We start from the raw sequence: 72,089 nt of genomic DNA, 5'->3' as shown, positions 1-72,089 counted from the left end.
TATTCTAGTTTCTGGGCAGGACTAATAATCAGATTAAATCAGGTAAATTTTTTATCCAGCCGTGAAAATACTGCCCCCTAGCCATAACAGGTTAACTGAAGGGTTGTCCCAACTTGTTTAAATGTTTAAATCATTATAATACTACTAATAATAATAGTTATAGCATCGTTCCTTATCAGTCCAGTATGTATGAAGGTATTTGTATTTACAACCGGCAATACCAAGAAAGGCCAGTAGGTGGAAATGGTACTGTACACTGTGTACGTGTACAGTTTTCGTAAATACAATGAGCATGCTGCGATCTCATCTAAAATAATCTCAATAGAGAACCATCACAAAATCGGTCTCAGTATTGATTTGAACTTTTTCATTTAATTTTTTCTGATACATTTATGTAGTCATTAAATATGTGCCACTGGCCTGAGTCTACTACAGTAGCATAACAAGAACAAAAAGCTCAAAATAAGTACAGTTCTAAAAGCGAAATAACTACTTCAATGAATAACCCAAATAAATCAACCAAAAATATCCTTCAAAAATACTTATTTATTGTTCAGTCAGTGTTTCAACTCCTCAAACAACAGCTTTGGACAAGTATGTCAACAAAGTATGCAATTGTAATTAAAATAACATCAAATAAATAATTATTAAGTGTATTGTCATGTACTAAAAACTGAAAACTACTAAACAAAAGAACAAATATCATACTATACAGCAGGAGTTCTTAAGCATGTGTCCGTGGACCCCTAGGGGACCCTGGTGTAATTGCATGGGGCCCGTGAAATAAAAAAGTGTAATGAACGTTTTCAGTACCACAAGGTTTCCAGTAACTTTACATATAATATAGAGGGGGTGTGGGTCACAGAGGACCGCTCAAAACCTTGCCTGGCTTTGTTAAACATATGCAGGGATTCCAGTACCCAAAAAAGATTGGGAACCACTGCTATACACACTACTGAACAAATTAACAAAAGAACCAAAAACGTACATTTGCGAGTTTCAATGGATCCAACAAATTGATGCCAGATATTTTCCCTCTTGAGACTTTCCGGCCTGTCTTTATATACATTACAGACAACTACGCCGTTCAGTCTCTCTTGGCCCATGCTAGACCGTAGCCAAGTCTTCAACCTGCGGAGTGCACTGAAACTCCTCTCAGCCTCACATGAAGACACTGGCACCACAAGCAACATTCTGATCAGCACCTCAACTTGGTCAAATAACCCTGGCACCTCCACTGGATGCCTCCTGAGGACCTCTGCTGCCTTCTCCACTGCTGCTACAGGGGTATTTGCTGTGAAATAGAGGCAAATGCACTGAAAGAGAATCTATGTTCAGCTCAGGGTACTGATCTAGAGACTCATCCAACTCCCGCGTGAGAAGAGCTCTTTTCAACTTTTGCAGGACGTTTCAGACTGTCCTGGTCAAAACGGTCGCCACACTGAACCTCCAAACCATTCAACACTTTCAAATAATACTGCCCTATAGTGATACACTGCTTGACCAGCAAATCGTCTTGAGTGTGTCTCAATGGATTCAATCAATGTTGTTGCTTTCTCATACTGTGCAAGGTAGCTTTGTCAATTATCTTGCCCCTAAGAGATGACCGCACACACTCAACTGCAGCCTGCATACTAGAGACAGTCTGAGTTTTCTTCTACAGGGAAATGTTTAGGCATTCAAACTCTCCAAGAACAGCAGAGGCAAGTGTGAGGCCCAACACAGTCTTGCCTTTGCTGAAGTGCTCAAATAAGCCACTGGCAGTTGAAGCTGTCTTGGGTGCAGTTTTTTCCATCTCCTCTAGGCTGCTTAGTACCCGCTCATACTGCCCTAGCACAGCTCTAATAGCAGTATTCTGCACAGTCAACCTTGTTGGACATTGGGGTTTCAGGGTGGTCAGATGTGTATCTTCGGATGTGGCAATTGATTCAAACATGCTCTTACAATTTCCTGACTGGCCATAGAGGACACATAACTGATGGACCCAAGAAAGGGAATCCAGGATCAGTGGGGAGGCTGAGCAGCCAGCCTGTGTACTCAGATTTACACAGTGTGCTCCACAATGCACATAGAGGGATAATGGCTGCTGCCTCATCACAATTGCCTCTGCACTGGTGTATTTTCCTGCCATGTTTGAGGCACCATCGTAACTGCCCACGTAAGCCAGACATGGGCAAATTGAGCCTCAACAACACATCAGTTGCCACTTTCGCAATGCCCTCGCCTGTTGTCTCCAACACCCTGTATAGCCCAATAAACTCCTCGTGAAGGACAAGGTCATGGTCAACATAACGCAGGCAGACACTCTCCTGTTCAGCACCAGAGACATCTTGAGTACCATCAACAATTACTGAAATTGTACAATCTGAAGAGACCTAACCTCAGCTGCAATGCCTCGAATGACTGTACTGTCCATGATGTTCAGAATTTCATTCTGTGCTTTGGGGCCTTGTACATTGTGCTACACTCTGTTAACCACTTCAGTAAAACGGGATCATCCTCTTCTGCTCTATGTTTCAAAAGCTGGTATAAATTCCCACTGTCATCTGTGTGGCCTCTAAAGCCTTGTCCCTGTCTTGCAACATGTCGCACCGAACTAACAATTTTCATCAAGCAATGCCTTGCGTTCTCCTGCTGTTTACCCCACGCGCTGGATAACTGGGCACTGATTGGATTTAGCTGGTGTGCTGTTACAGTTACAAAGTGGCGGTGGGTTTGGCAGTTTTGATGTGCTGTGAATTTTACAATGGCTTTTCACCAGTTCCTAAATCCTGCACTAAAGTCAGCATCAGCTCTTTGGCCAAAAGATGGCTGTCTTGAAAACCCTTGGCTACAGTGAAACACAACACTCACAACAACAATACCATTGCCTTAAACAAATCTTGGTTCAGTCACCAGTTTAAGTTGAGAGTGGGGGTATCCATGGCATTGTCCAATTATGTCACTATTTTACAAGTCTAAAAAAGAGATAACCTTTCATAATGTTGTCAAAGAAAGACTCAACAAACTTACCTGAGACTCCCTGGCTCTGCCAGTCTGTCCCTGCCTATCTGTCCCCAGTTCTGCTGTCTGTGTGTCATCTGTTGCCTGCTCTGCCTGATGACATCATTATTAAACATTTTTCATTAGCATTTCACTTCTTTCTTATAAACATTTGATCAACTAGTCTTTGAGATATTAGGCTACAAGGGTTCTTACTTTGCGTTTTGGTGTACTGAAAATGCTCTGATGGCCATCACACACACACACACACACACACACACACACACACACACACACACACACACACACACACACGTGCAGGTTATTTACAGTAGGAGATGGGCTTCTATCATCTATTATCTTCTATCATTCTATAATGGCCTTCGATCTACCAGGTAGCTAGCTAGTCAGCGGGCAAATGTGAAACAGATTGCAGTGACAAGGGTTGACAGCTGTATGAGTTCACCATTTACACAACGTAAGCTGCAACCTTTTGTCATTTTAATATAGTTCATGTTTTTTGTTTTATATTGGCTGGCTTCCCACAATAGCTAAATTTGCCAATTCCGTTTCTGTGATGTTTACTATAATCTTTGCTATTATCATTTTACTCCATGATCGGCACACAGGTGCTTCAAAATCCCCTAGCAACAATTTAGCTTTTGCAACGAGACCATTAAAGATATTTAAGACAATGGTATGAGAGAGTGTAGTTCTGTTCAGTTTATCTCTAACCTTATCACACGGACTTCGAAGCACTACAGCTGCATGCTGATCTTGGAATAAACTGATGATAACAAAGATTCCATCTTTGAAGACGCCACATAAATGGAATAGGTGCTAGCTAGATTGCTAGCTAATGTTTGCTCCATCGGTTCGCTCGCTCGTTGGCTCTGCAAATTCAGCTATTGTGTGTGTGAACCCTGCCAAAATAAAACAAAATCGCTATGGTGCGATAGACTGGATTAATCTCACATTAGCTACATGCATTGAGTGCCTTTCAGACAGTAGACACGAACACTCTCTCACCTTGCCAGCTAAGGAACACTACATTGCATTGCTAGATTCTCTTATTGACTCAAATTCAAACAGCTGCAAACACTGGTTGATGTTACTGTAGCTAGCTAGCAAACGCTAGCTAACATAAAGAGTGACATGTAATTCAAACCATTGTGAGGCAAAGGAATGGGGGTGTATAATCAGCACAAGTGCTTTCATTGCGTATTATTAATATTTTTGAAATTACATAGTTATGTTTACAGTGATATATTGGGGGACAAATCATATTTTTCCCAAGATTGGGGGGGTCCCCCTGGGATTTCCGCCAATACCTAAGAGACTCGTATAACATCAAAATCAGTTGGTTAATCATTTTATAATAATTGAATTGAAAGGTCAACAGGACTAACTAATTCATTATTAACTTTCTAAAAGTTTATGCAATTTCATTATTATTATTTTATTATATCCACTACTTATCTCCTTTTTAAAAACGCTATTCCTACATAATCTATCAGACAAGTATATTTTTTTGTAATTTGCCAAGTTTGATATTGAAAATTATGAATGACAGAATTCAGCTTAAGTCAAACTAAATATCTTGTCGATGCCATACTTCATAGCAGTGACATCTAACAGGACACTCACTACCTTCATCTACATTGTTGCCAAAACCTCCCCTCAGGGGTGTATCTTATGAACAGCATGTAAAACTACATGTTGGTTGTTAGCCTATCCAGCATAGCGTCAAACCTAGGTGGCGAGACCCTCCCTCCTCCAATTGGCTATCGAGCAGATTTGTTTTCTGTAAATTGGAGGAGGCTGCGCCACTATGTGGATCTTATAGACCACGATCAATGTTAAATGTAGATCTCATAATCTATTTTAAACTGATATTATATTTTTCACTGTTAGTAAATGCTGACCAAACAAGTCTAATCCAACAGAGGAATAGACCCGAAACTATTTCATATAATTGACGCATCTAAGAAAGATAATGTACCCAATTGTTTGAAAGTAGTTCTAGTTTGTGATGGACAAATTGCATTTTCAGTTTTAAAACGGAAACAGACTGTTTGATAGATCTGAATATGAACATGAGGTAGAATTACTTTTTCATAATTAATAATACCTCCATCTATTTTTGGTTGTATTGATGATGACAGTAGTATCACTACAATTATTATTGTAGATATTGACATTTCTTATTTCCAATAAAGGCTCAAGCTGAGTAAACAAATTCGTCTGCCTGGTTATATTAGAAAAAAGGCATAGTTTAAATAAGTGACACATTTGACCTGACCTGGTCAAGAATAACTCAGGGCCCTATCTATCCATAACACTTTCCACAGAGCCCAGCATATTCTCTTCAATCATACTGAAGTGTTGTCATAACCAATGGATCACATTTGCATGTCAGGTGTGGTCCATCAAGTGATGTGATGGGCAGCGTCAGTTTACAGACGGTAGTGACTGGGGGGTGAGGGTGAGTGGCTCTGTGTTGTATGACTCAACAATGAAATTGTATTGAATGAATGAATCAGATCCAATGATTTAATGCTCATATGTCAGGGTGACACTAGTAATACTATATGAGGAAGCTACAGCTAACAACGAATGAGCAAATGTCAGAGGACACTTCATTAACCCTTGCATACATGTTTTGGCCTCTTTAGAACTGTTTCTACAGTAAACCTTGTAAACAACTTGATAAATAACTTCTAGCATATTCTAGCATATAAAGAAAATATATTATTTTTGGATATCATATAGTAGCTTAATCCAGCTCTGTGTTTAACAAGTTGGCCTACAGTAGCAACACCAACACATCCTCATTAATCACATAGATAGGTGTAGTTCCTGGCACACTTAGTAGGATATTTGCAGGGCATGTTGTCCTTTGGAGTAGCTTCAGAGGTTGGCAATGAGATATGCCACACATGTGTGATGGTAGGTATTTGATTAAGCCTATAGTTTTACCAAGCTCAGTTCTAAGGAAGACACAATCACAAAGAGACTGGGAAGAGAAGAGACACCAGTCACAGAGTTCAGGTTGGATTACCCTTTTTAGTCTCTGAAATGTTTATATTTGGGTAATTTTCATCGGAAAGTGCAGACACTGACTAATATTCTGAATGACATTTTTCTTATGTGCCTTTGATATGAAGAGTTAACATTGTGGTGTTGTTGTCACCTCTCTGTCTCTCTCTGCATGCTGGGAGTGTTTGGTGCATGCTGGGAATTGTTTGAGCAAGGGAGTGCGTGTGTTGTGTAGAGTTAGATATTCAGAACTTTCTTTAGGATTTCTCTTTCTTGGTGGCATTCTTTGTTTTCTTCTGTGCATGATTAAGGTTATTATTTTTATTTGTTTGTTGTGGTAGAATTAAGTATTTTGTTTTCGTATCGAAATTACCCTGTTTTTGGCGGGGATGGCAGCCCGAATGGGGATGCCGTCCCTGTCACTTCGGCACGGCTTTAGGTGTGTTACTGAAGCTACTGTCACGGTGGAGGAGTTTCTGGTCGCCGTGGGAGAGAAGGTAGGATATGAGAATGTTGCTTATGCGTCACGGATGAATAAAGCGGTGGTGGTTTTTCTTAAAGAAGAGTGTCTTGTTAATCGTATGGTTGAGCAAGGCGTACTTCTTAAAGGAATGTTTATTCAAGTTACGCCGCTTTTTTCTCCGTCAACAAGGGTAACGATTTCAAATGTACCGCCGTTTATTCCAAATGAGCTATTGGAGCGCGAGTTATTGCGCTTTGGGAAGTTTGCCAGTTCAATTAAGGTTGTCCCGTTGGGTTGCAAACACCCGGCGTTGAAACAGGTTATGTCTTTTCGGCGACAGGTGTTTATGTTTTTGGACTCACCGGAGCAGACTTTGGAGTTAGCGTTTAAAGTCAAGTATGACAATAGATTGTATATGGCTTATGCTAGTACGGGTAGTCAACGGTGTTTTGAGTGTGGGGATGTTGGTCATAAGCGACATGCTTGCCCGAAAAGGGAGAAGGCAGAGGGAGGGGCGCAGGTGGTCCTCGTAACGCCTAGGCCCACTGATGTAGGGAGAGGTGGGCCGACAGTGGTTGAGCAGCCACAAGCACCTACTGCTGAGGAACAAGTTATCCATGTTGAGGACACGGAGTTGCAACTGGTGTTAGAGGGAAATGTTATGCAGCATAAACTTTTTCTTGTAGAAAACAAGGATAGATATGAAGAGCCAGTTCCTCAGACTGGTGAGGAGGTGCCCAGTACGAGTGCTGGGGTACAGGAGGGGGTTCATATGGAGCTAGTCTCCCAGGTAGTGGAGGAGATGCCCACTATGAGTAACGGGGTACAGGAGGGGTGTTACTGCTGTCACAGCAGCAAAAGGTGGTGGGAAACGTGGTCAGGGTAAGAGAAAATTTAAACAATGATGTTGATCATGCTTCATAGGGTGTCTTCTATTTTCTCTTTGGTTTCTCTGTGGTTTCTTCTGCTTTTCCTTTCTCTTTTCTATATGGAGGTACTAAGGGTAGGTTCTCTCAATATTAATGGTGGAAGGGACAGGAATAAGAGGGCTTGGGTATTAGAAGTAATAAAACAGAAAAGGCTTAATGTAGTTTTTCTACAGGAGACACATAGTGATGAGGAAAATAAGGTTGACTGGGGTATGTGGTGGGAGGGGCAGCATATACTCAGTCATGGTACTAATTTCAGTGCTGGGGTGGCAATCTTGTTTTCTTCAGGCTTAGGGGTGACTGTGGTATCTACAACAGAGATTGTCAAGGGTCGGGTTTTATTGGTCAAGGCGGAGGTTATGGGGTTTTTGTTAGTTTTTTTGAATGTTTTTGCTCCTAATGAGGGTACAGAGCGTATTGCTGTATTTGATCAAATAAAGGAAACTTTAAGACAGTGTGACCAAGAGGGTTGTATGGTTTTAGGGGGGGACTGGAACTGTACAGTGGATTTTACTGTTGATCGCACCGCTGAAGAACCTCACCTGCGGTCAGCCACTTGCCTGTCTGGTCTACTAACTGAGTTTGAGCTTTCTGATGTGTGGAGAGTCAGGAATGCAAAAGTTAGGCAGTACACATGGCTAAAAGTTAATGAAGGTCGTGTCAGTGCAGCAAGGTTAGACAGGTTGTATGTATCTGATCAATACTGTAGTAGGGTTGGAAGGTGTGACATTACTCCTGTGGGTTTCTCTGATCACCATTTTGTTACTGTTGATATTCATTTGTCCTGTCCACGAAGGTCATCATCGTACTGGTATTTTAATGTTAGATTGTTACATGATGTCATGTTTTGTGAAAGATTTTAGTTGTTTTGGGAAAAATGGAGGGTTACAAAAGGAAATGTTGAGTCCTTGAGACAATGGTGGGAGGTTGGGAAGGCCCAAATACGGTTATTTTGTCAACAGTATACTGCTCTGTCTCGAATTGAAGTCAAAGAGACTATCAAGGCCCTTGAACAGGACATCAAATCTATTGAATTGAAGCTGCTCACTCAGAACGACCCTGGATTAGTCATGAATTTACAGGACAAGAGACATGAACTGAGATTGTTTCTGCATGAAAGAGTGAAGGGTGCCTTGATTAGGTCTCGTTTCGCTTCCCTCAAGGATATGGATGCTCCTAGCGCTTTCTTTTTTAACCTAGGACAATCGACACTGCAACGTAAACAGATGGTCTGCCTTCGTCTCCCTGATGGGAAGGTGACCACAGTTGACAGTGAACTGCGTCAACATGCCGTAGATTTCTACTCTGCCCTCTATAAGGCGGAGGATTGTGACACTCTGTGTACTGAACAGTTGCTACACGGTGTTCCTCAATTGGGACCTGAGCAGAGAGTCGCATTGGACTCTGACATTACACTGCAAGAGCTGTCCACAGCAGTTATGCAGCTCTCAACAGGCCGAGCCCCTGGCATTGATGGTTTACCATCTGAGTTTTATAAACACTTTTGGGGGTCTATTGGAGAGGATTTTTATGAGGTGATGTGTGAATCTTTTCATGAGGGTTCTCTTCCTGTATCCTGTCAACGTGCGATGCTTTCATTATTGCCAAAAAAGGGGGATTTGGCTCTCATAAAAAATTGGAGATCTGTTGCGTTGCTATGCGCAGAATATAAAATTTTTCTAAATGTCTCTCAAACAGGTTGAAAGAGTATCTGGGATTGTTGGTCCACAAGGACCAGTCTTACTGTGTACCTGATCGCTCTATTGTTGACAATTTGTTTCTGATAAGAGATGTTTTAGACATTTGTAAACTGTCTGATGTAAATGTGGGTTTACTTTCGTTGGATCAGGAGAAGGCTTTTGACCGTGTGGACCACCAGTACTTGTTTAAAACAATGAAAGCCTTTGGGTTTGGGGATGTTTTTTTGTCGTGGATGAATTTACTGTATGCTGGGGCCTCGTGTATGGTGAAGGTGGGGGGTGGTTTGAGCTGCCCCATCCCTGTCCAAAGGGCCATCAGGCAGGGATGCCCAATTTCAGGGCAGTTATACAGTCTGGCGATTGAACCAATGCTTTGTTTTTTAAGAGCGAGGCTTACTGGTTTCTCTGTGCCAGGTGTAATGAAGGGTCCCACGATAGCACTGTCTGCATATGCAGATGACGTGACCGTTTTTATTACAGGGGCTGAGGATGTTAAGGTTCTCTCAAACGCTCTAAAGGTGTATGAGGGGGCCTCCTCAGCTAGAGTCAATTGGGGAAAGAGTGAAGCGCTGTGGGCAGGTCAGCTTCAGATGGGGTCTGCTCCACGGTTACCAAGGGGGCTTCAGTGGGGCAGAAATGGGATGAAGACTTTGGGGGGTTTTTCTAGGCTCCGATGTCTTTCAGAAAAAGAACTGGGAGGGTGTAGTGGAGAAAGTGTGTGCCAGACTGTCAAGATGGAAATGGGTGCTGCCCCAGCTGTCTTATAGGGGAAGGGTATTGGTAGCTAATAATCTTGCTGCCTCTACCCTGTGGCACAGACTAATGATTTTACAGCCACCAAAGGGTCTGATTCAAGAGCTTCAGAGGACCCTTGTCAATTTCTTCTGGTCTGGACAACACTGGATAAAAGCTGCAGCCCTGTACCTGCCACTACACGAGGGTGGGCAAGGCTTGGTGGATATTTCCTCTAGGATCATGGCTTTCCGGCTTCATGCAGCCCAGAGGCTGTTGTACAGAGACGGTTCTAGCTGGGTCGACAAAGCCTATATATTGATGAGGAGAGCGGGCTGTTTGGGCTAGATGAGCACCTTTTCCTCTTAAAGCTGGAGGGGGGTGATCTGTTATGCAGGCTTGGAGAGTTTTTGTGAAGTCTCGTAAGGCCGGCACGCCACCAGGGATGTGACTTTTTGAAGAGCCTCTTTTTCACAACACTGCCATCCAGTCCCGTGTTCTGGGTTCAGCTAGCCTACGTTCATGCCTGTTAGGCGTGGGGTGTACTAAACTGGGTCATCTGATGCGGAACAGGAATAGATCGTTGGAGGAGCTGGGAGAAAGAGCGGGGATCCGATCATCTCGCCTACTGAGGAAGGTCGTCGCTGAGGTCTGTGACTCCCTGCCAGTGCTTCATCTGCAGTATGTGACTGACATTTCCAATTGTGATCGGTGGAAGGAGGGTCTGGATTATGTGTTCCCTGCACTGATTGTTAGTGCTGCAGCGGGGGCATTCGTGGAGGACGTGGGGATGCTGCTTTCTTTCGATACCCCGGAGCTGGGGGAGTTCAAGGAGGTGGGAAAGAAGGCCATATACAGAGTATGTGTAAAGGTGTCCCATGCATCTTCCCTGGAAGGGGTAAAATCGATGAGGTGGGCGGGTGTGCTTGGTCCAGGTGCCTCCCCAAAAGGCTGTTGGCGATCACTGTACAAACTGCCTATTGATAAGAGGACAGCTGACCTCCAATGGAGGATAGTACACGGAGCTATAGCCACTAACATGCATCTGGTACACCTGGACCCTACTGTTGGGGAGGGGTGTCCATTTTGTGCTGAGTCTGAAACTCTGGCACATCTGTTTTTACAGTGTCCCAGGTTGGTCGGGATGATTGACCTGATCAAAAATTGGTTCTCAACGTTGGGAGAGGTTTTTTCTTCCCAACTGTATATATTTGGGCCAAAGTACAGGTTCAGTCAAAAGGGTGTAGTTGTGTTGCTTAATTTTGTGTTAGGGGCAGCAAAATGAGCGATATGGAAGACCCGAAAGAACAGTATTCGGGGACAGGGGTCTGTTGATGTGGTGGGAATGCTGGAGGGAATGTTGGCAGCGAGACTGAGGGTTGAGTTTGCCTATTATAAACTGGTCAACAATATTGATCTGTTTATGAGTATATGGGGTATTCAGAGGCTGTTGTGTATAGTTACTGTGGAGGAGGAATTGGAGTTGTGTTTTTAATTGATGTGTAACTGTGTTTTTGTATGAGTATTTATTGTATGGTGGGCTCCCAGATCCAATAAAGATTATTTAAAACTCAAATCTCTCTCCTCTCTCTCTCTCTGTCTCTGTCTCTGTCTCTGTCTCTCTCTGTCTGTGTGTGTGATCATTGGAATGTTAAAGCCCGCAATTCATAAATGAGCTTGCACAAAAATGAACTCTTCCAACCATTCCACTGTCCTCTCTGGCTATCTGGAGCCAGTTTACACTTTAAAAACTGCCTGCTATGCAGTCAACATCATCCTGAGTCTACCCACCAATGGCTACGTCCTGTGGTTGATACTGACCTGGGACGATGGGCCTCAGAGTTCTTCACTCTCAACTTGACCATGTCTGAAATGATTGTCTGCCTATTGGACATATTTTCTTTGAGTTATTTCTTCCCATGTGTTTATATTTGGTCTGCTGTGCAATTTTTCTCTGGTTTCTTGATTGCTGCCCAGCCCCTGTTCTAGTGATGTGTTTGTGTGGAGCGCTACTTGGCAGTGGTCCACCCTGTGGTCTACCTAAAGTACAGACCCTTCAGATACAGGGTCGGAATCACTGGTTTAGTCTGGTTGGTTGTGATCAGGTTCTGTTTGGTCACATTTTTCATAGGTTTGTGTGCTCCCTACTTTAGACTGACCATGAGTGCTGACATCGTGATTTTATTATTGATGTCATTCTGCTGCCTCTCAGTTCTCTGGGCTCTGAAACGTCCTGTGTCGGGGGAAGGTGAGAGGGAGGGGACAAATAACATGAAGATGAGGGCATTTAAGATCATTTTGATAGTTCACCACAATAGCTATTAGAATTACCTCCCAATGCTAATGGTATCAGCTTTTCACAGGAAGTTGGGATCCAGATTACATCAGGCTATGATTGTGCCTCTTATCATTGTTGTGGTGACTGGGTTAGTGCAGCCCCTCCTCTACCTCCACAGGGCTGGGGAAACTGTATCAGAGGTCTCTGATTAAGAGGTGGCTTGCTATTACGGGATGTTGATACTGCTCACTACTTTCAGTAACTAACCTTTCATTAATCCGTCATTTTCAAATGGAGAACACATTCAGTAATTTAACCGTTGGCGACTAGAGAGACTTGACCAAAGATCAGGAAGTTTCCAACTTTATGCAAATGATCAGTGATGCGACCGCTCGATAGCCAATTGAAGGAGGCAAGGTCTTGCTAGATAGATTTGACACTGTGCTGGATAGGCTAACAACCAACATGTCTATATACATGCTGTTCAGAATATTCACCGCTGAGGGAAGGTTTTGGTAACAAGTTGGCTGAAGGTAGTGAGTACTGTGAGTGTCCTGTTATATGTCACTGCTCTGAAGTATGGCATAAACAAGATATTATTTAATCTGATTTCTGTCATACATACTTTTCAATATTAAACTATACTTATGTGATAGATAAAGTACAAATAATGTTTAAAACAGTTTATATGTAGCGGATATAATGCAGTGAAATTAGAATTGGCTCCAAATTGTATTTCTGTAAGCAGGAGGAGGCTGAGAAAGTTTCTGGATCTTCTAGACCACTACCACTGTTAAAACCTCTCTAGGGTATGTGGGACGAAATCGTCCCACCTACTCAACAGCCAGTGGAATCCCGTGGCGCGTTATTCAAATACCTTAGAAATGCTATTACTTCAATTTCTCAAACATATGACTATTTTACACCATTTTAACGACAAGACTCTCTTTAAAAAAAAGTATGTATGTCTATATAGGTATGTGTATGTATATATGTGTATATGTATGCATGCGTGTATGGATATATATATTTACCCCAAAAATATATGGGGGACTGGAAATGATGCAGACAATTACATTGATGGAAGCAATATTCTTTCCGCAATATTAAGCTGATCCACCTCTAAAAAGAAATTATTTAAAAAAATAAAATAAAAAATAGGTGTGTACTATAAATGGGATTCAAGAAATCTAAAATACCCTTAACACTGACGGGAGTGTTTAGGAATAATAATTATTGATAGGGCGACAACCTGACCCGTTTCTCCCTGTAATATAGAGATTTAATTTAATAAAGCCATGGAGGCGCTAAAGGAAGTGCACGAGCATTCTACCAATTTGGCTGGAATATGGGACATTTTTTGCAAATTAGATCAAATTGGACATTTTCGTGCTGACGGTGAATTCAAATCAAATAAAGAATTCAAGGAGGCAATTATGACTTGGCACAAGGACATAAAACCAGAATCAAAAGCTCAATATACCAGCGTTTTGATGTCAGCATTCTATCAACAGAAAATGCATAACGATTAACCCAGAAAGTGTAACACCAGTACTTTACTACAGAAGGCCTTGGAACGGGAGTGTATTGATAAAATTTGCGCTTCTGCTTTGATGACGGGGTTGAACCCTGTGATCAAAACGGTAATTGCGGGAGTAGTAGATTTAATTCGAGACGATGTTTTGAGAGTGGAATATGACTCCGCTCACCTCGCAGACGTGCGAGGGATTAATAGGGCCATAGAGAAAATCACTAAGTATGGTTTCAATGGCCAGGATAAAACTAAGAACCGTAGCGAAAAAAAAAACATAAAAGCGTAAGGCGATGGCTCCCTGTTTTAGATGTGGGACTATCGGGCATTGGAGGAATGAGTGTAAAGTGATACTGGAACCTAGTGCATTAGCAGGAAATGCAGCTATACAAGAGTTTGCATCTTTTTCAAAAGAGCAACAACTATTCATTTTGAGGTTAGCAAGAATGGATATTTCACATAGCGGTGTATAATTCCGTTCGATCAATATTGGTTCAAAGAGATGACGGTTTTTATGTGAAAGGAGACGTAGGAGGTCAGGTCTCACACAACTTTCTAATAGATACAGGCGCTCAAATATCACTAATTCCATACGATGAAAAACTGGCTAAATTTTCAACAGGGAAAAGTATCACCTTCAGCAGGGTAACAGAGGCACAATCTAAGGCGATACAACTAATACCCATGTCATTAAACATAGGACCAGTAACAATACCAGGATCATTTTAAATGGCTACGGGTATAGAACCGATTTTGGGGTTGGATAAGGTTTGCGAGATGCCGGGGGAATAGATTCTGGTAACAAATTAAAATTGGCAGTAAGAATGGCGAAAGTCGAGCAGTTGTTGTTTCAGGACCATTATGGGCAAAAGACGCATTCGATTGTGGTCTAATCAAAGATTGCAAGCCTGTTGTGGTTGAGGGAGAACCGCCGCCACCAATGAAGCAATACCCTATTAAACCAGAGGCTGAGAAATCGGTGGCGGAGGACCTTCCAATATTACTTGAACGTGGCATAGTGATTCGCGGACCAGCTAGAAGCAACAGCCCTTTAAACCCTGTAAAAAAATGACTAAAATGGCCTATTACTCTGGATTTTCGTGGCATAAACAAACATGCAGTGAAAATCACACCAGTGGTAGCAGATTTGGAGACCTATTGGCATCTATTCCATCAGACTCAGAATGGTACAGTGTGTTAGACATGAAATACAGATTTTGGTCTGTGCCGGTGGCTGAGGAGTCACGACACTGGTTCGGGTTCTGTTGCCAGGGGGAGCAATTTACGTGGTCTAGAGTACCGATGGGATTTACAACTAGTCCCACTTGGTATCATTCTGCATTGAAACAATCGTTAAAAGGGTGTACATTTGAAGTCTAGGCGAAATGCCAAGGGAATGGATTCTAAAGGTAACACATTTAAATGATATGACCGAACACTCACTGCAAATGTAGAAGGCCTTGTCTAAATTATTAGACACATTATGTGGTTTTATTTTTAAATACATTTACATTTGATGTCATCTTATTCTGTAATGGGATTCTAGAATGGACGAAAGGGTGGAGGGGTCACGAGGAATTAGCGAGGAAGTAGCATTGGGGTACCAAACCTAAAATGAACTTAATTTTTTTTATATGGTATGATGGTTATGGAGAATCATGGGGAAAAAGAGACCAGTGAATCGTTAGACTCGGTGGAGAGATACTATCGCCGTGTTGGGGGATTTATTGGAAGAAGACGTTTCAATTCAGTTAAATGGGTATGCAGGAGGATGAAATGTTTTGAAGAGGTATTTAAATGGTTTCCGAGGGACAGGGAAAGAAAGGGAGAGGAAACATTTTAATAGTGACGAAAGCCCTGAATATTAAAAATTCCTAATGAAGAATGATCAACTTCATAAGGAATTAAATAGAAGGGGGGTTTCAGCATAAAATTCATGAGAAACACCATTCTCTATCCAAATGGTACCATTACTTTAGAAGATTATTATTATTTCTGTAGGGAGTTATAAAGAGTTGTAATTTAACATGTTTTTTTAATCACGTGTTTGAAAGGGGTAAATGACCAGTTCCCTGAGGTCCTGGTTTTTGGGGTACCTATAGAGTGGTACTGTGTTCAGGCTGCATATAGAAAGGAAAATATATGTTAATACGGGAGTATTGACTGAATTAGAAAATGTTTTTAGCAGTAACATTAAGTTATGCTATTTGACATTTGTCTTAGAGATGTTATTTAGAAAAGGTTAATGTCATAATTCGTCATATAGCCAATGTTTGTCTAGTTTCCTGAAACACAAATGTAATGAACTCAACTGTTGTTATGATCTGTGTTTTTTTTTTAGGTTATCATGGAAGGTAACAGAGCCAAGCCCCTCCATGAAAAGACTAAATTCTCATATTACAGAGTCCTGCCTATCTGAGTCCGAGCCATAAACCAGGGCCAGGGTGCTGAGAGTGCATGTGGAGTGAGTGTAGAGAGAGAGAACAAGCTCAGGTGAGAGACTCGTGTACGTGGGGGAAACGGAAGTATCTACTTGGATATTAAAATCGGGACATTATCAAGGGCCATGAAATGTGACAGGCAAAAGTTACATTTGCCGTTGGGAAAATGAACGATATCTGAAGAAGACACACTAGAATGATAAGTGCTGGGTGAAGAACGGGGGGGTAATACGCATAAAATCACAAGTGTAATACATCAAAATAAATCTTCACTTCTTGCTAATCCAGCCGCTGTGTCAGATTTTAAAAATGGAGAATCGTTATTGTCTTTACCGGAGAAAAATACCAAAGAATGCGCTCTCTTCCACGCGCTTGGAAACACTACAGCCAAAATGGGAGCCACCTAGAAAAACTACAGTTTCTGGGTCATTTTTCCAAAAACCAGCCTGAAACTCTTTCTAAAGACTGTTGACAGTCCATAGAAAGAGTACGGTAATGGAATATTTAGCATTTTTTTGTCACGAAATGCGCCATGCTCGTCACCCTTATTTACCCTTTCGGGTAGTGTCTTGAACGCACGAACAAAACGCCGCTATTTGGATATAACAATGAATTATTTGGGACCAAACCAACATTTGTTATTGAAGTAGAAGTCCTGGGAGTGCATTCTGACGAAGAACACCAAAGGTAATAACATTTTTCTTATAGTAAATCTGACTTTGGTGAGTGCTAAACTTGCTGGGTGTCTAAATAGCTAGCCCTGTGATGCCGGGCTATCTACTTAGAATATTGCAAAATGTGCTTTCACCGAAAAGCTTTTTTAAAATCGGACATATTGAGTGCATAGAGGAGTTCTGTATCTATAATTCTTAAAATAATTGTTATGCTTTTTGTGAACGTTTATCGTGAGTAATTTAGTAAATTCACCGGAAGTTTGCGGGGGGTATGCTAGTTCTGAACGTCACATGCTAATGTAAAAAGCTGGTTTTTGATATAAATATGAACTTGATTGAACAAAACATGCATGTATTGTATAACATAATGTCCTAGGTGTGTCATCTGATGAAGATCATCAAAGGTTAGTGCTGCATTTAGCTGTCTTCTGGGTTTTTGTGACATTATATGCTAGCTTGAAAAATGGGTGTCTGATTATTTCTGGCTGGGTACTCTGCTGACATAATCTAATGTTTTGCTTTCGTTGTAAAGCCTTTTTGAAATCGGACAGTGTGGTTAGATTAACGAGAGTCTTGTCTTTAAAATGGTGTAAAATAGTCATATGTTTGAGAAATTGAAGTAATAGCATTTCTAAGGTATTTGAATAACGCGCCACAGGATTCCACTGGCTGTTACGTAGGTGGGACGATTTCGTCCCGCCGGCCCTAGAGAAGTTAAGGCAGTAATAAAGGTTTGTCATCCTGTTACCCTCTTTATTAGTTTCCTGTGGAGCCATTAACTGTAAGGAGGAGGAGTGTCTTAAGTAGGATGTATATATAACTATGAAGAAAGAAATGTTTTGCTGTCTGATTACAGCTGTACAGAACCGTTGGGAATGATTAAACTTGGTTAAAGCTTCTCTAGTGTCCGTGAGTTATTTACTCTGAAAAATAAGTACCTAACAATACCATTTAATCTATTTTTAATGAGAATGATTGTGCTTTAATTATTATTCTATTGATTTTCCCTCCATTTTCTTATTTTCAATAAAAGCTCAAGCCGAGTGTGTTTCTGCCTCGTTAGATAATAATACACTCATTTTTAAATAAGTGACCCATTTGACCTGCCCAGGTAAGGAATAACTCAGGGCCCTATCCATACATACCACTTTCCACACAGCACGGCATATTCTTTTCAATCATAGTAAAGTGTTGTCATAACCAATGGATGACATTTGCATGTCAGGTGTGGTCCATCAAGTGAGGTGATGGGCAGCATCAGTTTACAGACGGGAGTGACTGGGATGTGCTGATGAGGATGAGAGACTGAGGGAAGGTGCATGGTCTGTATTCCTCAAAGATTAAATTGTTTTAAATCAAATTAATCAGATCCAATGATTTACCACTAATAGAGTGGAGTGCCACTAGTACTACTATAATACGTGAGGCGGCTACAGCTAACAAAGACTGAGCAAATGTCAGAGGACACTTCATTAACCTTTCCATACACATTTTGGTAAATTATTTATATTTCTTTGAGCATTTCAAGAACATACTATGTTATTTTTGGCTAGGATGTAGTACCACCAACCAGCACTGTGTTTAACAAGTAGGCCTACAGTAGCAACACCAACACATCCTCATCAATCACATTGATAGGTGTAGTTCCTGTCACACTGAGAAGGATATTTGCATGGCATGTGGTCCTTTGATGTAGCATCAGAGGTTGTCAATGTGATATGCCACACAGGTGTTTTGAAAGGTTTTTGATTTCGCCTCTTTGCTTGACATCATGGGAAAATCAAAGGAAAAATCTGTCAAGACCTCAGAAAAAGAATTGTAGACCTCCACAAGTCTGTTTCATCCTTGGGAGCAATTTCCAAATGCCTGAAGGTACCACGTTCATCTATACAAACAATAGTACGCAAGTATAAACACCATGCGACCATGCAGCCGTCATACCGCTCAGGAAGGAGACAAGTTCTGTCTCCTAGAGATGAATGTACTTTGGTGTGAAAAGTGCAAATCAATCCCAGAACAACAGCACAGTAAAACAACCTTCTGAAGATGCTGGAGGAAGCAGGTACAAAAGTATCTATATCCACAGTAAAACGAGTCCTATATCGACATAACCTGAATGGCCCCTCAGCAAGGAAGAAGCCACTGCTCCAAAACCAAAGATCGTACTTTTTGGAGAAATGTCCTCTAGTCTGATGAAACAAAAATAGAACTGTTTGGCCATAATGACCATCGTTATGTTTGTAGCAAAAAAGGGGAGGCTTGCAAGCAGAACACCATCCCAACCGTGAAGCACGGGGGTGGCAGCATCATGTTGTGGGGGCGCTTTGCTGCAGGAGGGACTTGTGCACTTCACAAAATAGATGGCATCATGAGAACAAAAATCATGTGGACATATTGAAGCAACATCTCAAGACATCAGTCAGGAAGTTAAAGCTTGGTTGCAAATGGGTGTTCCAAATGAACAATGACCCCAAGCATACTTCCAAAGTTGTGGCAAAATGGCTTAAGGACAACAAAGTCAAGGTATTGGAGTGGCCATCACAAAGCTCTGACCTCAATCCCATAGAAAATGTGTGGGCAGAACTGAAAAAGCGTGTGCGAGCAAGGAGGCCTACAAACCTGACTCAGTTACACCAGCTCTGTCACGAGGAATGGGCCAAAATTCACCCAACTTGGGAAGCTTGTGGAAGGCTACCTGAAACATTTGACCCAAGTGAAACAATTTATAGGAAATGCTACCAAATACTAATTGAGTGTATGTAAACTTCTGACCCACTGGGAATATGATGAAAGAAATAAAAGCTGAAATAAATCATTCTCTACTATTATTCCGACATTTCACATTCTTAAAATAAAGTGGTGGTCCTAACTGATCTAAGACAGGGCATTTTTACTAGGATTAAATGTCAGTAATTGTGAAAAACTGAGTTTAAATGTATTTGGATAAGGTGTATGTAAACTTCCGACTTCAACTGTAGGGTGCCATTTCGGACCACAGACCAGAGCACCGACAAGAGAAGTGTGTGCCCCCCTGCCTGCACTAGTGTGAAGTACATAATATTTCCCTTGACCTGACATGCAAATAATTGGTTTACTCTTACTGGACACAAGCCCATTTAAGAGATTCAAATGTGAATACATCTAATAGTTGTATTTATTTTTTCTGAGGGCTTGATTGATGGATTGTTTCTGCTCTATCAACAGTAACAGACATGAGTGGTTCAACAGAAGCATTTTTTGAATATGAAGGATTCAAAAATGAAAAGAACATGCAAAAAAAACAATCTTTATACACATTTGTTTAACCCTTGAAAACATTTGGGTCTTATCGTCCAATCTCAATATTAAAAACTGACACAAAGATGCCATGTTAAGCATTAGCAAGAATCTTCCCAGATAAGAGAGAATGAATCAAACCTAGGGTTGCACAATTCTGCATTTCCTGTTTATTGCCTCCTGATTACGGGAATCTTCCTACCAGGATTTATGTAGAAACGTTTTGGTAACGTTACCGGAATATTGCAACCCTAATCAAAACACATCCATATTTTTGCCAGCGCATCTACAACTACCAACCTCTTCACAAGATATCACATAACATTTGTAAACAAACAGGTTACAATTGGCCCTCTGTATCAGGTAAAACTGGGGGTATCAACTCTCCTTCAGAGACATCTGATACAGGATAGTTTCCCAGCCCTGTGGAGGTAGAGGAGGTGCTGCATAAACCCACTGACCACACTGATGAAGAGACAAATATGTGTGGCATAAAAAAACTACCCAGAATCTAATATTCCAATAAAAGGGAAAACCACTACCCATGGGAGGTAGTTTGCCATCATAGACACCAGAATTATCAAAATGATCTTAAACGCCCTCATCTTCATGTTATTTGTCCTCTCCATCTCTCTCTCCCCTTCCCCAGGCCCAGGCTGTTTCAGAGTCCTGGGAACTGAGAGGCAGCAGAATAACATCAATGAAATTAAGACCATAACTTCACCCAAAGACACATAATAATATGACATTTTGGTGGTGTACAATCATAATAGTAAAAGCGAACCCAATCACAACAAACCAAACCAATCCAGAACACCACACCTTGTGTCTCAGGGATCTGTACTTCAAGAAGAACACAGGGTGGACCACTGCCAGATAGCGCTCAAAACATATACAGCACTGGAACAGGGGGCGGCCTGGGAGAATAAAACCATAAAAGAATGCTGCTAGAGCTAGGAGAGGGGGAATAGGGAAGTAGACAAAGACAGCACACAGGCAATAGAGGATCTCAGATACAGCCAAGTTGAGAGTGAAGAACTCTGAGGCCACCGTCCCTCCGGCTCCATTCAGTATCAGCCACAGGACGTAGCCATTGGTGGGTAGACTCAGGATGAGGTTCACTGCATAGTAGGCAGTGTTTAAAGCGGAACCGGGCTCCAGATAGCAGGAGAGGACAGCGGAATGCTCGGAAGAGTTGATTTTTGTGCAAGCACAGTTATGAATTACGGGCTTTAACATTCCAATGGTCACACAGAAAGAGAGAGAGAGAGTAAGAGAGTTGACAACACCGTCCATCAAGTTAACTCTTCATATCAAAGGCACATCAGAAAAACATAATTCAGAATATTAGCCAGTGTCTGCACTTTCCAATGAAAATAACCTAAATTGAATTGTAAGGAATTTAAATACAAACTTTTCACTCAGTTACACTACTAATATCAGTGACTAAAAAGTGTAGTCCAACCTGAACTCTGTGATTGGTGTCTCCTCACTTCCCGGTCTCTATGCGATTGTGTCTCTCCTTAGAACTGAGCTTGGTAGAACTATAGGCTACATCAAATACCTACCATCACACCTGTGTGGCATATCACATTGCCAACCTCTGAAGCTACACCAAAGGAATACATGCCATGCAAATATCCTACTCAGCGTGACAAGAACCACACCTATCAATGTGATTGATGAGGATGTGTTGTTGTTGCTACTGTAGGCCTAAATGTTAGACAAAGATTTGGTTTAAGCTACTACATGCTAGCCAAAAACAATATATTTTCTTGACATGCTAGAAGAAATAAGTGTTATTTATCAAGTTGTTTACAAGGCTTATTGTAAATACAGAGTTCTAAAGAGGCCAAAATGTGAAGTCAAAGGTTAATGAAGTGTCCCTCTGACATTTGCTCATTCGTTGATAGCTGTAGCTTCCTCATATTGTAGTACGAGCTGCACCCTGACATATGAGCATTAAATCATTGGATCTGATTCATTCGATTCAATACCATTTTTGTTGTTAAGTCATACAACACAGAGCCACTCAACCTCACACCTCAGTCACTACCATCTGTAAACTGATGCTACACCCAAACAAGGGCACTGCGTTCATCCACCTCTGGCCTGCTGGCCCCCCTACCTCTGTGGAAGCACAGTTCCCACTCAGCCCAGTCAAAACTGTTCGCTGCTCTGGCACCCCAATGGTGGAACAAGCTCCCTCACGACGCCAGGACAGCGGAGTCAATCACCACCTTCCGTAGACACCTGAAACCCCACCTCTTTAAGGAATACCTGGGATAGGATATTGTAATCCTTCTAACCCCCCCCCCCCCCCCCAAAAGATATAGATGTACTATTGTAAAGTGGTTGTTCCACTGGATATCTTAAGGTGAATGCACCAATTTGTAAGTCGCTCTGGATAAGAGCGTCTGCTAAATGACGTAAATGTAAATGTAAATGATGCTGCCCATCACATCACTTGATGGACCACACCTGACATTAAAAAGTAATCCATTGTTTATGACTACACTTTATTAAAATGCAAGAGAATATGCTGTGCAGAGAATATGCTGGGCTCTGTGGAAAATGCTATGGATGGATAGGGCCCTGAGTTATTCCTGACCAGGTCTGGTCAAATTTAATTTAACACTTATTTAAATTATGCCTTTTTTATTCTATAAGTCTTTATTGGAAATAATAAAATAGCGGGAACATCTACAGTAATAATTCCAGTGATAATATTGTCATCAACAATACAATCAAAAATAGAATGGCAGTATTATTTATGAAAAAGTAATTCTACCTCAAGTTTATCTATAAAACAGTTCCGATTTAATATCTGAAAATGCAATTTGTCCATCACATAATATAACTACATTCAAACAAATGGGTACATTTTCTTTCTTAGATGCCTAAATTATATGAAATCGTTTTGGGTCCATTCCTCTGTTGGATGAGACTTGTTTGGTCAGCATTTACAAACAGTGAAAAATATAATATCAGTTTAAAATAGATTTTGAGATCTACATTTAACAGTGATCATGGTCTATAAGATTCACATAGTTGCTCAGCCAACTCCTGCTTACAGAAAATACATCTGCTCGATAGCCAATTGGAGGAGGGAGGGTCTCACCACCTAGCTTTAACACTGTGCTGGATAGGCTAACAACCAACAAGCTAGCTGAAGGTAGTGAGTAGTTGACTGTCCTGTTAGATGTCACTGCTATGAAGTATGGCACCGACAAGATATTTAGTTTGACTTATTCTGATTTCTGTCATACATCATTTTCAATATCAAAACTTGGCAAAGTATAAAAAATATTCTTTTGTGAGAGAAATGTAGGAATAGCGTTTTAAAAAAGGAGTTAAGTTCAAAAGAGATAAGTAGTGGATATAATAAAATAATAAAAATGAAATTGTATAAACTTTTATAAAGTTAATAATGAATAAGTTTGTCCTGTTGACTTGTCAATTCAATTATTATAAAATGACTAACCAACTGATGTTTATGTTATATGAGTCTCTTTGTCATTGGCGGAAATCCCAGAGGGGACGGGGGGACATGACCCCTCCATCCGGGGGAAAAAATATGATTTGTCCCCCCCAATATATCACTGTAAACATAACTATGTAATTTCAATAATATTAATAATAAGCAATGAAAGCACTTGTGCTGATTACTGACACTTAAAAGCGTGTTTTTAACTTTCAAAAGATTGCGACTCCCCACCCTTTGCCTCACAATGATTTGATCCACCGCCTCCCCCCAGTGGCACAGCATTGTCCAGTTACCTCAGTGATGGCACAAAACCATATCAGCCACACCCACAATTTATAGAACCGCAAACTCTTGCCAACAGTGTTGACGTTTTCAAGAGAAATGGTTTCACAATTTCCCCTGGCTAATAATAATAATAATAATCGATCAATAAAATTGCTTTCATTAGCGTAGGATTTAGGAACTGGAGAAAAATAAAATTCACAGCACATTAAAACTAGCAAACCCACCGCCACTTTGTAACTGTAGCAGCACACCAGCTAAATCCAATCAGTGCCCAGTTATCCAGCGCGTGGGGTAAACAGCAGGAGAACGCAAGGCATTGCTTGATGAAAATTGTTAGTTCGGTGCGGCATGTTGCAAGACAGGGACAAGCAAGGCCACACAGAGGCCACACAGAAGACAGTGGGAAATTATACCAGCTTTTGAAACTTAGGGCAAAAGAGGATCATCCCATTTTACTGAAGTGGTTAACAGAGTGTACCACAATGTACACATGCCCCAAAGCACAGAATGAAATTCTGAACATCATGGACAATACAGTCATTCGAGGCGTTGCAGCTGAGATTAGGTCTCTTCAGATTGTACAATTTCCAGTAATTGTTGATGGTACTCAAGATATCTCTGGTGCTGAACAGGAGAGTGTCTGCCTGCGTTATGTTGACCATGACCTTGTCCTTCACGAGGAGTTTATTGGGCAAACAGGGTGTCGGAGACAACAGGCGAGGGCATTGCGAAAGTGGCAACTGATGTGTTGTTGGGGCTCAATTTGCCCATGTCTGGCTTACGTAGGCAGAGTTACGATGGTGCCTCAAACATGGCAGGAAAATACACAGGTACACAGGCAATTGTGAGGAGGCAGCAGCCCTTAGCCCTCTATGTGCATTGTGGAGCACACTGTGTAAACCTGATTACACAGGCTGGCTGCTCAGCCTCCCCACTGATCCGGGATTCCCTTTCTTGGGTCTATCAGTTTCGTGTCCTCTATGGCCAGTCAGGAAAGTTTAAGAGCATGTTTGAATCAATTGCCTCGTCCGAAGATACACATCTGACCACCCTGAAACCCCTATGTCCAACAAGGTGCTGTGCGGAATACTGCTATTAGAGCTGTGCTAGGGCAGTATGAGCGGGTACTAAGCAGCCTAGAGGAGATGGAAAAAACTGCATCCAAGACAGCTTCAATTGCGAGTGGCTTATTTGAGCACTTCAGCAAAGGCAAGACTGTGTTGGGCCTCACACTTGCCTCTGCTGTTCTTGGAGAGTTGAATGCCTAAACATTTCACTGTCGAAGAAAACTCAGACTGTCTCTGGTATGCAGGCTGCAGTTGAGTGTGTGCGGTCATCTCTTAGGGGAAAGACAAATTACAAAGCTACCTTACACTGTATGAGAAAGCAACAACATTGATTGACTCCATTGAATCCATTGAGACACACTCAAGACGATTTGCTGGCAAAGCAGTGGATCACTATAGAGCAGAATTTGTTAAAGTGTCGGATGGCGTGAAGGTTCAGTGTGGCGACCATTTTGACCAGGACAGTCTAAACGTCCTGCAAAAGTTGGAAAGAGCGCTTCTCACAGGGGAGTTGGATGATTCTCTAGATCAGTACCCTGAGCTGAACATAGATTATCTTTCAGTGCAGTTGCCTCTATTTCACAACAAATACCCCTGTAGCAGCAGTGGAGAGGCAGCAGAGGTCCTTAGGAGGCTTCCAGTGGAGGTGCGGGGGTTGTTTGACCAAGTTGAGGTGCTGATCAGAATTTTGTTTGTGGTGCCAGTGTCTTCATTTGAGGTTGAGAGGAGTTTCAGTGCACTCTGCAGTTTAAAGACTTGGCTACGGTCTAGCATGGCCAAGAGAGACTGAACGGCATAGTTGTCTGTAATGTACATAAAGACAGACTGGAAAGTCTCAAGAGGGAAAATATCTGCCAGCAATTTGTTGGATCCATTGAAACCCGGAAACATATGTTTGGTTCTTTTGTTCATTAGTTCAGTAGTGTGTATAGCAGTGGTTCTCATTCTTTTTTGGGGTACTGGAACCCCTGCATATTTTGAGGCAAGGCAGGCAAGGTTTTGAGCTGTCCTCAGGGACCCACACCCCTTCTATATTATATGTAAAGTTACAGGAAACCTTGTTGTACTGAATACGTTCATTACACTTTTTTATTTCACAGACTCCTTGCAATTAAACCAGGGACCCCTAGGAGTCCACGGACCCCTGTTTGAGAACCCCTGGTGTATAGTATGATATATGTTCTTTTGTTTAGTAGTTTTCAATATTTTTACATGACAGTACACTTACTAATTATATATTTTATGTTATTTTAATAGCAATTGCATACTTTATGTGACATACTCGTCCATAGCTGTTGTTTGAAGAGTGACACTGACGGAACAATAAATAAGTATTTTTGAAGGATATTTTTGGTTGATTTACTTGGGTTATTCATTGAAGTAGTAATTTCGCTTTTAGAACTACTTATTTTGAGCTTTTTGTTCTTGTGAAGCTATTGTAATAGACTCAGACCAGTGGCACATATTTAATGACTACATAAATGTATCAGAAAAAATAAAATAAAAAGGTCAATTCAATACTGAGACCAACTTTGTGATGGTTCTCTATTGAGATTATTTTAGATGAGATCGCAGCATGCTCATTGTATTTACAAAAACTGCACCCATACACAGTGTACAGTACCATTTCCACCTACTGGCCTTTCTTGGTATTGATGGTTGTAAATACAAACACCAGCAAACATACTGGACTGATAAGGAATGCTGCTATAACTATTATAATGATTTAAACATTTAAACAAGTTGGGACAACCCTTCAGTTAACTAGCTATCAATTATCCAGTAGCAGTAATTATGGTTCCTCAATATACATTTAACATAATACACTGTAGGCTGTGTTACAGCACTACTTTTGGTGTCTCCATTAGGAATTGTTCTTAAGAAAATTTTATGTAATTGTCCCCTCCAAAGTTGATATCAGATTTTCATCCCTTCTCTTAGGAATGGCAAAGGTCCACTGACTTCAGAATTGACATCAGATTTGTTTTCTTTAAGCAGGAGGAGGCTGAGCAACACTGTGGATCTTATAGTATAGACCATGATCACTGTTATATATAGATCTCAAAATCTATTTTAAACTGAGATTATATTTTTCACTGTTTGTACATGCTAACCAAAAAGGATTTATTCAACAGAGGAAAGGACCAGAAACTATTTCATATAATTGACACATCTAAGAAAGAAAACGTACCCATTTGTTTGAATGTAGTTCTAATATATCATGGACACATTGTATTTTCTATTTTTATTTCAGAAACAGACTGTTTGATAGATTTGCAGATAAACTTGTGGTATAATTACTATTTCATAATTAATACTACTATTCCATCTTTTTTTGGTGGTATTGTTTAAGACAATGGTATTACAAGAATTATTACTCTTTAGATTTTCCCTCCATTATCTTATTTCCAAATAAAGTCTGAAGCTGAGTACACACGTTTGTCTAATAATACAGGCATCATTTAAATAACATTTGACCTGACCTGGTCAGGAATAACTCAGAGCCCTATCCATCCATACCACTTTCCACACAACACGGCATATTCTCTTCTATCATACTAAAGTTTTGTATGGATAACATTTGCATGTCAGGTGTTGTGATGTTGTTATCGTGAATGTGATGACATGCTATTTATTGAATAATTAACTATGTTTATAATTACGTGATTAAATTAATCTTGTAACCATTAACTCAGTAACCTGGGGCTCCATGGAAAAAGTTTATTTAATGAGTTAGCGTTTTCCGAATTGACTAAAAGAATACCAGAATATCGATTTCATAGCAGTCACTAATTAATTAATTTCATCAGTCTCATTCTGAACGTCACATAATTCGTAAAATTGCACAAACCCGGGTCTCACTAAATCATTCCGTACCACACAAATTTTGTTGATTATTTGTTTACTAACAAGCTAAATTATAACATTAGACACACATACACAAACAGTCTAGGTTATTGGTTAAAACTTAATAGAATGGCAACAGGTCCCTAGCGGACCAACACAATATGACACGTGTTACACAAGATGGAGGTTAAAAAAAAGAGAGAGAGGGAGAGAGAAAGTGCTATGCTTAGTTTAGCCCTAACACCTTATCCTGATCTGCCGCTCTTATGGGTCAGAATTATAATGAATGTATTTACTTGTTGAAGGTCTCCGTTGGGAATCTTTTCGTGGACCGAGTTCCGCTTATTGGCATAGGTTTGGCCGATGCCCTTTTCTTCCGATGGCCGCGTCTCCTTCGTTACCGGGTGTAAGTCTCTGATTGTTCACACGATGTCACAATGTCCTTTCTCTTGGTTGTCTGCTTCCTTGCACTCTTTCTGTGAGAGTAGTTTTCTTCGGAGGATAATCAGCCGTGTCGACGCTTCCAGCTTGGGTAGGAGGGCCGTGTAGACAACCGATGATTTGAAAATAATAACCGGTTGGTTCTTCTTGAATTCCCCTTCTTAGATACAGTAATCAAATGTAGCCTTGATTGTTAAGAGGTTCCTTCGTCTTCTTCCTCGTGTTGTGGTTCTTGGGTCACAACTAGTCGTGAACCTCGTCTGCAGCGCATGGAAATCTTAGTCTGCATGTCAATTCTTAACTCACATGTTTTATACCTCCGGGTCACAAAGGGGCATTTCCGTCATCATGACATGCTCTCTGGGTTCCCTGGGGTGTAGCTTGTTCCAAGGCAAGGTATTAGAACTTACTAGGATCTCGTTTAGACAAGTAAAATGACAGTTCATCGTTCCAAAAACATTCTCTTTGATCTGGATATTTTCTACACAACATTATGTACATATTATGAAAACTCTTTAAGTTACAATGTTTTCGTTATAATGTCGGCATTTCACTTTTAATAACATAACAAAAACAACTTTCATTTTCATAATCCATCAATCATTGTTACCACCATTTTGGCTGATGAAATATATTGTCCCAAAGTCCATTTACTGCATGTTACAGTTCTGAGGTAGGTTCTCCATAAGGCCCACACAGACATTCCAGTCCCAAACACTAAAGGACAAAGGATTCATCTGCTGCCTTGAGATTTACAATGGCTTAAGGTGTCATAACCCTCCCCATCAATCCCTCTCTACCTCTCCCCCTCTGCGGGAGTGAGAGATATCTCTGTAGAACTGTGATCCATGGTAACCTGATCCTCACAGGCCAGTCATGACACAGGTGTGGTCCATCAAGTGAGGTGATGGGCAGCATCAGTTTACAGACAGGAGCGACTGGGGTGTGTGGGTGAGTTGTTGTGTGTTGTATTCCTCAAAAATGAAATGATATTGAATCGAATGAATCACTTCCAATGATTTACAACTAATAGGGCAGAGTGCCACTAGTACTACTATAATATGGGAGGAGGCTACAGCTAACAAATACTGAGCAAATGTCAGAGGACACTTCATTAACCTTTGCATACACATTTTGGTCTCTTTAGAATTCGATAACTACAGAAAGCCTTGTGTACAACATGATAAAATGTGTGTTTCTTCTAGCATGTCAAGAAAATATATTATTTCTGGATAGCATGCAGTAACAAGTAGGCCTACAATAGCAACAGCAACACATCCTCATCAATCACATTGATGGGTGTGGTTCCTGTCACACTGAGTAGGATATTTGCATGGCATAAGGTCCTTGGGTGTAGCTACAGAGGTTGGCATTGTGATATGCCACACAGGTGTGTTGGCAGGTATTTGATGTAGCCTATAGATGTACCTAGCTCAGTTCTAAGGAGAGACAGAATCGTAAAAAGACCTTGAAGTCACAACCCACCAATCACAGACTTCACGTTGGTTGACGCTACTTAATCTGTGAGATTAGCAGTGTAACTGAATTAAGTGCCCTTGATATGAAGAGTTAACATAGTGATGTTCTTGTCACATCTGTCTGACTCTCTCTTTCTCTCTCTCTCTGCTGCAATGATCATTGGAACTTCCAAACTGGAACTTCCAAAAAAAATGAACTCCTCCAACCATTCTTCTGTCCTCTCTGGCTATCTGGAACTTGATTCCGCTGTCGCCACTGCCTGCTGTGCAGTTAACCTCATCCTGAGTCTACCCACCAATGGCTACGTCCTGTGGTTGATACTGACCGGAGCCGGAGGGACGATGGCCTGAGAGTTCTTCGCTCTCAACTTGGCTGTATCTGAGATCCTCTACTGCCTGTGTGCTGTCTTTGTCTTTGTCTACATACACCTCCATATTCCTCCTCTCCTAGCCCTAATTACATTCTTCAGTGGTTTTATGTCCCATGGCCGCCACCTGTTCCAGTGCTGTATATGTTTTGAGTGCTACCTGGCAGTGGTCCACCCTGTGGTCTTCCTGAAGTACAGATCCCTGAGATACAAGGTGGGGTGTTCTGGATTGGTTTGGCTGGTTTTGATTGGGTTCTGTTTACCTTTTATGTTTGTAATGCAGCAAAACTTTTTATATTATGTGTTTTGGAGTGAAATTCTGGTCTTAATTTCATTGATGTTATTCTGCTGCCTCTCAGTTCTCAGGGCTCTGAAACAGCCTGGGCCAGGGGAAGGGGAGAGAGAGAGGGAGGGGACAAATAACATGAAGATGAGGGCGTTTAAGATCATTTTGATTATCATGGTGTCTATGATGGCAAACTACCTCACATGGCTAGTGGTTTTACCTTTTAATGGAATCTTAGATTTGTGGCAGTTTTTTCATGCCACATATATTTGTCTCTTCATCAGTGTGGTCAGTGGGTTTGTGCAGCCCCTCCTCTACCTCCACAGGGCTGGGAAACTGCCATTCATCAAAGGTCTCTGAGGGAGAGTTTATATGCCCAGTTTCATCTGATACAGAGGGCCAATTGTAACCTGTTGTTACGGATACAGGTAGTGTGTATCCTGTATTTGTATTTCTTTGTTTGACTGTTTGTTTGTTTGTTTGGTGGGAAAAGGGGGTACCAAGACAAGTCGTTTGATTATTGTTTCTTTGCTTGGGTCCAGCTCAGCCCCTTTTCTCACACCCCTTTACCGTGTGTTTAAAATAAACCCTTTTGAGTTTGACGGTAGATTTCAGTTGTCTGTGGTTTTTGGTTCTCACTGTTCTTTATCACTATTATAATTTGCATGGGTTATGTTACGGGTCTCGTCTCCATCCCCCCTAGACTGCAGGGCCAAAGGGATTCGTAACACCTGTTTACAACTGTTATGTGATCGCTTGTAAAGAGGTTGGTAGTTGTAGATGCACTGGCAAAAATATCTATGTGTTTAGGGTTGCAATATTCTTGTAACTTGACCTAAAAGGTTCTCCAGAAATCCTGCTCAGAAGATTCCAGTAATCACGGGAATTACAAGGAAATCCAGATTTTTTCATCCCTTAGTTTGATTCATTCCCTTTTATCTGGGAAAATTACTTATCAATCTTCTTGCTAGTCTTTCACAATGCATCTTTGTGTTTGTATTTAATAGTGAGATGGGATTGGAAGACACACATTTATATATTTTTTTTATCCTTCATTCAATAAATGCTTGTGTTGAACTACACATGTCTTTTACTTTTTGTAAAGCAGAATTATTATTTTTTTTTAACTATTAGTTGCCTTTGCATGCACATTTGGGACTCTTAGATGGGTTTGTGTCCAGTCAGAGTAAACAGTCTATTTGCATGTCAGGTCAAGGGACATATGATACACGACTGCAGGCAGGAGGGCAGACACTCCTCATGTTGGTATTCTGGTCTGTGTCCAAAATTGCACACTATATTTTATTTTTATTTCACCTTTATTTAACCAGGTAGGCAAGTTGAGAACAAGTTCTCATTTACAACTGCGACCTGGCCAAGATAAAGCAAAGCAGTGTGACACAGAGAACAACACAGAGTTACACATGGAGTAAACAATAAACAAGTCAATGATACAGTAGAAAAAAGAAAGTCTATATACAGTGTGTGCAAAAGGCATGAGGAGGTAGGCAATAAATAGGCCATAGGGGCGAATAACTACAATTTAGCAGATTAACACTGGAGTGATAAATGAGCATATGATGATGTGTATGTAGAGATACTGGTGTGCAAAAGAGCAGAAAAGTAAATAAAATAAAAACAGTATGGGGATGAGGTAGGTAGATTGGTTGGGCAATTTACAGATGGACTATGTACAGCTGCAGCGATCGGTTAGCTGCTCAGATAGCTGATGTTTAAAGTTGGTGAGGGAAATAAGTCTCCAACTTCAGCGATTTTTGCAATTCGTTCCAGTCACTGGCAGCAGAGAACTGGAAGGAAAGGCGGCCAAATTGGCTTTGGGGATGATCAGTATTCAGTGAGATATACCTGCTGGAACGTGTGCTACGGGTGAGTGTTGTTATCGTGACCAGTGAACTGAGATAAGGTGGAGCTTTACCAAGCATAGACTTATAGATGACCTGGAGCCAGTGGGTCTGGCGACCAAATATGTAGCGAGGGCCAGCCGACTAGAGCATACAGGTCGCAGTGGTGGGTGGTATAAGGTGATTTGGTAACAAAACGGATGGCACTGTGATAGACTGCATCCAGTTTGCTGAGTAGAGTATTGGAAGCTATTTTGTAGATGACATCGCCGAAGTCAAGGATCGGTAGTATAGTCAGTTTTACTAGGGTAAGTTTGGCAGCGTGAGTGAAGGAGGCTTTGTTGCGAAATAGAAAGCCGATTCTAGATTTGATTTTGGATTGGAGATGTTTAATATGAGTCTGGAAGGAGAGTTTACAGTCTAACCAGACACCTAGGTATTTGTAGTTGTCCACATATTCTAGGTCGGAACCGTCCAGGGTGGTGATGCTAGTCGGGCGGGCGTGTGCGGGCAGCGAACTATTGAAAAACATGCATTTGGTTTTACTAGCGTTTAAGAGCAGTTGGAGGCCACGGAAGGAGTGTTGTATGACACTGAAGCTTGTTTGGAGGTTAGTTAGCACAGTGTCCAAGGAAGGGCCAAAAGTATACAGAATGGTGTCGTCTGCGTAGAGGTGGATCAGGGAATCGCCCGCAGCAAGAGCAACATCATTGATATATACAGAGAAAAGAGTCGGCCCGAGAATTGAACCCTGTGGTACCCCCATAGAGACTGCCAGAGGTCCGGACAACATGCCCTCCGATTTGACACACTGAACTCTGTCTGCAAAGTAGTTGGTGAACCAGGCGAGGCAGTCGTTAGAAAAACCAAGGCTATTGAGGCTGCCGATAAGAATACGGTGATTGACAGAGTCGAAAGCCTTGGCCAGGTCAATGAAGACGGCTGCACAGTACTGTCTTTTATCGATGGCGGTTATGATATCATTTAGTACCTTGAGCGTGGCTGAGGTGCACCCGTGACCGGCTCGGAAACCGGATTGCACAGCAGAGAAGGTACGGTGAGATTCGAAATGGTCGGTGATCTGTTTGTTAACTTGGCTTTTGAAGACTTTGGATAGGCAGGGCAGGATGGAAATAGGTCTGTAACAGTTTGGGTCTAGGGTGTCGCCCCTTTGAAGAGGGGGATGACCGCGGCAGCTTTCCAATCTTTAGGGATCTCGGACGATACGAAAGAGAGGTTGAACAGACTGGTAATAGGGGTTGCAACAATGGCAGCGGATAGTTTTAGAAAGAGAGGGTCCAGATTGTCTAGCCCAGCTGATTTGTACGGGTCCAGGTTTTGCAGCTCTTTCAGAACATCTGCTATCTGGATTTGGGTGAAGGAGAAGCTGGGGAGGCTTGGGCGAGTAGCTGCGGGGGAGGACGGAGCTGTTGGCTGGGGTTGGAGTACCCAGGAGAAAGGCATGGCCAGCCGTTGAGAAATGCTTATTGAAATTTTAGATTATCATATAATGGGCTCCCTTCAAAAGAAGTGCACTATATAGGGAATCGGGTGCCATTTTGGACACACCTTGATTAAATCATCAGTGTGACATAACACACAGGTGGCAGGGAAGGGTCGGGTAGAGCAGAGATTTGGATCAGGTCCAGCGTCTGTGACAGGCACAACCACAACACACCCCAGGGGACAGGGACGCTGCATCAGTACAGGTTACTCAAACGTTTTTTTTTTGGGGGGGGGGGGGGGGTTACGTTCTCATTTGAATTTAAACCCCAATTGAATAAAAACATCAAATATATGAAAATATATTTTTATGGATTTTATATCCCCTTAATCACATCACAATAAACTTTTACCAGTTGAATGTAGACAAAAATATAATACTTTTCTGGACACTAGATTGTCAGACTTAATATTTTGGTTTCATTTTGATACTCCAGGAAAGGAATTACTCAGAGCAGATTGTGGATAAATAATGTTTTCTTCTTTCTATCTGTAAAATGCTAAAGAATGCCTTTTTGACACATTTTCTAAATAAAAGTTTATACAGAATAAAACATTTACAAAATATCAATAAATCCCCATGCATAAGTCTGGAAAATATTGAAGGATAGCCACACACAATGTGCTTTATGCAGATGCTTCTGAAACTGAGAAAAGTGACTTGGCGTGTGGGAAGAGTTTGACTTTCGGGAAATGGCAGTTAAAAACATGGAGACTGAATCTAGACTACAACACGCCAAACACATTTTTAGACCCAATCGCCATCTCTTCAAACTAAGTTACTACATACAGTATAGTCCAGGTTGTTACATTATTTATGAAATGGGCATTTAAATTATGTGTAATTTGATGTAATGAGCTTTGGAATTATGGATGTATGTCCATTTCAAAGGGGTTCATATTCATGTAATTCTTACGATGCTGGTATTATAAACTAATGAAAATATACATTTTTATCAAGATGTTGACATTTTTATGTTTATTGAGACCGATAAGTAAAGCTTATTAAAGAGCAGTGATACTAACAAGAGCAGTGTGCAGGTTTCTTCTTTATTCTCATGTTACTTTTTGAAAATACTAATATTAACGGACCAAAATACCAACAAATCTCAAAATTCATAGGTAGATGAAAAAATTTCATTTCAGCCTTAAATATGAATATTGGAATATTCAGATGTTGACTACAGTATGACATTGTATAGATGTATATGTCTGTTGTGTCTTTGATAATATAGTTGGAGTAAAGGAGGTGTTTCAAGTGACACCTTGATGATCATCTTCTCTTGATGCATGTGTGTTTCTGATCTGATCGTGTCTCTCTTCTCCCAAAACCAGGATGTGTCCCAAATGGCACCCTATTCACTACAGCAGGTATTCCCAAACTGTCGGGGGTACGCCAAATAAAAAAGTGATTCCCATCTTTTCCCCCACATTTTCAAACAGGCCATTTATATTTTCCAACGGAGCTATACATTTGGGTGAGTTTTTTTTCTCGCCTGAGTAGCCTCGTTTCACAACCAAAAATAAAATTAAACCATCTAGTGTTCAGCGAAATAACAACACAATGTCAAATACAGGAAGCCTAGTCAAGTATTTAACATCCAATCACATTAACCGTTACTCTCTCGCGGGGATCCCCCTGCAGCATCCACCGAGAGGCTCTTGCTGCCAAGAGAATGCCTGACAGCTTGAAAGACGTTTTGGACACTACAGTGAAAATGATTAACTTTGTTAAATCAAAGCCCCTGAACTCTCTTGTATTTTCTGCACTATGCAATGATATGGGCAGCGACCATGTAACGCTTTATAACATACAGAAGTGCACTGGTTATCAAGGGGCAAAGTATTGACGCGTTGTTTTGTATTGATAGACGAGCTTAAAGTTTTCTTTACTGACCATAATATTCACTTGTTTTACCGCTTGCTTGATGACGAGTTTCTCACGCGAATGGCCTATCTGGGTGATGTTTTTTCTCGCCTGAATGATCTGAATCTAGGATTACAGGGACTCTCCACAACTATATCAAATGTGCGGGACAAAACTGAGGCTATGATTAAGAAGTTTGAGCTCTTCTCTGTCTGCATTAACAAGGACAACAGACAGGTCTTTCCATCATTGTATGATTTTTTTGTGTGCAAATTAACTCAAGCTTACGGAAAATGTCAAATGTGAAATATCGAAGCACCTGAGTGAATTGGATGCGCAATTACGCAGGTACTTTCCCAAAACGGATGACACAAATAACAGGATTCGTTATCCCTTTCATGCCCTGCCTCTAGTCCACATACCGATATCTGAACAAGAGCGCCTCATCGAAATTGCAATAAGCGGTTCTGTGAGAATTTAATTTTATCAGAAGCCACTGCCAGATTTCTGGATTGGGCTGCGCTCAGAGTGTCCTGCCTTGGCAAATCGTGCTGTTAAGACACTGATGCCCATGCAACCACGTACCTATGTGAGAGTGGATTCTCGTCCCTCACTAGCATGAAAACTAAATACAGGCACAGATTGTGTGTGGAAAATGATTTAAGACTGAGATTCTCTCAAATACAACCTAACATTGCAGAGTTATGTTCATCCTTTCAAGCGCACCCTTGTCATTAACCTGTGGTGAGTTATTCACAATTTTCTATGAACAAATAAGCTTTTATATGTAAGATGGTTAAATAAAGAACAAAATTATTGATTATTATTATATTATTATTTGTTCCCTGGTCCTGTAAGCGCTATTTGTCACTTTCCAAGAGCCGGGTTGTGACAAAAACTCACACTCATTCTTATGTTTAATAAATGTATCGTATAGTGTGTGGCAGGCTTACAATGATGGCAAAAAACAACATTTGAGAGTGCCCTGTCTCTGGTGCTAGAGGGGGTACACAGCTGGAGGTTGAATGTTTGAAGGGGTACGGGACTATAACAAGTTTGGGAACCACTGCCCTACAGTACATAGTACACAGGACTCCGGTCAAAAGTAGTGGACTATGAAGGGAAAAGGGTGACATTTGAGATGCATTCCAGGACTCAACCGTTCAATCCTCCATCTGTACCCACAGAAGCAGCTTCCAGAGAGGCGATGAACACTTCTGAAAGGGGGATTATTATTTCCCCTCTGTGGTCAACATCACCGGCCTTACATCTCAACCAGAGACCTTATTCGTTGTGTCCCATTCAATCAACCTCATTCTGAGTTTCCCCACAAATGCCTGTGTCCTGTGGCTGACAGTGACCAGAACCGGAGGAACGATGGCCTCAGAGTTCTTCGCTCTCAACCTGACCATGACTGAAATGATTGTCTGCCTGTTTGACATATTTTCTTTGAGTTATAACTTCCCATGTGTTTATATTTGGTCTGCTGTGCAATTTTTCTCTGGTTTCTTGATTGCTGCTCAGCCCCTATACCAGTGCTGTGTCTGTGTGGAGCGCTACCTGGCAGTGGTCCACCCTGTGATCTACCTAAAGTACAGACCCTTCAGATACAGGGACGGAATCACTGGTTTAATCTGGTTGGTTGTGATCAGGTTCTGTTAGGACACATTTTCATAGGTTTGTTTGCTCCCTACTTTGGGCTGACCTTGAGCGCTGCCATTGTGATTTTATTAGTGATGTCATTCTGCTGCCTCTCAGTTCTCTGAAACGCTCCGAGCAGGGCGAAGGGGAGAGGGAGGGGACAAACAACATGAAGATAATATCATTTTGGTGATTCTTATAGCCATGTTGGTGAACTACCTCCTAATGCTACTGGTAGCAGCTCTTTACAGGAAGTTGGGATCCAGATTACATCAGGCTTTGATTGTGTCTCTCATCATTGCTGTGGTGACTGGATTTGTGCAGCTAATCCACTATCTCCACAGGGCTGGGAAACTGCCCTGTGTCAGAGGTTTCTCAGGAAGAGGTTACTTCCTTTTACGGGGTGCTCATAATGCTCACTACTTTCAGTTACTAAGCTACTAGAAATCCGTAATATCCAATGGGAGGACACATTCAGTAATTTAACAGTTGGCAACTAGAGAGATCTGACTAAAGTTCAAGAAGATTCCAACTTTATGCAAATGATCAGCGATGTGACCGCTCAATAGCCCATTGGAGAATGGAGGGTCTCGCTAGATAGCTTTGACACCGCGCTGGATAGGCCAACAACCAACATGTTGTTTTACATGCTGTTCAGAAGATAAACCGCTGAAGGGAGGTTTTGGCAACAAGCTGAAGGTAGTGAGTAGTGTGAGTGTCCTGTTATGTCACTGCTCTGAAGTATGGCATTGACAAGATATAATTGTCAACATTAAACTATACTTATGTGATAGATAATGTACCTTTAACGTTATAAAAAGTTGATATTTATTGGATATAATGAAAATATCATGTTATAAACTTCAGTTTATAATCAATAAGTTAGTCCTGTTGACCATTCAATTCAATTATTTTAAAATGACTAACACATTTATTGTGATGTTAAAGGAGTATCTCAGGAATAGCTAACATCCACAGACTTTACAATTGGCTACAAATTGTATTTCTGTAAGCAGGAGGAGGCTGAGAAAGTTTTTGGATCTTCTAGACCACTATCACTGTTAAATGTGGATCTCAAAATCCTTTAAAACTGCAGCTAGATTGTAAACTGCTTGTAAATGCTGACCAAACAAGGTTTATCCAATAGAGGAAAGGACCAGAAAAATACATGTGAATTTTTTCATAGAATTGAAGCATCTACGAATGAAAATATATCTGTTTGTTTGAATGTAGTTGTTGTAAATCATGGACAAATTGCATTTTATATTTAAAAAATAATTTCAATAAGTGACACTGTCATGATGTTGGCCTGTGGGTAAGGTTTATGACCCCCCCCCCCCCCCCCCCCCCATAAATACCTTACTCCCTTCCCCTCTCTGAATCTACTGAAGGACTTGAATAGCCTGTGTTAAATATAGAGAGTCTGGGAACGTCAAACAAATGGGGAAAGGTACCACATATTTTGTTAACCTCTCTAGGCTAGGCGGGACGAATTCGTCCCACCTACGTAACAGCCACTGCTATCCTGTGGCGCGATTTTCAAAACCTTAAAAATCCTATTACTTCAATTTCTCAAACATATGACTATTTTACAGCCATTTAAAGATAAGACTCTCGTTAATCTAACCACACTGTCCGATTTCAAAAAGGCTTTACAACGAAAGCAAAACATTAGATTATGTCAGCAGAGTACCAAGCCAGAAATAATCAGACACCCATTTTTCAAGCCAGCATATAATGTCACCAAAACCCAGAAGACAGCTAAATGCAGCACTCACCTTTGATGATCTTCATCAGATGACAACCCTAGGACATTATGTTATACAATACATGCATGTTTTGTTCAATCAAGTTCATATTTATATCAAAAACCAGCTTTTTACATTAGCATGTGACGTTCAGAACTAGCATACCCCCCGCAAACTTCCGGGGAATTCGCTAATATTTTACTAAATTACTCACGATAAATGTTCACAAAAAGCATAACAATTATTTTAAGAATTATAGATACAGACCTCCTCTATGCACTCGATATGTCCGATTTTAAAATAGCTTTTTGGTGAAAGCACATTTTGCAATATTCTAAGTACATAGCCCAGGCACCACGGTCTCGCTATTTAGACACCCGGCAAGTTTAGCACTCACCATAATCATATTTACTATTATAAAAATGTCATTACCTTTTGTTGTCTTCGTCAGAATACACACCCAGGACAGCTACTTCAATAACAAATGTTGGTTTGGTCCAAATAATCCATCGTTATATCCGAATAGCGGCGTTTTGTTCGTGCGTTCCAGACACTATCCGAAATAGTAAAGAAGTGTCACGCGCTTGGCGCAATTCGTGACAATAAAATTCTAAGTATTCCATTACCGTACTTCGAAGCATGTCAACCGCTGTTTAAAATCAATTTTTACGACATTTTTCTCGTAGAAAAGCGATAATATTCCGACAGGGAATCTCCTTTTCGGCAAACAGAGGAAAAAATCCCAAAGGCGGGGGCGGTCGGGGTCACGCGCATAAGCTAGTGTCTCTTGATGGGCCACTTGAGAAAGGCGATAATGTGTTTCAGCCTGGGGCTGGAATGACGACATTCTGTTTTTTCCCGGGCTCTGAGCGCCTATGGACGACGTGGGAAGTGTCACGTTAGAGCAGAGATCCTTAGTAAATGATAGAGATGGAAAAGAAGTTCAACAAATGGTCAGACAGGCCACTTCCTGTAAAGGAATCTCTCAGGTTTTGACCTGCCATTTGAGTTCTGTTATACTCACAGACACCATTCAAACAGTTTTAGAAAATTTAGGGTGTTTTCTATCCATATGTAATAAGTATATGCATATTCTAGTTACTGAGTAGGAGTGGTAACCAGATTAAATCGGGTATGTTTTTTATCCAGCCGTGTCAATGCTGCCCCCTAGCCCTAACAGGTTAATAAAACCAGTTGGAAATATGCTTGGGAACGTAATGAGTATGTATGTCAGTTCGGTTGTCATCTGAGACATTATGACTGATGACAGGACGACATAAACTGTATCTGAGAAAGTATACGCCCTCTAGTTATCAGAGTCACATGGAATTGTTATGCAATTGAAATGTTTGATATTGAAAATGTTTTTTCGGAGATTAAATGTAATTTTAGCTTCCGAATGAGAGATTTGGGTTTTCATAAGGAAAGTGCCCTGCTCGATCAGTGGCCCAACCCTGTGAAGAGACAGGGGTTATAAACGATGAAACACCTCCCTCCCCCTCTCCACTATATAATCCTTTGACGAAAAGATAACCACGTTGGTTCCAGTACGGGAGGTCTGCAGCCTCTACGTTAGAAGGACACACATGTCAAGGACAGAACTAAGCCAACCTCGGCGTGAGCTATGGTATGAACTGGTATGAACTTTGAGCTTATTCACTACAGAAGTGCTACTTCCTAGCCGTTGAGTTAGCAGCGGCCGCTGCTTACGTGGGCTAGGAAAGGACGGATGACGGATCCAGTCTAACAGACGGACGAAGATACCACCACTTATCCAATTTACCACCAGAGACATTCTTAATTGTTTACAGGAAGATCTGTTGGCCAACCCGGCCAGCATCTACGACCAATCTACCGAAGCGCAGCTCAGAGTAAATATTTATTGCATTTTCCTTTTCCAAATGGGCGGTAATTTAGAATGCATAAGATAATGTATTTACGATAGCATAGCTGCTGTTTCTCTGTTCCTAAATCTTCCCGCTCTTTCATTCAAGCCCAACCCCCTTTCCTTTGTGTAACCAGCTTTCATACAGGTTCCGTTCACCAGGGACGTTTTCTGTATGACATCATTGTATTCTGTGTATTTGTAATTCTGTGTGATTATTTAGGTATTTAGTAAATAAATAATTAAACCCAATTTTACAGTGCCTTCTCCACTTGTTAGCAGAGTATACTCTGCTTCCTAAGAATTTAACCACGTTTAAGGGTCTGAACAGACATTTTTGGCGCACCCTGTGTGGACTCTAAAACTAGGCCGCACGTTTGGGTAATTTTGACATAATGGAGCCCCCGTGCGAGGAATCTAAAATAGGATGAAGCTTTCATTTTGATTCAGCATATATAAAATTGAAAAGCAGATTACATAATATACCAAGTTGATTATATACATTATGGGAATTGTAGACTGGAATTATTGGTGCGTGTGTGTTCCGGAGAATCGCCTCCGTGTTGTGCTCTGAGGTAGTCAGTGGGTAGCATAAACTATACATGTATGTATCATGGCTGATAAAGCTATCTGAGAAATAGCGCGTTTGGCCAAACGCTAAGTATTTCTGCCTCTCGCGTTTCAGACGCGTGTTGGCTAGGTCATTATTAATTTCTCGAGCGAGGACAAAGAGCCAGCCGATTGAAATTTAGGAGAGATTAGCTTCACCAGCGATAAGTATCTCTCTGCCTCTCGCGTTTCGATGCGAGTAGACCACAGTGCAATTCGTTGTTTCCCGCGAGTTCCGGTTAAAACATCGTCAAATATCGCCGAAAAGGGTTTGAACATAATACGTTATAAGTAAAACCTTTCCCTTGCCAAGGGAATCCTATGTTGAGCATTTTTCAGGCATAAAGTAGCATTAGCTTGCTCGAGATGCTAAGCAAAAAAAAAAAGGGAAAACAGCCATTTTGTTTTGTGCCACATTGTAAGTCATCCGACTTGCGGAACGAAAGTCCCGCCCTGGGTACTTCCGTTTGATTTCAGTATGTGCCCTCTGAAGAAGTCACCAATACTTTCCTTCAAATAATTAGTCAGGTGACACTCAAGTCGTTACTCGTGATATCCAGACGGATATCAATGTCTTTTTCAATTGAACTAATAAGTGAAATTGCCAGATTTACATTCTCAAGTTTAAATAATATCCAAATTGATGAGTTTTCTAAATGAGACATTGTAATCTTTTTCCACATTAACCTAGATGAATAAACCTCTCAGGTTAATTCAAGTTTAAATCCCAAATAGCCTATACAGGTTTGATTTATCATTAAAATTGATCAATCAGTAAAATTTGGTTTTTGCAAAACCCATTCAGTAATCCAGTACTGACAGAAGTCCCGCCCCCGCGGGAATCCCATGTGGCTTCGGCCCAAGGAAGAAGTGTACCATAGTGGGAAGTGCTCCCAACATTTAATCTACTGTTTACACTTATGATATCCAATCAATGGAGATTGTATGGATTATCATCTCATTCAATTTAATAAGTTAAATTGTTGAACATACCTTAATGTTCTTGCAATCAAATGAGACACTTTTAAACTTCCCATATTAACCTGGATGAAGCAACCTCTCAGGTTAATTCAAGTTTAATACCCAGATAGCCTACCCAGGTAGGATTAATCATTGGCATTGATTAATTAATTCAATTTGCTTTTGCAAATTCATTCACATCCAACTTTTACATTACTGGTACAGTACTGATGGTTCGTCAACATCTATAAATAGATTAAACTTGTCTTTGCAGCTTCCAATGAATTCCAAACCCAAACATTGAAAAAAAAATAGGAACATTTTTCCTCTAAATTTTTCTAATAATGTGCAAGCTACCAAAGGAGGTGGTCACCACTCCTCCGCTAATTAGTGAACCTCCACCCATAAAAGGATTGATCTCTGACCTCAGCAGTGATACCAACCCTAATTATGCCATTAGAAAAACAACAGCCGAAATTGCGAACGCTCTCCAAAATCAACCATCAAATACAGGCTTTGTGACTGTTCTCTCCACTTTAGCACTTATGTATCGCCATCAAAGGTTGGCATCGGTCCAATACCACAGTGCACAGCTGAAGCACGTGCAAGACATGGCTAACATGAGGGCACAGGTGGAGAGAACTGAGCAACTATTGACAAAAGCAGGAAATGAAAACATTCTGCTAGTCGAGGAACTGCGTTTGAAATCGGAACAATTAAAAGTAATTGCAAATACTTATGACGATGAACGAGCACAAACTCTCCAACAAAATCGTCATCTGCAGGAACAACTCGATTTAGCCAAAACTAAATGCGATGTAGTCCACGCCAAACTAGATAAATCTGTCGAGTTATCTACAAACAGGAACGCGCAATTTGATAACATGCAGGCAGTTTTGTTGAACGTTACTCAAGGTAACAATGTTCTACTCCAAATTCTGCAGACCAAAGACGATCAGTTGATGAACACAATGACAAAGTTGGATGACAAATCAGCAGAACTTATTGAAGTCGCTGACCAAATGAATGATGAGAGAACTCAGGTGATGAGGATGGAAATATTGATTTCTAAGCAAGCAAAGGAAATCTCATCACTGAATCTCTCGCTCCGTACTCGAGACCTCTATCTGCAAACCATGACAGATAAGTTTGAGACCGAAAGGAGCAGGTGTGACACTCACGTGTCCAAAATTGGTACTCTAAGCGCTCAAGTGGACTCTGCAATGCAGCAGAAGACCACCCTTAGGTACCATCTGGAGGAAGTCCAGAATGGTCACGCTCTACAGCATGACTACCCATCCAAGCAACCGGAGTCCGGTACTCAAAGGAGTGAAGACGATAGGTTTCAGACATTGCCTCCATCATGTGTCCCTCAGTCTTCTCCTCTTGGCCATTCGGCACTGAGTAATATGGAGCCTCTTGGCCAACAAAGCCAAAGCTTGGCTTCTCCTCTTGGCCTGTCGGCCCCAATTTCTCCACAGGATGAAGCCAACCCTCTCCGCCCGCTTGGCGCGGAATACCTTGACAATCTCGTCAAGAATTTCCCCACCTTTGACCCCGTTCCAGGTCAGCCAAACGATACTGAGACGTTCCTAGCTGACATAGAGGACGCGTTGGGTGGCTACCCGAATGCTACGGGTTCTGACAGGGTTTACCTGTTGAAGCGAACGTCGAATAGACACGTGACGAGGTTCATTCGCCTACAACAGCAACACGTGCTAAATGACTACGCTAAACTTGCCACAGCTTTGAAATTAGAATTCAGTGGTTCTGCGACTCGCAAACACGATAGCTCACTGGCTAACACGGTCAAACAAGCTCGGAACGAACACCCACAAGCTTTCTATCATAGGCTTCGTTCAGCTTACTTTGGCCTACTCACGGAAACAGGAATGGAAGAGCTGTTACCATTCAAACAAATGTTTCTGTCGAACATGTATCCCACCTTCATTACCTACTTGGGCCCTGCAGCCCACGTTGGCTTGCCTATCTTACAACTCAGAGAGCTTGCAAGCACAGCTTTTGAGGCATCAAAAGTTCACAACGCTAAGAGCCCTGACCACTCAGTTTTGAAGTTTAACCAGGAGCACTCACTCCAGTTAGAGGGTGCATTATCAGGTATTGGAGCGTCGAGAGATGACGCACAACAACAGTTTCTACCTCGAAACCATGATTCCAATAACCTCCGCGGTCGAAATAACTGTAAAGTACGTAGCCATCAACATGACTACCGCTACAAACGACCCGTTCGCTACGTTCCTGCACCCAACCCACAAAAAGTGTCAGAGCACAAGGGTAACAAAGGGTTGAAGGACGATCAAAACATAGACCAATGTTCTCCAGAAGTCCCACTACGGGAAGAACTAAAGCGAGAACAATTTGAGAAAAGGTTAAAAGATAAGTCACAAGGACTAGACGGGGAATTACCGGACATCAGGTCCGCAGGAATTAACACCCATAGCAAGGACGTTAAAGTTCAAATTTCTCCCGCTCTCATTCAAGACCCTATCCAGGGCCCGCTTGATCAAGAAACAAGCCCCCGGGTACTGTCTATAGACTCTGATACAAAAGTTGCGAAGAAAAAGGTCAAACGCTTCGTTAAAGCCAAGCCCACTCAAAATCGGAAAAGTCAATCTGCTTCCATCTTGAACAGACATGGCACATCACGTCGTTGCGAACGACCACTCCACTTTGTGGGGAATATGTCCACTAACCACAAATCTAAACGGCCATACCTGGAAACAGTCCTGGAGGACTGCTTAGCTTGTCATGCGCTAATTGATTCGGGTGCGACAATATCACTCATCTCTCAAACATTGTTTGATGATCTCAAAAGGGCTTTGAAGCCAACTAAACGTTGGTTAAAAGTGGAGCGATGCGAAACTACACTTCGAGGGGTCACTCAGACTACCTCGCCTCTCACGTTGAGAGTCATGCTGAAACTACACTTCAAGGAAGTATCGCTCGTTCACCCTGTGTATGTTACCAGCCTCGAAACTGTACCCCTGCTACTTGGAGCAGACTTGATGGATCGATTACTCCCATTGATGGATTGGAAAACCAACCAGGTACGGTCACAGGCCACAGTGCCTTCCCCACTGACCACACTGTCTTCCCCTAACGCTAGCTGCAACGCAGTCATTCACGAGGGGTATCTGTCGAAAGCACCCCTTGGGAAAAAGACGTTTAGAAACCTCTTGGTGCAGAATCCGATCCAAGGAGATATTACGATATCTCGACACATTCCATCAGCCAATCTGATTGACCATTCTTTTCATGATTTCGAGCCAGCTGTCTCTGTGAATGAGCAACTTCCCTCCTCCTTGCAGTCGTGCAATACGGTAGTTGAGATGAATTTCTCTTGCCCTTCGGACACTTCCGCAAGCACTGCGGCCGTCTCAGCAAGAAAAACATTGATGTGCAGAGTACACTCTGCTTCCGATGATACACCTTCTGCTTTGTTGGGGACTGTCACCCCTTACAATGACACTAATGGCGTCAGTCCAGCAACTGACCCGATGACTCCCACTGGTGAAACACTTTGCGATATCACAGACCGATATCCTCGTCTCAGTTTGCAGGTACTGAAAAGGTTGCCACACGCGGACGCGGTGGTGATTGACAGACCTCAACAGCCACTGAGGGTGTTGAAGCACAAACACCAGGAGATTTGGTTGAAAGGTTACAGCCATTCTCATAATAACGCGGCCACGGACAACTCGTACATAGGGTCCGACCTTTTCGTTTGCGCCTCGGACACCAACACCACCTGCTGGTTTGGGGGGTCCCGAGACACAAAGGGGGGGAATAGTAGCCCAGACCCATGATGAGCCTCATCGAGGCCGGTGGGGAGGTCGAGACTACGGACAACACCGTACGAGGCCGCCAGAGCATAAATCAAATCTAGTTGTAAACTCCCCTATGAGAACAGTGAGGAGCAGACAGGCCCCTAGACAGGGATTATCTTAGAACACATCTAAGATAGTACTGAGGTGTACCACACTGGTCGTAAAGGAAGTCCAATGGACTTGTCCACCTCCAAAACAAATGGCAACAATAATCATTCCTTGCCATGTGTAGGTTCAACTACAATACAACTAGTAATATGCTCCAATCATGTGTTCCAGTAGATAATATTTCAGAATAAATCGGTAGGACAACTGGACCCCTTGAATACCAGTACCAATACCACAGTCAGTCCAGCAACACTCAGTAAGAGGATTAGTAACCTCACAAGTTAAATTGCTATTGATAATAGCGACATAGGAGTCACTCAGAGTGCAACACGGGGAAGGGAATCTCCATTGCACTCTTCCAATGGTTAACACATGCCACTAATAAATAGAACCCTCCGTTCAGGAGAAAATTATTAGAAGTCATGAACCATGATCACACCACGTACGACTGGTCTAATACTTAGAGTACTTCTGTCGTGAGGTTAGCTCCTCCGTGGATAACATAGCTATGAAATTGACTTCATACCTACTGCCACTACAATAGTGGAAGACACAGTGACTTGTAGAAAACTACTACAGACTCCCTTGACACCAATTCTGACTGACCTCCAGGCATTGACCTGAAAATTACCTGACTACGTCAGACTCATTCTGAACAAGTTGTAATCTGCCAGGATACTTGGTTTTCTTCCCTTGACATGCGCGATTGTGTAAGCATAAACGCACATGCACAACGGAACATCCAATTAGGATTTATGCTAGGATCACTTAAGGGTCCAAGCAAAATACCAGCCTTAGTAAAGTTGAACATTTACTTCTAGGCCTTTGACTCTACAGCACTCACCAGTTTTCTAACCAGAAGTCCATAGGTCATCCTGTAGACTGCCCAAAACTAGTGCCTTACAGCTGTAGACTTATCATATAGTTGTCAACTTAGGATAGTACCCTAAGCGCCACCCCGCAAATTAGGAAAGCCCTAAATATGTCATTAGACAATGCCATGATAGGGTCATTTTGCCAAGACCATGGACGTATATAGAATACAGTCCAATTAGATGATTAAGGTGGCATAACTATTTTGTTTTGTTTATGCTTTCATTAATTTTGTTTATTTTCTTTGGCACATAGAAAGTGATAGAGCCATAAACAACTCCCCCATACAACCATCAGTTAGTGCCACAACGCCGCTCATTTGGGGGGAAATTGAATGATATATTTCATGAGTGTGTGTGCGTTGTTAACCTGTTAGGGCTAGGGGGCAGCATTGACACGGCTGGATAAAAAACATACCCGATTTAATCTGGTTACCACTCCTACTCAGTAACTAGAATATGCATATACTTATTACATATGGATAGAAAACACCCTACATTTTCTAAAACTGTTTGAATGGTGTCTGTGAGTATAACAGAACTCAAATGGCAGGTCAAAACCTGAGAGATTCCTTTACAGGAAGTGGCCTGTCTGACCATTTGTTGAACTTCTTTTCCATCTCTATCATTTACTAAGGATCTCTGCTCTAACGTGACACTTCCCACGTCGTCCATAGGCGCTCAGAGCCCGGGAAAAAACAGAATGTCGTCATTCCAGCCCCAGGCTGAAACACATTATCGCCTTTCTCAAGTGGCCGATCAAGAGACACTAGCTTATGCGCGTGACCCCGACCGCCCCCGCCTTTGGGATTTTTTCCTCTGTTTGCCGAAAAGGAGATTCCCTGTCGGAATATTATCGCTTTTCTACGAGAAAAATGTCGTAAAAATTGATTTTAAACAGCGGTTGACATGCTTCAAAGTACGGTAATGGAATACTTAGAATTTTATTGTCACGAATTGCGCCAAGCGCGTGACACTTCTTTACTATTTCGGATAGTGTCTGGAACGCACGAACAAAACGCCGCTATTCGGATATAACGATGGATTATTTTGGACCAAACCAACATTTGTTATTGAAGTAGCAGTCCTGGGTGTGTATTCTGACGAAGACAACAAAAGGTAATGACATTTTTATAATAGTAAATATGATTATGGTGAGTGCTAAACTTGCCGGGTGTCTAAATAGCGAGCCCGTGATGCCTGGGCTATGTACTTAGAATATTGCAAAATGTGCTTTCACCAAAAAGCTATTTTAAAATCGGACATATCGAGTGCATAGAGGAGGTCTGTATCTATAATTCTTAAAATAATTGTTATGCTTTTTGTGAACGTTTATCGTGAGTAATTTAGTAAAATGTTAGCGAATTCCCCGGAAGTTTGCGGGGGGTATGCTAGTTCTGAACGTCACATGCTAATGTAAAAAGCTGGTTTTTGATATAAATATGAACTTGATTGAACAAAACATGCATGTATTGTATAACATAATGTCCTAGGGTTGTCATCTGATGAAGATCATCAAAGGTGAGTGCTGCATTTAGCTGTCTTCTGGGTTTTGGTGACATTATATGCTGGCTTGAAAAATGGGTGTCTGATTATTTCTGGCTTGGTACTCTGCTGACATAATCTAATGTTTTGCTTTCGTTGTAAAGCCTTTTTGAAATCGGACAGTGTGGTTAGATTAACGAGAGTCTTATCTTTAAATGGCTGTAAAATAGTCATATGTTTGAGAAATTGAAGTAATAGGATTTTTAAGGTTTTGAAAATCGCGCCACAGGATAGCCGTGGCTGTTACGTAGGTGGGACGAATTCGTCCCGCCTAGCCTAGAGAGGTTAACATCTGCCTAAGTTACTGCCCAGATATTCCAGTCTGGACGACCAGACGACGGGTCCGGAACGGCGATCCCAATCTGGACATCTGCTGCCGAGCCATGGAACGGACTTCTTCATTTGCAGAGACCCTACCCGGGTCGACCACCAGAGGGGGGACTGCAATAGCAACCACCAACTGGACATCTACTGCCCAGCCTTGGAGCGGATTTCTTCATTTGCAGACACCCTACCCGGGTCGACCGCCAGATGGGGACCACAACGATGATCCACAACTAGGACAACCCACGTTCATTTTTATGTTGGGTTATAACATGCAGGTTAATCGCAAGATTGAACCCAACATGGGGGGACTGTCATGACGTTGGCCTGTGGGTAAGGTTTATGACCCCCCCCCCCATAAATACCTTACTCCCTTCCCCTCTCTGAATCTACTGAAGGACTTGAATAGCCTGTGTTAAATATAGAGAGTCTGGGAACATCAAACAAATGGGGAAAGGTACCACATATTTTGTTAATAAAACCAGTTGGAAATATGCTTGGGAACGTAATGAGTATGTATGTCAGTTCGGTTGTCATCTGAGACATTATGACTGATGACAGGACGACATAAACTGTATCTGAGAAAGTATACGCCCTCTAGTTATCAGAGTCACATGGAATTGTTATGCAATTGAAATGTTTGATATTGAAAATGTTTGTTAGGAGATGAAATGTAATTTTAGCTTCCGAATGAGAGATTTGGGTTTTCATAAGGAAAGTGCCCAGCTCGATCAGTGGCCCAACCCTGTGAAGAGACAGAGGTTATAAACGATTAAACACCTCCCTCCCCCTCTCCACTATATAATCCTTTGACGAAAAGATAACCACGTTGGTTCCAGTACGGGAGGTCTGCAGCCTCTACGTTAGAAGGACACATGTCAAGGACAGAACTAAGCCAACCTCGGCGTGAGCTATGGTATGAACTGGTATGAACTTTGAGCTTATTCACTACAGAAGTGCTACTTCCTAGCCGTTGAGTTAGCAGCGGCCGCTGCTTACGTGGGCTAGGAAAGGACGGACGACGGATCCAGTCTAACAGACGGACGAAGATACCACCACTTATCCAATTTACCACCAGAGACATTCTTAAGAGTTTACAGGAAGATCTGTTGGCCAACCCGGCCAGCATCTACGACCAATCTACCGAAGCGCAGCTCAGAGTAAATATTTATTGCATTTTCCTTTTCCAAATGGGCGGTAATTTAGAATGCATAAGATAATGTATTTACGATAGCATAGCTGCTGTTTCTCTGTTCCTAAATCTTCCCGCTCTTTCATTCAAGCCCAACCCCCTTTCCTTTGTGTAACCAGCTTTCATACAGGTTCCATTCACCAGGGACGTTTTCTGTATGACATCATAGTATTCTGTGTATTTGTAATTCTGTGTGATTAGTTAGGTATTTAGTAAATAAATAATTAAACCCAATTTTGTATTGCTGATTCAACTTGTTAGCCAGGGCTCGTGAAGATAACCAAGAATTTACAACTTTCATTATGAGACTGAAAATAAAACAAGGGTTAATATTGACTGCTATCTAGGTAAAATATTACTAAGTATTTTAAGAGTTTATTCGGAAGATAACAGCTCTATAAACGTTCTTCCGTGGTGCCCCGACTTTCTAGTTAATTACATTTACATGATTAGCTTAAACAGGTAATATTAATTACAGAGAAATCATTTTATAAGTTAGCATGTCATATCACTTAATCCGGCATAGCCAAAGACACGACAACACATTTGACCTGACCTGATCAGGAATAACTCAGGGCCATATCCATCCCTAACACGTTCCACACAACACGGTATATTCTCTTCAATCATACTAAAGTGTTGTCATAACCAATGGATTACATTTGCATGTCAGGTGTGGTCCATCAAGTGAGGGGATGGGCAGCATCAGTTTACAGACGGGAGCACTGAGGTGTGTGGGTGAGGATGAGTGGTTCTGTGTTGTATTCCTCAAAGATGAACTTGTATTTAATCAAATTCATCAGATCCAATGAGTGCCACCAGTACTACTATAATTGATGTGAGGAGGCTACAGCTAACAAAGACTGAGCAAATGTCAGAGGACACTACATTAACCTTTGTATACACATTTTGGTCTCTTTAGTAAGCCTTGTATACTATTTGATAAATAACTTATATTTCTTCGAGCATTTCAAGAACATAATATATTATTTTTAGCTCGCATGTAGTACCACCAATCAGCTCTTAACAAGTAGGTCCACAATATCAAATCCTATAAATCCTCATCAATATTGGTAGGTGTGGTTCCTGTCACACTGAGTAGGATATCTGCATGGCATGTGGTCCTTGGGTGTAGCTACAGAGGTTGTGTCACGTCCTGACCATAGAAAGCTGTTATTTTCTATGGTAGAGTAGGTCAGGGCGTGACAGGGGGGTTTTCTAGTTTAGTTTTTCTATGTTGTTATGTTCTAGTTTTGTATTTCTACGTTGGGTTTTGTTTGGGATGATCTCCAATTAGAGGCAGCTGGTCCTCGTTGTCTCTAATTGGAGTTAATACTTAAGTAGGGGTTTTTCCCACCTGGGTTAGTGGGAGATTATTTTTGAGTAGTGTATGTTTCACCTCTGCATCACGGTTTGTTGTTTTGTTCTTTAGTTTATGTTTATGTTTTGCATAGTTTCACAGTGTAAATAAAATGTGGAACGACACACACGCTGCACTTTGGTCCGTTCCTTCCTACGACATCAGTCCAGAACCTCCTGAGACGGCCCGCATTCCGGAACCTCCTGAGACGGCCCGCAGTCCGGAACCTCCTGAGACGGCCCGCAGTCCGGAACCTCCTGAGACGGCCCGCAGTCCATGAGTCTTCAGCGGCGGTCCGCAGTCCAGAACCTCCAGCGGCGGTATGCAGTCCAGAACCTCCAGCGGCGGTCTGCAGTCCAGAACCTCCAGTGATGATCCACGGTCCGGGTCCTTCGGCAACGATCCAGAGTCCGGTGACAGAAAAGCAGAGGGATCAGCGGGCGGAGCGGGGGTTACTCCCCGAACCTGAGCCGCCTCCTCTGCTGGAGGATCCGCGGGATGAGAAGGTTTTGATTACTGCACATTTGTCACCCTACCTTACCCTCCCTTTTTTTTTGTGTGTTGGTGCGTTCGGAGTCCGCACCTTGGGGGGGGGGGGGGGGGGGGGGGGTACTGTCATGTCCTGACCATAGAAAGCTGTTATTTTCTATGGTAGAGTAGGTCAGGGCGTGACGGGGGTTTTCTAGTTTAGTTTTTCTATGTTGGGTTTTGTTTGGGATGATCTCCAATTAGAGGCAGCTGGTCCTCGTTGTCTCGCATTGGAGATCATACTTAAGTAGGGGTTTTTCCCACCTGGGTTTGTGGGAAATAATTTTTGAGTAGTGTATGTTTCACCTCTGCGTCACGGTTTGTTGTTTTGTTCTTTAGTTTATGTTTATGTATTGCATAGTTTCACAGTGTAAATAAAATGTGGAACGACACACACGCTGCACTTTGGTCCGCTTCTCCTTCCTATGACATCCGTGACAGGTTGTCAATGTGATATTCCACTTAGCCTATAGATGTTGCCTCTAGATGTACCTAGCTCAGTTCTAAGGAGAGAAACAATCGTAAAATGACCAGGAAGAGAGGATACACCAATCACAGAGGTCAGGTTAGATTAAACTTTTCAGTCTCTGATATTTTCGCTGTAACAGAGTGAAATGTTTGTATTGAAATTCCTCTTCAATTCAATGTATGTTATTTTCAATTGAAAGTGCAGACATTGATATTCTGAATGATGTTTTTGATAGGAACAGTTATTGTTACCTCTATCTCTCAATTCAAGGGTTTATTGGCATGGGAAACATATGTTAACATTGCCAAAGCAAGTGAAGTAGATAATAAACAAGTGAAATAAACAATACAAATTTACAGTAAACATTACACTCAGAAGTTCCAAAAGAATAAAGAAATGTCAAATGTCATTATGTCTATATACAGTGGGGGGGGGGGAAGTATTTGATCCCCTGCTGATTTTCTACGTTTGCCCACTTACAAAGAAATGATCAGTCTATAATTTTAATAGCAGGTTATTTGAACAGTGAGAGACAGAATAACAACAACAAAAAATCCAGAAAAACGCATGTCAAAAATGTTATAAATTGATTTGCATTTTAATGAGGGAAATAAGTATTTGACGCCAGTGGGAAAACAAAATCAGCAGGGGATCAAATACTTTTTTCCCTCACTGTATGTCACTGCTATGAAGTATGGCATCAAAATTGTAAAAGTAGAAACTTTTATACCTGTGTGATACATAATGTAACAATAACGTTTTAAAAAGATAAGAAGATATATTATTTAGGAATGGCTCACGTCGACAGACTAGAATTTACATCAGATTTGTGTTGCATAAGCAGGAGGAGGCTGAGCAGCTTTCTGGATCTTATAGCCCACTATCACTGTTAAATGTAGATCTCAAAAGCCTTTAAAACTGATATTATATTTTTCACTGTTTGTAAATGCTGACCATACAAGTTTCATCCAACAGAGGAATGGACCCAAAACTATTTAATATAATTGAGGCATCTAAGAAAGAAAATGTACCCATTTCTTTGAATGTAGTTCTAGTATATCATGGACAAATTGCATTTTCAGTTTCTGATTCGGACTGTTTGATAGAGGTGAGGTGATGGGTAGCATCAGTTTATAGACCAGGGTTCGTCAACTAGGTTTGGCTTCGGGCAAAACATTTTCTGAGTTAATAATCGGCAGGCCAGAAACATAATTAGCATATAATATTAGCACAATTAATTGGCCTACACTACAAATTGAACAACATTTTTAACACATTTGACTAGTACATAATACATTCAGTGACAATAAAATATTATATTATTTTTTGTTTATTTCTCTGTGCATTGATTAGTGGGGAAAAACAGGTCTACGTAGCCTACACTACTTTTTAAAATGTCAACATTTGTTCAGAACTGTCACAACTTCCGCCGAAGTCGGCTCCTCTCCTTGTTCGGGCGGCATTCGGCGTTCGACGTCACCGGCTTTCTAGCCATCGCCGCTCCATTTTTCATGTATCCTTTTGTTTTGTCTTCTTCCCTGCACACCTGGTTTTCATGCCCCAATCAATCTACATGTATTTATTCCTCTGTTCCCTATCATGTCTTTGTGTAAGATTGTTTGTGTTACGTGTATTTTGTCTATGTTCCGTGTTTTGGGCACGTTGTTTGTGCTTTTGATATTTTACCGGAATAAAGTGTGCACCTGTTCTCTTCACTCTGCTCTCCTGCACCTGACTTCGCCTCCAGTACACATCCAGTGACAAGAACAATTAGCTTGATAGCAAGAGAACATGTCGCTCTCAAAAAGTATCAAAAGGTGTATAATAAAAATTGTTTCAGGGAAGAATGGACAGAGAGATATACATTCATCTTATCATCTTTCTCCAATGCCAAGCCAGTGTGTCTTATTTGTAATGAAAATGGCGCTGATTGCAAAGAATTTAATCTCGGCATTATGCATCTAAGCATGGTACTTTCAAAGTGGCCTTCCCGCCCCAGACAGAGGCCGGATGCAGAAAAATGTAAGCATTGACTACAAGCTACAAACACGGCATCAGAATCCTCCTTCGTGGCCTGACCCAACAACAGAAGGTCACAAGTGCCTCCCTAAAATCATCCTTGGTTTTAACCAAACACAACATGCCCTTCACAGATGCGGAGGTTTTTAAAAAGTGCATGGTGATGGTTTTGGAGGAATTGGCTACCGACAAGTCTATGGATAGCATAATTGCATCTGTCAAATAGGTGCCCCTGTCTGCGTCAACAGCCGGAAGCCGTGTCCATGCACTGGCGGATGATGTGCATAGGATTGTTCTGGAAGGGCTCAGTCAGGCTGAGCATTTTCCCTTGTCTATTGATAAGAGTACTGACAACACTGATGTAGCACAGTTGTGTGTATATGTCCGTTATTTTCGTGGAAATTACTTTAAAGAAGAGCGACTGGCATGGATTCCCCTAGAAGAACACACCACCGGGGACATCCTATTCACAAAACTGGAAGAATTGTTTACGCAGCATGGCTTGTCATTCGAAAAAGTCTACTTTGTGGTCACCGACGAGGCTCCTGCTATGATGGGAGACACAGGGGCCTGGTCAGCAGGTTGAAGGAAATAGCCCCACAAATGAATGGTTTGCATTGTCTCATCCATCAGAGTGTGCTGTGTTCCAAAATAAACTGTGAGCTAAAAGATGTGATGGATAAAATAATGTGAATAATCAACTTTGTCAGGGGGACATCAAGCACGCAACACCGTCTTTTCTGCAAGCATGTGACAGAACCAGAGGAGGCCATCCACAATGATTTCCTGCTTCACAACAACATGTGCAGGCTGAGTAAAAGAAAAGCTGTAGAGCGATTATGTGAGCTACATGACCAGGTTGTTGATTTTGTCAGAAAAAGCTAAATGAGGGCAGCAGCTGACCACATTCGTATTCTGGAAATTGAGGAATTCCTCTAATGTAGATTGTTTTTTGTCTGACATATTCTGTCACTTAAATGGGTTAAATCTGCAGTTACAGGGAAGAAGGAAAACTTGAGGCCTTTACTAGGAAGCTTGAGTTGTTAGATTTGGACTTGTCGTCTGGAAGGCTACTGCACTTCAGCACACTGAAAAAACTACAGGCAGAGGGACCAGGCCGCTGCATTGTCACAGAGGTGATGGAAGATTTCATCAAGCAGCTGAGAGACAACTTCTCCACCAGATTTGAAGATTACAGCATGCCCAAGGATATCATTGCGTTTGTACGTGATTCTTTCACAGTCCGCCCAGGTGGGAAATTCTCCTCCCTTGCTAAGAAAACGATACCCTCGCTGGATGAGGCCGCAATTCAAACTGAGCTGATTGGATTCCAGACATCGAGCCAAGTCAGGGATGCGCTCAGGAGTGTTGAGTCCTTGTGTGCGTTTTGGGTGGCATGCTCTCACCTCGGCAAGACGGAGCTGCTCTTCCTCCCGGGGAAGGACTGCCCGTTCCATGATCTCGCCATCACGGTTGACAACTCCGTTGAGTACTCCTCCCAGAGTGCTAAGAACCTTGGCGTGATCCTGGACAACACCCTGTCGTTCTCCACTAACATCAAGGCGGTGACCCGATCCTGTAGGTTCATGCTCTACAACATTCGCAGAGTACGACCCTGCCTCACACAGGAAGCGGCGCAGGTCCTAATCCAGGCACTTGTCATCTCCCGTCTGGATTACTGCAACTCGCTGTTGGCTGGGCTCCCTGCCTGTGCCATTAAACCCCTACAACTCATCCAGAACGCCGCAGCCCGTCTGGTGTTCAACCTTCCCAAGTTCTCTCACGTCACCCCGCTCCTCCGCTCTCTCCACTGGCTTCCAGTTGAAGCTCGCATCCGCTACAAGACCATGGTGATTGCCTACGGAGCTGTGAAGGGAACGGCACCTCCATACCTTCAGGCTCTGATCAGGCCCTACACCCAAACAAGGGCACTGCGTTCATCCACCTCTGGCCTGCTGGCCCCCCTACCTCTGAGGAAGCACAGTTCCCGCTCAGCCCAGTCAAAACTGTTCGCTGCTCTGGCACCCCAATGGTGGAACAAGCTCCCTCACGACGCCAGGACAACGGAGTCAATCACCACCTTCCGGAGACACCTGAAACCCCACCTCTTTAAGGAATACCTAGGATAGGATAAAGTAATCCTTCTAACCCCCCCCCTTAAAAGATTTAGATGCACTATTGTAAAGTGGTTGTTCCACTGGATATCATAAGGTGATTGCACCAATTTGTAAGTCGCTCTGGATAAGAGCGTCTGCTAAATGACTTAAATGTAAATGTAATGCTCAGAGGAATACAGCACAATAAAGAAACTTGCCTTTCATGTGCTAACAACGTTTGGATCGACTTACCTGTGAGTCCTCACAGGAACCGGCTTTCACATAAGTCAATCGAGGACTGCCTGTGCATCAAAATCACATCCCTCTCACCTGACATCCACAAGATCGTGTCCGAGGGGAAATGCAACTTTTTCCATTAAGTAAGTAACATAGTATTTAATAAATAGTCATATAGGCTACTAACATTTTTGTGATTATTATTATTATTATTATTATTAGTGCTCATCCATGGCTATTTTAGGTCTCATGCTGACAGTATTTTTTGTTTGCTTAGCCTCTCTGGGGTAGGCGGGACGAATTCGTCCCACCTACGCAACAGCCAGTCTAATCCAGTGGCGCGATTTTCAAATACCTTAAAAATCCTATTACTTCAATTTCTCAAACATATGACTATTTTACAGCTATTTAAAGACAAGACTCTCGTTAATCTAACCACACTGTCCGATTTCAAAAAGGCTTTACAACGAAACATTAGATTATGTCAGCAGAGTACCAAGCCAGAAATAATCAGACACCCATTTTTCAAGCTAGCATATAATGTCACAAAAACCCAGAAGACAGCTAAATGCAGCACTAACCTTTGATGATCTTCATCAGATGACAACCCTAGGACATTATGTTATACAATACATGCATGTTTTGTTCAATCAAGTTCATATTTATATCAAAAACCAGCTTTTTACATTAGCATGTGACGTTCAGAACTAGCATACTAGCAAACTTCCGGCGAATTCACTAACAATTTACTAAATTACTCACGATAAACGTTCACAAAAAGCATAACAATTATTTTAAGAATTATAGATACAGAACTCCTCTATGCACTCGATATGTCCGATTTTAAAATAGCTTTTTGGTGAAAGCACATTTTGCAATATTCTAAGTACATAGCCCAGCCATCACGGGCTAGCTATTTAGACACCCGGCAAGTTTAGCACTCACCAATATCAGATTTACTATTACAAAAGTTTGATTACCTTTTGTTGTCTTCATCAGAATGCACTCCCAGGACTGCTACTTCAATAACAAATGTTGGTTTGGTCCAAAATAATCCATCGTTATATCCGAATAGCGGCGTTTTGTTTGTGCGTTCCAGAAACTATCCGAAATGGTAAATCACGGTCGTGCGCATGGCGCAATTCGTGACAAAAAAAATCTAAATATTCCATTACCGTACTTCGAAGCATGTCAACCGCTGTTTAAAATCCATTTTTATGCAATTTTTCTCGTAAAAAAGCGATAATATTCCGACCGGGAATGTCCATTTAGCTAAACAGAGGAAAGAAAACAAAGCTTTCGGTCGACGCGGGCACGAGCCTGAGTCTCACAGTACTGTAACCAGCCACTACCCAAACGCGCTACTTTTTTTCAGCCAGAGCCTGCAAAGCCACGATTCAGCATTTTGCCGCCTTCTGAGAGCCTATGGCAGCCGTAGGAAGTGTCACGGTACAGCTAAGATCCTCACTCTTCAATAAACAGAGACAAGAAGAACGACACCTTGTCAGACAGGCCACTTCCTGCATGAAATCTTCTCAGGTTTTTGCCTGTCATATGAGTTCTGTTATACTCACAGACACCATTCAAACAGTTTTAGAAACTTTAGGGTGTTTTCTATCCAAAGCCAATAATTATATGCATATTCTAGTTACTGGGCAGGAGTAGTAACCAGATTAAATCGGGTACGTTTTTTATTCAGCCATGTCAATACTGCCCCCTAGCCCTAACAGGTTAGTCATTACAGAAGCAGGTTATCCTCTATGGGACCCCTTCCCGTTCTCATCCCGTTAACGGGATTGAGTTTGACAACAGCCAGTGGAAAATCAGATCGCCAAATTTAAAACAGCTAAAATCTCATAATTCCATTTTCTCAAACAATCAACTATTTTACACCATTTTAAAGAAACTTCTCATTAATCTAACCACATTGTCTGATTTCAAAAAGGCTTTACGGTGAAAGCATAAAATTAGATTATGTTAGGACATAAACTTCACAAGAAACACCACACAACCATTTTCCAAGCAACTAGATGCATCACAAAAACCCAAAACACAGCTAAATGAAGCACTAACCTTTGACGATCTTCATCAGATGACACTCCTAGGACATTATGTTACACAATACATGTATGTTTTGCTTGATAATGTTCATATTTATATCCAAAAACAGCATTTTACATTGGCGCGTAATGTTGAGAAAAGTTCCCTCCAAACCGGTGGTGAATCAGCACAATGAGCACACACTGTACGTAAATTCTCATCGTAAACATTGATCAATATAGAAGTGTTATGCACAGAATTATAGATACACTTCTCCTAAATGTAATCGCATTGTCAGATTTAAAAAAATGTTCACGGCAAAAGCACAATTTGCAATAATCTGAGTACAGCCCAGATGACACTAACAACTAGCAAACAGAAACCCGCCATCGCGGAGTCAATAAAACTAAGAAATTACATTATAAATATTCACTTACCTTTGATTATCTTCATCAGAAGGCACTCCCAGGAATCCCAGCTGCACAATAAATGTTCGATAAAGTGCATATTTATTTCCAGATAATCCATATTGTTCGCGCGTTAGGTTCACTATCCAAATCCACTACGCACGTGCTTACTTAGTCCAGACGAAAAGTCAAAAAAGTTATACTACAGTTTGTAGAAACATGTCAAACGATGTATAGAATCAATCTTTAGGTTGTTATCATATACCTTAAATAAAATTCCAACTGGACCTATCCGTTCTCTTTAGGAATGAATATGAACTCAGCTCGCTCCCAAGTCATTGCACGTGACTTGAGCCCATGCCTTATAACGGGACACCAGTTTACCACAGCTGGTATTCCCTTCAAATTCACCATAGAATCTTCAAACACCGTTCTAGAGACTGCTGACATCTAGTGGAAGCTTTAGGATGTGCAAAATGAACCCTAACTCACTGTATACAGTCAAGGCAATCACTTGAAAGGACTACAAGCACCAGACTTCCCATTTCCTGCTTGGATTTCTCTCAGGTTTTTGCCTGCCATATGAGTTCTGTTATACTCACAGACACCATTCAAACAGTTTTAGAAACTTCAGACTGTTTTCTATCCAAATCTACTAATAATATGCATATTGTAGTTTCTGGGACAGAGTAGTAACCTGTTTAAATTGGGTACGTTTTTCATCCGGCCGTGAAAATACTGCCCCCTAGCCCCAACAGGTTATCCCGAGACTCCCAATACAGGATACATTCAAATCAAAACCGGCTGGTTTTCTATTTGTAGTCCGTGATTTCCTGTAGACCCTGCCACATACATCTCGTGGTAGAGCCGTTGAATTGCGACTCCACCTTGTCTCTGTACCGGCATTTCGCTTGTTTGATTGCCTTGGAGGGAATAACTACACTGTTTATATTCAGCCATATTCCAAGATCGCTTTCCATGGATAAATGCGGTGGTTTGAGCTTTCAGTTTTGCGCGAATGCCGCCATCCATGCACGGTTTCTGGTTAGGGTATGTTTTAATAGTCACAGTGGGAACAACATCTCCAATGCACTCACCGAGTCAGCGTATAGGTCGATGTTGTTCTCTGAGGCTGACCGGAACGTATTCCAGTCCGTGGCTTCCGATTGGTCAGACCTGCGTTGAATGGTTCTAGTTACTGGTACATCCTGTTTGAGTTTCTGCCTATAAGACGATAGGAGCAAGATGGCGTCGTGGTCGGATTTGCCGAAGGGAGGGCGGGGGAGGGCTTTGTATGCATCGCGGAAGTTAGAGTAGCAGTGGTCGAGTGTATTGGACCTGCGCGTAGTGCAATCAATATGCTGATAGAATTTAGGTAGCCTTGTTCTCAAATTTGCTTTCTTATTAACCTCTCTAGGCTAGGCGGGACGAATTCGTCCCACCTACGTAACAGCCACTGCTATCCTGTGGCGCGATTTTCAAAACCTTAAAAATCCTATTACTTCAATTTCTCAAACATATGACTATTTTACAGCCATTTAAAGACAAGACTCTCGTTAATCTAACCACACTGTCCGATTTCAAAAAAGCTTTACAACGAAAGCAAAACATTAGATTATGTCAGCAGAGTACCAAGCCAGAAATAATCAGACACCCATTTTTCAAGCCAGCATATAATGTCACCAAAACCCAGAAGACAGCTAAATGCAGCACTCACCTTTGATGATCTTCATCAGATGACAACCCTAGGACATTATGTTATACAATACATGCATGTTTTGTTCAATCAAGTTCATATTTATATCAAAAACCAGCTTTTTACATTAGCATGTGACGTTCAGAACTAGCATACCCCCCGCAAACTTCCGGGGAATTCGCTAACATTTTACTAAATTACTCACGATAAACGTTCACAAAAAGCATAACAATTATTTTAAGAATTATAGATACAGACCTCCTCTATGCACTCGATATGTCCGATTTTAAAATAGCTTTTTGGTGAAAGCACATTTTGCAATATTCTAAGTACATAGCCCAGGCATCACGGGCTCGCTATTTAGACACCCGGCAAGTTTAGCACTCACCATAATCATATTTACTATTATAAAAGTTTGATTACCTTTTGTTGTCTTCGTCAGAATACACACCCAGGACTGCTACTTCAATAACAAATGTTGGTTTGGTCCAAAATAATCCATCGTTATATCCGAATAGCGGCGTTTTGTTCGTGCGTTCCAGACACTATCCGAAATAGTAAAGAAGTGTCGCGCAATTCGTGACAATAAAATTCTAAGTATTCCATTACCGTACTTCGAAGCATGTCAACCGCTGTTTAAAATCAATTTTTACGACATTTTTCTCGTAGAAAAGCGATAATATTCCGACAGGGAATCTCCTTTTCGGCAAACAGAGGAAAAAATCCCAAAGGCGGGGGCGGTCGGGGTCACGCGCATAAGCCAGTGTCCCTTGATCGGCCACTTGAGAAAGGCGATAATGTGTTTCAGCCTGGGGCTGGAATGACGACATTCTGTTTTTTCCCGGGCTGTGAGCGCCTATGGACGACGTGGGAAGTGTCACGTTAGAGCAGAGATCCTTAGTAAATGATAGAGATGGAAAACAAGTTCAAGAAATGGTCAGACAGGCCACTTCCTGTAAAGGAATCTCTCAGGTTTTGACCTGCCATTTGAGTTCTGTTATACTCACAGACACCATTCAAACAGTTTTAGAAAATGTAGGGTGTTTTCTATCCATATGTAATAAGTATATGCATATTCTAGTTACTGGGTAGGAGTGGTAACCAGATTAAATCGGGTATGTTTTTTATCCAGCCGTGTCAATACTGCCCCCTATCCTAAACAGGTTAATAAATCCTGTTAGGGCTAGGCATCCCGCTAGCGGGACAATTTCCGGGTGAAACTGGTGGGCGCAATTCAAATGAATAATCAGAAATAATATGGATATTAAACATTTAGGTCCTTTCAAGTGTCTTATATCGGTTGAAAGCTTAAATTCTTGTTAATCTAACTGCACTGTCCGATTGACAGTAGCCATTACAGCGAAAGCATCCCATGTGACTGTTTGAGGACGGCGCCCCACATCAACATATTTTTCCACCGGCACAGGTTTCATAAATTCACAAATAGCGATTAAATATTCACTTACTTTTTCAAAATCTTCCTCTGATTTGTCATCCAAAAGGTCCTAGCTATAACATGTAGTGTAATTTTCTTAGATAAAATCCTTCTTTATATACCAAAAAGTCCATTTAATTTGGCGCCATTGATTTAAGTAATCCACTCGTTCAACTTGCAGAAAAAGGAATCCGAAAATCTACCGTTAAACTTTGTTAAAACAAGTCAAAATACATTTCTATTGACTCCTCAGATAACCTAAAATGTAATCAAACTATAATATTTCATACGGAAATAAGTATGTTCAATAGGAAACCGATATTAGCAGGTGCGTCTCGTCTTCCTCACATGCCCAAACACAAATGTCCAAGACTGTGTCCATGTACTAAAACGGATATTCCTTCTTCGTTTTTGAAGTTACAAGCCTGAAACCTTGAACATAGACTGCTGAGACCCTGTGGAAGCCATAGGAATTGCATCCCGGGAGTTGGATTTAGTTATTTCCCTATACTTTCCACTGTAAGATCATGGGCTCTCAAAAAAACAACACTCCGGTTGGTTTTTCTATGGATTTTCTCCTACCATATCTATTGTGTTATAGTCTCCTTCATTAGTTTAACATTTCTACAAACTTCGAAGTGTTTTCTTTCCAATGGTATCAATTATATGCATATCCTGGCTTCAGGGCCTGAGAAACAGGCAGTTTACTTTGGGCACGTCAGTCAGGTGTAAATTGAGAAAAAAGGACCCTAGTCCTAACAAGTAGGCCTACAGTAGCAACACATCCTCATCAATCGCATTTTTTATTTAACCTTTATTTAACTTGGCATGTCAGTTACAGTGGGGGAAAAAAGTATTTGATCCCCTGCTGATTTTGTACGTTTGCCCAGTGATAAAGAAAGGATCAGTCTATAATTTTAATGGTAGGTTTATTTGAACAGTGAGAGACATAATAACAACAAAAATATCGAGAAAAACGCATGTCAAAAATGTTATAAATTGATTTGCATTTTAATGAGGGAAATAAGTATTTGACCCCCTCTCAATCAGAAAGATTTCTGGCTCCCAGGTGTCTTTTATACAGGTAACGAGCTGAGATTAGGAGCACACTCTTAATAAAGGGAGTGCTCCTAACCGCAGCTTGTTACCTGTAAAAAAGACACCTGTCCACAGAAGCAATCAATCAGATTCCAAACTCTCCACATTGACCAAGACCAAAGAGCTCTCCAAGGATGTCAGGGACAAGACTGTAGACCTACACAAGGCTGGAATGGGCTACAAGACCATCGCCAAGCAGCTTGGTGAGAAGGTGACAACAGTTGGTGCGATTATTCGCAAATGGAAGAAACACAAAAGAACTGTCAATATCCCTCGGCCTGGGGCTCCATGCAAGATCTCACCTCGTGGGGTTGCAATGATCATGAGAACGGTGAGGAATCAGCCCAGAATTACACGGGAGGATCTTGTCAATGATCTCAAGGCAGCTGGGACCATAGTCACCAAGAAAACAATTGGTAACACACTACGCCGTGAAGGACTGAAATCCTGCAGCGCCCGCAAGGTCCCCCTGCTCAAGAATACATATACACGCCCGTCTGAAGTTTGCCAATGAACATCTGAATGATTCAGAGGACAACTGGGTGAAAGTGTTGTGGTCAGATGAGACCAAGATGGAGCTCTTTGGCATCAACTCAACTCGCCGTGTTTGGAGGAGGAGGAATGCTGCCTATGACCCCAAGAACACCATCTCCACCGTCAAACATGGAGGTGGAAACATTATCCTTTGGGGGTGTTTTTCTGCTAAGGGGACAGGACAACTTCACCGTATCATTTGGCGGGGCCATGTACTGTCAAATCTTGGATGAGAACCTCCTTCCCTCAGCCAGGGCATTGAAAATGGGTCGTGGAAGGGTATTCCAGCATGACAATGACCCAAAACACATGGCCATAGAAAATTTGTTGAGGGAGCTCAAGGTTCGAGTTGCCAAACGTCAGCCTCGAAACCTTAATGACTTGGAGAAGATCTGCAAAGAGGAGTGGGACAAAATCCCTCCTGAGATGTGTGCAAACCTGGTGGCCAACTACAAGAAACGTCTGACCTCTGTGATTGCCAACAAGGGTTTTGCCACCAAGTACTAAGTCATGTTTTGCAGAGTGGTCAAATACTTATTTCCCTCATCAAAATGCAAATCATTTTATAACATTTTTGACATGCGTTTTTCTGGATTTTTTTGTTGTTATTCTGTCTCTTACTGTTCAAATAAACCTACCATTAAAATTATAGACTGATCATTTCTTTGTAATTGGGCAAACGTACAAAATCAACAGGGGATCAAATACTTTTCCCCCCCACTGTAAATACAAATTCTTATTTACAATGACGGCCTACCCTGGCCAAACCCTGCCCTAACCCGGACGACGATGGGCCAATTGTGTGCCACCCTATGGGACTTCTCACCACGGCCAGTTGTGATACAGCCCGGGATCGAACCGGGATCTGTAGTGACACCTCTAGCACTGCAATTCTGCGCCACTCAGGATCCCATTGATACATTGATAGGTGTGGTTTCTGTCACACTGAGTAGGTTATCTGCATGGCATGTGGTCCTTGGGTGTAGCTACAGAGGTTGGCAATGTGATATGCCACACAGGTGGGTTGGTAGGTATATGATGTAGCCTATAGATGTACCTAACTCAGTTCTAAGAGAGACACAATTAAACCTCTTCCTGAGTCTATCCACCAATGGCTATGTCCTTTGGCTGATACTGACCGGAGCCGGAGGGATGTTGGCCTCAGAGTTCTTTGCTCTCAACTTGGCTGTATCTGAGATTGTCTACTGCCTGTGTGCTGTCTTTGTCTTTGTTTCCATACACCTCCGTATTCCCCCTGTCCTAGCTCTAGCAGCATTCTTTAGTGGTTTTCTACTCCCGGCCGCCCCCTTTTCCAGTGCTGTATATGTTTTGAGCGCTACCTGGCAGTGGTCCACCCTGTGGTCTTCCTGAAGTAGAGTCCCCTGAGATACAAGGTGGGGTGTTCTGCATTGGTTTGACTGGTTGTGTTTTTTCATTACCTTGTTTTCTTTCTGCTTGCATTTTGTATTTATATTGTGTGCATTTTCTGTAGTTCAGGGCTCATCTGTAAAAGAGACCTTGGTCTCAGTACTGTATGACTCACTAATAAAATAAAGGTTAAATAAATAATGTAAATGTAATAGTGAGATGGGATGACCCACATTTTTTCAATAAATATTTGTGCTGAACTACTCACTTTTCCAGCCAGAGGTCCTGGGCTGGCGTGGTTACACGTGGTCTGTGGTTGTGAGGCCAGTTGGACGTACTGCCAAATTCTCTAAAATGTCGTTGGAGGCGGCTTATGATAGAGAAATTAACATTAAGTTATCTTCCTGAAGTCAGCATGCAAATTGCACAAAACTTGAGACATCTATGGCATTGTGTGACAACACTGCACATTTTAGAAAGGCCATTTATTGTCCCTAGCAGAAGTTCCACCTGTGTAATAATCATGCTGGTTAATCAACTTCTTGATATGCCACACCTGTCAGATGGATGGATTTTCTTGGTAAAGGAGAAATGCTCACTAACAGGGATGAAAACTATTTTATGCCCAAAAGCTTTTTGTGAGTATGGAACATTTCTGTGATGTTTTATTTCCACTCATGAAACACCTTACATGTTGTGTTTTTATATTTTTGTTCAGTATACACTGTGCAAGTTAAATTGGTTTCCATCGCATTTTAAACTTTACTGATGGTTTTGACACAACAAATGTTGCGTTATATAGCGAATGTGCCCACTCTGGTCGTGGCACGTGCACTCTAGCCCACATCTTGCAGATAGTGAGGGTATAGCTTACATGAGATTATTATGGATAAGAGCTTAATTATTTTTGTCAAAACGGCAGCCAAGCATCGATCATCATTTCACCAGAATAAGACCCTAAATATTTATTAGAAATGTCACGGCCGCTGTTGTAAGAATCGGACCAAAATGCAGCGTGGTTTGGGTTCATCATCTTTATTACATGAACTGGCAAAAAAACAAACAATAAAGAACAAAATGAACGTGAAGCTATGCAGTGCTCAAGGCAACTATACACAAACAAGATCCCACACCCAACAGGTGAGAAAAAGCTGTCCAAATATGATCCCCAATCAGAGACAACGATAGACAGCTGCCTCTGATTGGGAACCATACCAAGCCAACCTAGAAATAAAGAAACTAGAATGCTTACCCTAGTCACACCCCGACCTAACCAAAATAGAGAATAAAGGATCTCCAAGGTCAGGGCGTGACAGGAAAGGAGTATCAAGCTCATCACAGTGCACTTTCACCACCATGAAGTACACCATAATTGATTTAATCTGTAGCCTAATATACTACATGCTTTACCGAGTCGTAGTGGGAGGACCATATCATTGCGTGACTTCAAGTTTACTTCGATATGATGGTTATTATATTAATATTTGCGCATAAAGACGGTTCCTCCATTTCTCGCATAATTAATTTTACAGACACACCTTGTCTTGTCTATTGTTTTGTCCACATTTGGAAAGTTTACCAACGTATGTTGTTTCCATCAGGCCTGTCGTAACATTTTTCTAACATGTACTTTACTCACATAGAAAGGCTGGATGGAAACCTTGTAATTAAGTCCAAGTATATATTTTTACACTACTGCTACTCTCTGTTCATCAAATATGCATAGTCACTTTAACCATACCTACATGTACATACTACCTCAATAAGCTTTGCTACTGTTATTTTCAAATGTCTTTTTACTGTTGTTTTATTTCTTTACATACACAAACAAACCTTTTTTTCACACTATTGGTTAGAGCCTGTAAGTAAGCATTTCACTGTAATATCTACACCTGTTGTATTCAGCGCACGTTACAAATAAACTTTGATTTGATTTGATGTATAACTCCTCCAGTTGGCCAGTCCACTGCTAGAGTTGCATCGTTCAGGTTTGATGTAAAAAATGATGGTTTGACCTCAGCTGTCATCTCTATCTTCCAAAACCATAGACCACGTCAGCCATTATCCCATATAATTACATCTAGAACACACATATATATATATATATATAGGATCTCTGTGCATTCCCCTCTCTAGGATGCCAATCTTTGATGGTTGTGACTAGATGTAGTACAGCTACGACCAGAAGTGACTTCTCGTAGCAGGTTAGGAGAGCATTTTAGCTAACCTTAACCGCTTTCCTAACCTTAACCTAAGTCTCCTAACCTGTCCCATTAATTATCCTAACCTTCTGCATAAATTCTCCTCACCTGCTACAAAAAAGTAACTTCTGGTTGTAGCTGTACTCCTTCTAGTCCAGGGATGGGCAACTCCAGTCCTATGGGGCATGAAAAGTATGACACTTTCACCCCAGCTAACACACCTGACTCCAATAATTCACTAAACATTATCTTCAGATTAGAATACAATTAGTTGAGTCAGCTGTGTTTGCTAGGGATGGGGGAAAAGTGCGACACCACTCTGCCCAGCTTGGACTGAAGTTGCCCATCCCTGCTCTAATCAAAACCATCTTAGATCTCTGTCATGATGTCCTGCATTTCCTGTCTGGTGATGGCCTAATGACCCACACCTGTTTGCCTCATTTCCTGATCTTAAAGTTGTACTCCAGTCTCCTTTTCACCTCTAACACCTGATTTACTTAAAAGGCACACCTCAATAGGTGGTTGAGGTATGTCATGACATTGCACAAGTGGGGGGGCTTTCCTATTTTGTTCTCTATTGTTCCTCAAGTAAGGGTGGATGCCGACGACATCACGGATTCCCATCAGACCAACTCCTTGAAGTTGTGTCTAATAAAAACTTTGTGTTACTACTTTACTGTATTTATACTTGGGATATCTTATCACCAATAAAAGATCAAAAATCATTGGAGGACGTTTTTAATTCTGCAGTACGCCCCGGGTAAACCAAGATATGGCCCCCTCTAGTGATGGGAAGTTAGTGCTAATTTTGGGTTGGAGTTAAACTCTACAAGTAGACCTGGGTTCTTCCTTCTAAACAATAAAATGCATTCCTTGTAGTAATCACTGATCTAATAGGGATTGTATAGGTGAACGCAGTAGTACAACTATTCTATAAACACAAACGTGTCGTGTGAAAGACTTGAGTCTGAGGTGAAGTTGAGGTGAAGTTGAAGCAATAGCTTTAATACCGAATTCTAGGTACATGCAGTCACATTCAAATATGCCAGATGCAGGAGAAAGTCCCAATCTCAAGATCAATATATAAAAGTATGCATGTATCATTACACTCATGATTACCGTAATTTCCGGACTATTAAGCGCACCTGAATATAAGCCGCACCCACTGAATTTAAAAAAAGATATATATTTTGAACATAAATAAGCCGCACATGTCTATAAGCCGCAGGTGCCTACCGGTACATTGAAACAAATGAACTTTACACAGGCTTTAACAAAACACGGCTTGTAACAAAAATAAATAGGCTTTAACGAAACACGGCTTGTAACAAAAAATAAAAAATTTGCAGTAAGCTTTAGTTGTCTTTTTGCACTGAGTCAATTCCTCACGCTACTGTTTCCAACGTCTTATCATCGACTCATTAAGACCAAGCTCCCGTGCAGCAGCTCTATTTCCTTTTCCAACATCCAGATCAATCGCCTTCAACTTGAAAGCTGCATTTCTCCGTGTCTTTGCCATGATGAGGGTGACAAAATGACTACCGTAATCAGAATGATGGGAAGTTTGAGAGTGCTCAATTTAATCTAAACAGTAAACAAAAAAGTTGTTTGACCTTAACCCGTTCGGCAATTTCATTGGTCTAATGAAAGCTTCACGCCGCCAAAAAACTGAGCACGTCACAGAATGTGTTTTTTTGGAGAAAAAAAAAATTAAAGCGGGAAAAATCCATATATTAGCCACGTCATTGTTTAAGCCGGGGTTCAAAGCGTGGGAAAAAAGTTGCGGCTTATAGTCCGGAATTTACGGTATTCAGGTTCTTTCTCTCTGCTATTACATCTGTGTGTTATTTGTTACACAGGATGATAGAAAACAATGATTTACTTCAGATATTTTAAGTTGGGTTAGCAGATTCCGTTAGATTCAGCATTTAAAGCAGGTCACTCAATGGTATGATTGTAAACAAATGATGAGTTCACCTGTCATCAAGGGCAAATCAAGTCCTATCCAAATACAAGGAAGTCCTATCCTAATATTATTTCCCATACCACTTTATCATGAATGAAAAGTCATGTGATTTGCAGTATAGTATTGTGGTGCTCTTTCCCCTATTCTTCAGTACTTCATGTCTTGTTCTATTGTCACATGCCTAATGCCATCCCACAGTTTTTTTTTTCTGATGACACCACCTCAGAGGATGCTACACAAAGAGATCAAATAGCGCCAATAATTGTTTGTGAAGTCGTTTTGTCCTTCAGCTAAACATCTGGCTGATGCAAAGGTGGCTGCACCTAGGATGGCTTGTTCTTTCTTTAGGAACTCTCCATATTTTGCCTTTAGTTTCTCCTCCTCCCTGCGCACCTCCTCTTCCTTCTCTTTCAAGATCCTCTTCGTCTCCTCTTCAATCGCCCTCTCAGCCGTTTGGAACATCTCAGTGGTGTAGTGGCTTCCTCCATTCATCGTGAGCATCTTGTTTATCTTCTCAAGCAGCTCAGTGACCTGGGAGCGATTATTCTTATCTCTGTTGTTGAAGTCATGATACCGCCCACCGCAGTTGGCAATGACATCCTGAAGATCTGGACAGGCACGCAAAAAGTCTTCAATTGTTTGTTCTTCTTCAAACTGGTCTGCTTTTGTGAAGAGGACCATGATGTATCTTGCTGCATCTTTTCCAAAGAATTTCTGAATCATCTCCACTGCGTCTTTCTCTTCCTATGTGAATCTAACCAAAGCAATCACTACAAGGAACACATGGGGCCGAGGAGCAGAGAAGGGGATGTACTTCGCAATCTTCATCAGGGTCTCCTCTTGCGATAAGTTAGTGTCAAACAAGCCTGGAGTGTCAACAATAGCAACTTCTCTCCCATCCACCTCCCCTCTAGCCTTGTCACACTCTATTGTCAGAGAAGCAGGGGTGAGAATCAACAACTTTTTACCCCAGGATGGTGTTTGCTGTTGCACTCTTCCCAACACCAGTCTTCCCAAACAGAACAATGCTCAGCATTTCCTTTAGCTTTTTCTGCACTGTTGGATGACAGACAAACATTATTGTTACTTTTTTCCTTGAAATCAGAATCAAACATGTTTGGTCTGTAGAATCTAACTGTGTACAAATTAGCAATGGCTATCTATCAATTGAACTGTGTGAATGCAACTGCAACATGAACTTGTAAACTATAATCATTATTTTTGATCAAAGAGACAAATAAGAGACAATAATCCTGTGCATTCTGCAATGAAATATAAAATATCACATAAATAATTAACGTATCAAAACTGACTAACCATTATTGTTGAATGCGGTTTTAACACGTCATTACACATACCCACCAGGTGGTGCAGTACTGAATACGAGTTAGTGGTGCGCAGGTCAGCTGTTTTTTCATCCACACCCGCCTGCAATTGCTAATAACCCATCTGCAACTGCCCGACTATATGTGAAAAAGTGAAAATCTGAGGCCCACACCCAACCCTAACCTGCAAACATAGTAAATGCGCTATAGGCTATAGTCAAAGCCTGCAGATCGATTTTTCAACAGGGAGTATATTACTTTTTCTTGTTGCCTGATTTAGATAGGTGTCTGCTCATAATTTCGGCCATTTTGGTAGGGTCTTTAGTCAAGTTAGTCAACTTGTCTATAATTAGATACATGTAGCTTCTCTTTTGTCATTATATGTTGCCCTAGAAGACTTGCTCAACAGAATAATGTAAAAGATCGATAGAATGAACGCTTCATTCTAGTTGACATCGGTAGTTTTCTCTTAGCGACTGGGGAGAAAATACAATAAAGCAAAAAATTAATGGGAAGGAAAAATAAAGCTGTGAAAACGAACCCAACCCAACGTGTTTCTGATAAAATGTCAGTTCGGCTTCGATGCATATTTTATGTGGTTGAAGTACTATCAGCTTTATTATGCTTTTATGCTGAAGACCCACCTCTACAGATGGTATCTAACTGAGCATTTCATTCTCTCAAGACGCATAAATAAATCAATTATATTTCTACACTCCTGTTCCCATGTACAAATTTAGCCTACATTTGGTGTTTATTTTACTACTTAATTCTGCAGGAGTTATTATTATACCTATAGCCCTATTCACACAGGACTATTATCACCAGAAAACGTTGCTTATGTATGTATTACCCCAGAATGTCCATTTTTCCAGACGACAATTCGGACACTATTAGTTTGACCCCTGTAATTTTTTCTTTTTTCCTATAAAATAGCACTTATGACAGAAACCTGGAGGTTTTTTTCTAGGGGTGAAGATATTTCAAGAAGGCTGGGCAAAATCAGGATACACTGATAAAACTCAATTTTGGTTCCCAAGTT

At 41.5% G+C, this 72,089-nt stretch overlaps 1 pseudogene; it reads right to left on the bottom strand.

Moving 5' to 3' along the window:
- Positions 1 to 20,423: 20,423 nt before the first annotated feature.
- LOC106602529 (GTPase IMAP family member 4-like) lies at positions 20,424 to 70,758 on the bottom strand (annotated as a pseudogene).
- Between the last annotated feature and the right edge of the window lie 1,331 nt (positions 70,759 to 72,089).

This window comes from Salmo salar, chromosome 04, assembly GCF_965601325.2.
Source record: "Salmo salar chromosome 04, fSalSal1, whole genome shotgun sequence".
Lineage (NCBI taxonomy): Eukaryota > Metazoa > Chordata > Actinopteri > Salmoniformes > Salmonidae > Salmo > Salmo salar.
This window is presented reverse-complemented; position numbering and strand designations above follow the sequence as displayed.